This window comes from Macrosteles quadrilineatus, unplaced genomic scaffold (assembly GCF_028750875.1).
Source record: "Macrosteles quadrilineatus isolate MER2022 unplaced genomic scaffold, UCM_ALF_1.0 Scaffold_9__3_contigs__length_116548681, whole genome shotgun sequence".
In the NCBI taxonomy this organism is placed as follows: Eukaryota; Metazoa; Arthropoda; class Insecta; order Hemiptera; family Cicadellidae; genus Macrosteles; species Macrosteles quadrilineatus.
The window spans coordinates 14848797-14920885 of NW_026542602.1; the positions used below are offsets into that span (position 1 = coordinate 14848797).

The following is a 72089-nucleotide window of genomic DNA, read 5'->3' on the forward strand; positions in this document are numbered from 1 at the left end:
GGACGTTCTAGCGGATTCCTAGATCATCTCCCATCACTACAGCAACGTCGGTATCATCTCACGCGATTACAAATACGTCCTCGTTATTTCCTACGAATATACGTGACAAGATGTGTTATGTTAACAAATGGCAATTTGTTGCAGATTGCTTTTGTCAATATTAAAAACTCTTAACTTCCCACACCAGTTCAAATATAGGCACAATACCCAACGTTTATCCCGGTCATCAAAATTTAAGTTCTGTTCTCAGTTTTCCCGGTTGGATGGACATCCTATAGGCTATGTCATAAAAATGTTGTTTGAAATACATTCGTTTTACAATTTATTTTGTATTCATCACACCATCTCGACCGGTGACACTCCTTAAGTTTTGATTTTTATCTTGCAAAACCAGACAAATTTTACTGTAATTTAATTTCCTCACTCATCTTTATGTTCAAAAATTAAAAATTCCTAGCTGCAATTTAAATTTTAAAAACAGCTAGATTTTTATAAGTGGAAATGCAAATGATCTATTTGGGTGGATAAACAAACAAAATAATGTTCACAAAATTTCTTTTGTACAACAGAGTTTTATGTTTTAACCTAAAGTGTCAAGCCAGTTTGCAAATCTACACTCCCAGACGCACGTTTTAATTTTTATAAGTGGGTGTAGATCTTTAAAAAAAAAATCCTTATTGGGAAAAAAGTTCCATGTAGCGTATTATATATATAGATCACTATTTATATAACAGTCTATATTTATGGAGTATATAGTCAGAAGGGTTTTGACGACCAAAAATAATAATTAAAAAAAATATGGATATCTCACAAATGGATATCTGATAACGATGGATATCACATCATGTCATAGATAATCTAAGTCATGTATATCGCACTATGGTTATCCAAAAACAACAGATATTATATTGTTTGTTATTGGGTTTTTAATAAATAGGCTGAGCTAAAAAAAGGGCTAATCCGTTAGGAACAAAGCCAAGCAAACAACTCGCTCCAAAGTGCTCCACTCATCATTCAAATTTCCCTATTTGGGTTCAAATACCACCGCTGATGTTCAAAAACGCAAGGCATGTCCTGATGCGTCTGCGTCTTAAAATTGGCAATTCTTATGAATACTCATTAGTTATGCATATTCCATACATAAGTCAGAGCGGAAAACTTCCCATAAGTTACGTCCCTTCAATTATCAATTATTATCAATTATATCAATTATTTAAGATGGGGACGCCACTATGTGCGTATTTAAACCCAAATATGAGTGAAGGATGAGTGTAGGATGAGTGGCGCAATCTTGGCCGACATATTCCTTAGACACAGCTGTGAATTAATATCCCAAACAGCTAATGACAAGGGACCTACAGTTTATTGTGGAATCCGAACCACATTCTTGCCTTGGTATTAACGAATTATCAGGATAGTACTTATACCTTAGTTAAACCACACCAGGGAGTACCGCATTCACAGTGCATCTCAATGAATATCCACAATTCGTTCCTTAAGACCTGATATGTTTTGCCAGCAACATTCCTGGGGGACTCGGAAGTATTTTGTAGTATTCCACCGTTTGGGCCTTGGACCTGGACGTCCGACGGCCACGAAGACATCGCCCCAAGCGTGGAAGTGCAAGGCTATCATAGGAGGCGGTTTTTGTGGAGTTTGAGCGGTTTTGACCCACATTCGCGAGGCTAGCCAGTGTGGCCGCTCTGGCAATTAGACACTTCTTTAGTGAAACATTATCTGTGATTGGCAGGACTGCACAGGAACTGATCCACCAAAGTTAATTTGGTGTGGAGTGTAGTTGGTTGATTTAAAAGGATGTGAAAAATATATTTTTCTTGTGGATTGTTTTTAAATTGTAGGTATTGTTTACATGTGCTTTAGGAAAAAAAAACTTTTTAAATACGTTTTGAGACTCATTTAAAACAACTATAAGATTTTTCTATCAATTAATTGTTTACATTTACACTCATTTTGTTTGAACTCATAAAGTCTCTTTCACATAAGTTATACTCTTTTACGAGATCCAAATAAAAACTGTTAAATTCTGGGATTCTATTATTGCACTTAATATGATCAGATCCCAACAAATATATTCATGCATGTGCTTTCAAACGATTACAATCGGTTTATTTTTGTTTATGATTCGATTATTTTCCTTGTTTCAACATTACTTGTGAGAGGGTACCAGAAGGCACTATGTACAATTTAATAAAGATAAAAATCATTATTATTTCTTTTAATGTAAACAAAATGAAAATCCACTCAAACTATTAATGAAGAGACAGGCAATATATGTGCCTTTAATACAAATTGCCTTCAATATCCATATTATTGTCTAAAATAATAAAAAGCAATATTCGTAAGGTTAAATATTTCAATTTTCAGCACATTTTCCATAACAATTTTTGGTATTTTTGTACTGCAGTAACAATATAAAATCATAAGAAGTTGATTTTTAAGTTAATCCAAAACAATTAATGGACTATTAATTCTCAAAACTTCATAACCCTTCAATAAAACCAGTTTTACTGGAATATAATCTACTAAATCTTTTAACATAATGAACCGCAACTAATTGAACTATCTAGGATATCAGATGACTATTTGATTAATTAGTTGTCCTAATTTGCTCCGCACTTCAGGCAACGTGTTGATTTGAATTCCGACACATGAAACTCTAACGTAATTCCCACCTTAATAATTGTTACACTAGGGCGTAGAACAATTAACCTATTACTACAGCACCCAAACCAAATAAACAGTATGTTAAAACAAATATTTTACCACAACTATAAAATTAGTTTTATTTGAACTATAATTATTTTACCAGAAAATATTTATATGGCATAAAAAAATTGTATAGCTAAAATTATAACAGCTTTAATTATTTTTCACCACACTATGATATTTTTAGCTGCTTTACATACGTTAATTGGTGGCTAAAAGTTACGTTTTGATGGCCATGCCAGCTATCATAGTCATTTGGGGACCGAGCAGGGTTTTACAACTCTAGGGCCGCAAAATCAGCTGCCCGCTTTTTTTCTTAAAACTTGAATGCATATTAAATACACACAATCAGTATCCATAGCATTGCAATAGAATTGTTTTATTGTCACCACTACCTAGCAACTATTTAATATTATTTTTGCTGATTCCTCAAATTATTTCTTCACATAAAAGTTTTAGTTGGGTTGACTATCAGTGTGCATTATTAAAAACTATCTCGAGTCGGCAAAACCTCATTTTCGGCCCTTGGTACGAAATATACTTTTTCCTACGACAGTTTTTTAAAGTAGCCATTTCAGTTAAGTTCTTAGAATTGAAATTTTTCTCATAACAGCATTGTTTACTTTCATAACAGCATAGTTTTACATAACAACACGGGTTTACGGGTCAATGAGGTTAAAGGATTGAGAGAGAAGAAGTAAAATTGTAATGATTTGAGCTTCAACTAATCAGCTGTTCAGGACAATTTAATTATTGAGTGGTTCAATTAGTTGGTACAATGTTTCGTTGCATAACTGTCAAAGGTAATGAGAGGTTATCAATGAAAACATAACATCTCTTCAAAGTTATGAGGAGTGATTTTTAGTAATTAAAACACTGTCGTAGGTAAAGTAGTGTACGCAACTCGCGAAGAAGTTTTTAAATTTTCTACTCAAGTCGTTAACACCATTTTTACGCAATCTTTGCGTAAACTAAATAACAACCTTGTTTAAAATAATTGTTTTGATTTTATGCTACGTGTACGTAGATACCATGTAGGCCTACCCTTCAAAAATACGGTGCACACTCTTCTTTATAACCGTTATGCACAATTTCCACACTAATCGCTAAAGTTTTATTTAATGCTGGTTCTTGAATATAAATTTTTGGCAGCAATAATCCGTAAACAGCTAGTTTAAGATTTCTGTTGGCTTTGAATTGTATTTCATAACCGTGAGTGCATTGTAAAAAGTATAGTATATTTTTCAGCGAAAATCTTTAAGAATGATAATTTAAAATTGTTTAACGTTAAGGAGTGTTTTTAGCCTCCACATTTGTACCACACAACAATTCCAAATGTTCCACAGTAAAAACAAACAAATCAATCCAAGAATTCGATTTGTTTCATCCACAAGAATTAACTGTACTATATTGAGACAGTTAGCATAGCATTTCAATCAAATCACAGTGCACCAGTGTACTCGCTAATCGTATCGTTGTGCCAAATTATGTTGGAAGCCTTGAGCCGAATGTGTTCTGTCGTTGATGGCTGATCACAGACCATCGTCGAAGACAACCCAACGAGTCATCAGTCAAGGCCAGTCAGGTGCTTGCAGACTACAGGGACGTCAACAATGATTGAAAACAGCTGACTTATGCGAAAAAATCAGCTGTTTACAGTAACAAAGTTGTTTAATAGTGGCAATGGTGGCAATGAACTGAAGTGGTATCTTTATTGAGTTTGTTTGGTTAGAGTTTTTATATATGGCGGTTAGAGATTAGTTTTGACTGAATCATTAGAGAACGGGTTTCTTAATGTTGTAGGCTATTATTTAAGTCTCTTTCATCTTAAAAATTTAATTCTTGCATCTTCATAACGGATTAAATCAGTTTATGTGTGATGGCTGGGTAGGTGAGTGGTTGAAGAGCTCGCCCGACAATCAAAAGTTCACCGGTTTGATCCTAAATCATCAGTATCTTTTTAAAGTTAGAGTTTGAACCCAGTCTGTTCAATCATTGAGATTTAAGTAAATGATCCTGACTAATGAAAATGTTGATCTTAGTCAGTATCAAAGCTTCACAGATCACCTCACAAAATTGTACACTCAACATTCATTGCCGTACTCATATTTGGCTTAAATACGCACCTAGGTCTCCATCTCAATTAATAATACAGAAATTAATGGCTTTTTGGTTGTAAATCCGCAATTTAATTAGAATTTATAGATTCTACTCCGCATTCCTGATGCTTCTATTCGCAATGTTTCGAACAAACATGAGAAGTGACATCAGCCAAAAACAATAATTGATGGCCTAGAAATTCCATACGATGAACAAACAAGAGCACGCATAATAATTCAAATGATGACATGATACATGTGAGGCAAAATGTATTACTGTGCATCATAAGCAAATCCAGCGAAATTATTAAAGCTTGAGTGGAATTAATTACCTATTTGAAAACACGTTTAACAAGTTCAAGAAATATACACAACACATTTTTACTAATTTTTCTCACAAAAAAATCAAATTTTCTCTATCTTGCTTACTCTAAGTGATTGTAAACAAACCTTTAGGCAATGGAAAATTATCGCGAAAGGTCACAAACTAACAAACCTATCAAACCATCTAACTTGTTATGACTTATCCGGCTTGATAAGGTCTTTAGTCTACCAGGGAAGTCATTCAGGTTGAGTGCAACAATGACTGTGCAACAATAGAAGTGACCTTTGAAGTACAAGGTCATAGTGTAATACTACACTCCATTCATATCAACTCATTCATTCACCGGGAATTCTGCTACCAACATGACTCGGACACGTATTAAGAGTAAACATTTGTAGATGTATACAAAACTGCAGACGTTTGGAAGGTCGTTTGATGTAGAAGATAATACCTTGCTGATAATACATGGTGAGTTTTAAATCTTTAAGAATGATAATTTAAAATTGTTTAACGTTAAGGAGTGTTTTTAGCCTCCACATTTGTACCACACAACAATTCCAAATGTTCCACAGTAAAAACAAACAAATCAATCCAAGAATTCGATTTGTTTCATCCACAAGAATTAACTGTACTATATTGAGACAGTTAGCATAGCATTTCAATCAAATCACAGTGCACCAGTGTACTCGCTAATCGTATCGTTGTGCCAAATTATGTTGGAAGCCTTGAGCCGAATGTGTTCTGTCGTTGATGGCTGATCACAGACCATCGTCGAAGACAACCCAACGAGTCATCAGTCAAGGCCAGTCAGGTGCTTGCAGACTACAGGGACGTCAACAATGATTGAAAACAGCTGACTTATGCGAAAAAATCAGCTGTTTACAGTAACAAAGTTGTTTAATAGTGGCAATGGTGGCAATGAACTGAAGTGGTATCTTTATTGAGTTTGTTTGGTTAGAGTTTTTATATATGGCGGTTAGAGATTAGTTTTGACTGAATCATTAGAGAACGGGTTTCTTAATGTTGTAGGCTATTATTTAAGTCTCTTTCATCTTAAAAATTTAATTCTTGCATCTTCATAACGGATTAAATCAGTTTATGTGTGATGGCTGGGTAGGTGAGTGGTTGAAGAGCTCGCCCGACAATCAAAAGTTCACCGGTTTGATCCTAAATCATCAGTATCTTTTTAAAGTTAGAGTTTGAACCCAGTCTGTTCAATCATTGAGATTTAAGTAAATGATCCTGACTAATGAAAATGTTGATCTTAGTCAGTATCAAAGCTTCACAGATCACCTCACAAAATTGTACACTCAACATTCATTGCCGTACTCATATTTGGCTTAAATACGCACCTAGGTCTCCATCTCAATTAATAATACAGAAATTAATGGCTTTTTGGTTGTAAATCCGCAATTTAATTAGAATTTATAGATTCTACTCCGCATTCCTGATGCTTCTATTCGCAATGTTTCGAACAAACATGAGAAGTGACATCAGCCAAAAACAATAATTGATGGCCTAGAAATTCCATACGATGAACAAACAAGAGCACGCATAATAATTCAAATGATGACATGATACATGTGAGGCAAAATGTATTACTGTGCATCATAAGCAAATCCAGCGAAATTATTAAAGCTTGAGTGGAATTAATTACCTATTTGAAAACACGTTTAACAAGTTCAAGAAATATACACAACACATTTTTACTAATTTTTCTCACAAAAAAATCAAATTTTCTCTATCTTGCTTACTCTAAGTGATTGTAAACAAACCTTTAGGCAATGGAAAATTATCGCGAAAGGTCACAAACTAACAAACCTATCAAACCATCTAACTTGTTATGACTTATCCGGCTTGATAAGGTCTTTAGTCTACCAGGGAAGTCATTCAGGTTGAGTGCAACAATGACTGTGCAACAATAGAAGTGACCTTTGAAGTACAAGGTCATAGTGTAATACTACACTCCATTCATATCAACTCATTCATTCACCGGGAATTCTGCTACCAACATGACTCGGACACGTATTAAGAGTAAACATTTGTAGATGTATACAAAACTGCAGACGTTTGGAAGGTCGTTTGATGTAGAAGATAATACCTTGCTGATAATACATGGTGAGTTTTAAATGCCCCCCCCCACCCCAATTTTTTTCTACATTTGTTCAAATATCAATCCCAGACCACTTCCAAACATTGTTGGGTAGTAAGTACTTCATATTGACAAGGTGGTAATTTCCGGCCGTCATCTTGGATTCTCCATATTGGATTCAAAATATTTCTTTTTAATGTAAAGGTGTGGTTATGACCAATTATTTCGAACTATATTTTTACCCTGATTACAATACCACAAACCGTTTAAAAAAATCTTGATCCAATACAAAGTTATGAGGGGTTTGTATAACTTTACTTTTAGCCCATTTTAACATTATGCATTTACAAACTAAGACCATAATCTCAAAATAGAGCTAGATAAAGATAAGTATACACCACCAGTCATTGTCGACATATTTTCACTTGGTTATGGCGGATGAAATTTTTTGGCCACCACCTTGGATCCGCCATTTTGAAATTTAATAAATTATTTTAAACACGAAGGGGGTGTTGTGACCCATCATTTCGAATTACTTTTTAAGCTAAACTCAATGCCGCAATCCATTTTTTTGTTATCAAGTTTTCTTTATGAAATATTGAAGTTTTTTTGTTAAAAATGTCAATATTTCAAAATCAAGATATGAAAATTAAAAACGGATCGTGGAATTGAGTAGAGTATGTGTCAGAATGCTGATACCGTTTATTTAAACCGAAATAGATAGAAGTATTCTGTTTGTGGCGTTGACTGTTAGCAAAGGTTCCGTATTTTTTTACATCAAAATATTTTTTAACCCCCCTAATAGGGTATGGGGTAGGGGTTGACTTATTTTTTCCCAATAACAACCCCTATTGAGTAAACCCCTCATTTTGAAGGATTTGTCAAAAGAAACACAATGAAAAAACCCCGAAGTGGATATCTCACCCCTAGAAAAAATGGCAGGTATTCCAAAATTTGTTCTACTGTATATGAAAAAGTACAAATTTCACAAATATGGAAACAATTCTGTAATTTTTAAACCATAATAATTAGAAATATTCTTTTTGTGGAATTGATTGTTAACATTGGCTTTGCATTTTTTTAATCAACAATATATTTTAACCCCTTTAACAGGGTAGGGGATAGCGGTAATATATTTGTTTAGTAACAACCCCTATTGAGTGACCCCTCATTTTGCAGGGGTTGTCAAAAGAAATACAATGATGCAAACCCGAGGTAGATATTTCATCCCTAGCCTAAATGGTGGGTATTAAAAAATTTGATTTAATGTGAAAAATCACCCATTTTGAAATGCCCGCCATTTTGGCTAGGGTTGAGATATTTATATTACTTTTGACACGCCCTTCAAAATAAGGGGTCACTCAATAGGGGTTGCTATTTGAAAAAAAATAAGTCACCCCCTACCCCTTACCCTGTTAGGGGGGTTATACAATTTTTTTGGTGTAAAAAATAGAGGAACCTGTGTTAAGAATCAATGCTATACACAGAATATTTCTATCTATTACTGTTTTAAAAATACAGATTTGTTTCAAGACTTAATTTACACACTGTATTTTAAATAAAAAGGTATAATAATTATAGTTCTTTTTTGCTGCCAACTGACAGGAAAATTCACTTATCCTACTGTTGAATACTACACACATTTAATGTTAATAGAAAATGAGACCGTTTTAACAAACTTTTTATCCACGGTTAGTGAGCCAAAACAGTACAAAGTTAAATATCGAGAGGCGATCTTGATTGATGAGATAAATGTCTATGTTTCAAGATGATTTTCATTTGTTTAGAACATTATTTCCGAAAATGTGTTCCTAGTAGCTTCTCATCTCATCGTAATGATTCAGTCACGTCAGCCTAGGTTCGAGACCTTCCCTAGTCCAGAGGCACATCATTGACCTCCACTCCAAGGTCATATTCGTGACCCCACGAGTCAAACTAGTCAATTACCTGACTACCTCCAAAAGTCGGCTAGGTTTTTGCTTTGAGCTAAACTTATGTTTCCATCACTTGTTCTATGTTTTTAGCTCAGATACCAATGAATTTTGACCTTTAGAGTGATTGTTCTAGAATCACACAATGAATCAGTTTACCGCTTATGCCTTCGATACTAATTTGGTTAAACACGCTGGAAAAGTTAAACAAAATTTGAACTGTATCATTTGATTCTCATTCAATCTATTCACCTCTGTACGTACCTTTAGTTTCAATTTAAAGCTCTTTAATCATGTACAACTGTCATGCTACGGTCGAACCTCTATAAGACGAATTTCAAAGAGTAGGGGAAAACTTGTACTAACGAGGTATTCTTAATAAATAGGTTCGATTTATCGAGGTTTAATACTGCCGTATTTCGTCTTATAGAGGCTTCTCCTCGCTCTGAGACAATGACTGAGGAAGGAAGAGTGATGGGCGAGGTTTCATGTTGAGACAAGCTTCCGTTTGTTTTTAAAACTACGTACTATGAAGGTTAAGATCATGACAATTCGTCTTATAGAGGTCGCATTCGTCTTGTTGAGGTTTTGTGCTAAGGATATTTCACAAGCAATTTACAGTTGGATACTAGTACATAAGATAACTTAAAACCGACCTTAACCATCAGTCACAAAATCCGTTATTGTTCTAATTCTTTTAACTTTGGGTGGTTAAAATTAAATAATTTCATCTTTGTGAATAAATGAATCCATCAGATGCACAATACGAACAATGTTTTACTGAGTGTTTTAAAATCCTTTCTCATACTAAAATTATACTTTTTATAGTACAAATCCAGCTAATAATATTTGCTATTGCAAATCTCAGATTTATTACTAATTCAATCAATAGACATTTAGATTTGAGTCAATAGATTATTCCAAATAGTACCATAAGTTTTACATTCCGAAACTTTTGTCTAATGATTATGTAAAATTATATTAACAGAATTCTTTAAACATTATTTGAATACCTTTTTTGCTCTGGATACATCTTTTTACCCTGTACAATTCCACTGAAAACTGCATTACCCTAAACCTTGGCCTAATCTGATACTATAATCGACACGGAGTATCAATTATAGTTGCAACAGGTGAGGACACCCGCCTAAACACTGCTGATTTCGTTGACAAGCAGTCATTTTGGCGCGGAAATATTCCAATGCGCGACAATCACGGTAATGTTGTCTTCCGATGAAGCAGTAATTTGCGACAAATGTGAAGGCAACGACAACGACAAGGTCTGCTAACTGACTACATGTTGTGAATTAATTCATGGCGTTACTTCCTATAATGAGGTCACATGGTAGTGGTGTGTTAGACTAATTTTATTAGGTCAAGAATGGTGTATTGCCAGCACACGAGATTACCTTAATAGTTAATAAAGACACAATCAATATATGATGTTGATATTTATTGTTTAAGAAAATTATGTACCGGGGATTAACGAAGTAATGTAATATTAGGGCCTATTTTGATATCGTTGTTCATGTTTGAACCACGGTGTTCTACTTTTGATCGATTAATGATTACTTTTGCCACAGTTTTTGGACTAAGTTTCACACTTAATAGCGTGTATTTTCCCCTGTTAATTATAGAAAGAATGGATAAATAGATATTTCATGATTCCTGTTGCTAGGTAAATAGTATGCTACCAATCAAATCTATGTAGGCCTACAAGCCTTAAACGCCAATAGTGTGCTACAGACAATTTCATAAGGTTGCATTGATAAAAAAATAATAAAAAAAACATAGTTCTCGTTTTACAGTGATTATAAGATATCTTGTTCCTGTGGTCGAAGATTATACATAGATATTAAAAAAATTAAGTAACAATTGTACTTTCACCTAACCTAGGTACAATGTAGTGCACTAAAAGCACTGTTACTTTACGGATTATTTTCCATTATCTTATCTTACCCATTGATCTTACCAAAGATTGTATTCTTAGTACAAGGGTTGTGCATCGAACCTTATTTGAATTATAGTGTTTGTATTGTACTGGTATTACACTGATTGTACAAAATATTTCACTCGTAGTACAATGATTGTACAGCAATCACATTCGTATAATATTGATAGGAGATCTTTACCTGTTACAGCTATTGGACGGAAGATTTTTGTCTTACGATCGTTGTACAAACATCGTTGTACACTAATCGTAGAAAATATTGTACTGTTAGTACAGTTATTGTACTTGTAGTGCTGGTATTGTTTGATCCGCGACAGATATTTTACCCGCCTAACCTACTTGTTGACTCGACATTGGCAAGTAGCGAAAGGAACAAGGACTGCCACCTCGTTATGGACAACTCACAAAATACATATAAACTGACGAGAATGAATCACTTCACCTCCTGTGATGCTAGACCTTCCTTGCAACGACGTGGGAAAAACATCGTAATTGCCGGTGATACCGAGAACTTATTTAATGTGGAAGTGGTCTTGGAGGTTAATAGATCAAGATGGGTCATTATACACCCACTCTACGAATCAGAGTGACACCACTTTAACTATCAGAAAAGTACATTAGCTTAAACATAATTCGAAATCGAACCATTTGTCCGTTGTCTTTGGTATTTCAATCGTTTACTGACCAACCAATAAGATGGCCATAGTCAGTAAGAAAGCTACACAAGGCACCCCATAAATGTTTAAATTAAGCAACGAATCGTGGAACCTTAAAATACAGTAAAATGTATGGAAAATATATTAATAAATGCGACTCTTAAATGCTATCACCAGTCGGCCAAATTTGTGACGTTGGCCATTTTTGTAGTACAGGATTTTGTTTCTGTCCCATAAACTTGGTACAACTTAGTACAAATGTGGCATATTCTACTGTATAAGAATTAGTTTTTAAATCAGTACACTCTGTCGGTGGCTTAATTCAACTACATACATTTTCATTACAAAATAGGTGACAGCTACTGTAACATAAGAATGGTGCGTATAGGTCTAATCATAGTCAAAATTACAATAAAAGTTGAACCATAATAGGTAAGATTTAATTTGAAAAATCATGAAAAGTAAACTCTTGTCCTAATTATTAGTCAATTAGGAATGTTTTTTACTAACTTAGCTGTCTTAAATGGTTAATGAATTAAATTTGGGAAAACATAGGCCTTACACGTATTTATAGAAAAGGTTTCGTAGCGTGAGATATCTAGTACCGGCAAAGTAGTTGCATCTTCACTCGATAGGTGACATACATTTTAAGGCGGAGTTTCTTGGTTGTGGTTTCGTCCCATATCAAAATGGCATTAATAATTAATAAGGTATTAATCCTAGACCTTAAGTCCTGCAGTCCGAGTCCGACCATTCCAACAGAGTAGTTAACTCATAATACTGTACAGTGTGCATACAATAGATCCAGTTCAAATAAATTTAAACTAACACCCATTCTTTGTTCGTGTTTTTTTTCAAATCTTGTACTTTCTGCCACACAACTCAAGCTGGAAAATATTATGTGCAAGATTCAAAAAAACATACGCTGCCATCTGAATGGTTAATATAACCCGTCCCACCTGTGTTTTGCATTTTGATTAGTTAAAAACTGTTTATATAACACAAACATCGTCCACAGCCTCACTGATAGATAACTGTAAAATTTTCCACTAACATGAGGCCATAATGGCGCCACACTACGACTATAATTTAACCAAATTAGCGACATTGACTGATTGGACGACTGGCAAACGAGCTCGGACCAGTTGTAAACTTGGAAACGAGGAGTCGTTCGACCGCTACCGTTTTGGTAGTGGCTTTGGCTAGGAGATTTTGATTAGAATACATCAAAATCCAATTTTCAAGTTGTAGCCAGTTTAAGAATGAAAACGGCGTTGAATTGATCAATCATCAGAGTGAGATAGTCAGTAACAACTAAACTGTTATGTAAACTGAAGATTTAAATTACTCCTAACTACGGAATTTTAATGTCAAATAGATTGTCGAAGTACCTAAAACTAATAATTTCAACTATACCCTATAAACGGTGTATTTCACTATGTTCTATCTTATAAGAAAATTGCTATACCTTCTAGTGTCCTAAATTCTAAGGTACTTTGTTCAGTCTAGTTTGTGTGAGACAATGCAAAATATGGAAAATAGGCATAAATATTCAATATGTTTAATACTCTGAAAATATTAAATTCATGTAATGGCGAATAATTTTACACTCGTTTTGAATATATGGTTTATTAAGTAAACTAATGTACTAAATTAAATGTATATTTTGCAAAAAAATAGATAATGTGGGTACTTCCACCACTGGTTGCTTAGTATAAATTGGTTGGTCTCTGACCCTTCTGATAACCGAGATTAAAATACAGTGAAAGTGAAACGATGCAATGCGTCTTGAATTGCCGGTTTTTAGCTTAATCCATTCATAAAATTTGAAGGTGTTTTTTCGATTCGTTTCGTTTAATAGTTATAAATAATGTTTTTGATGTTTAAGAAATTTAGACAGTTTTTCCTTGTTGGATAAATATTTTGTTACTTATTTGCAATACTGTGTTCAATGGTCGGTCAAAATAGTAAATAATAAACCTTAAAACGTTACATAAATTGGAATAACATGGACTACCAATAACATTGTCTTTAGTTGAAAAACATTTATAAAAGAATAGGTCTAATCTTTGCTTTTGTTTCGATAATACTAGTCAAAAGAATTATGCGAATAAAAGAGGACTATCCTTATTCTTTAATTAACACATCTAAAAATTGGAATACACGTATAACATATTTAAAAACAATTTAAGACGTTTACTACTATGTTAAATTCAGATTTATGCATACTATTTACAAAACTATTATTGAAATAGATTATTAATGGAAAAAGATGCATAGCCTACTTAATAATCATAAATATTAACACCACCGTAATGATTTTGAAAAAGAGTTTGAAATTTAAGTTTTCTCTATACTTATAAAAGGCAAATACCACTGACTTCCAGATGATTACTATATCTCACAAAATATACGACTAGATGACCAAGTTTGGGATAGGGGGTACATGTGTATGGTGTAGAAGTGAAATAAGACAACATTCGAAGTTTAAGGAGGGCTTAGGGAGAAAGATGGCAATTTCCAGTGAAATTCTACTATGCAAGCCTTTGTATGAGTATTTTGGTCTGTATAAGCTGAACCAAGGCCTGGATCTGAAATCTGATGGAAAATTGGTATTGAGGAATCAAATTATCTACATCCTTTCATTATAATTATAACAACAAAGTATCTAAGTTTTTTTTTCTTTCTAAAACGGGTTTTGAGTAAAATTAGTTTTAAGTCAAAACTGTGAAAATTGACTTTTTCCTCATGTTTGCGCCTCAAAACAAGGCAATTCCAGTTTACGCACTTCATAAATACATACAGAATAAAATCCGTATATAAAAAAAAAACATTGGACATTTTCTATCCTAAAACTTTGCTTTCATATTATTTAGCTATTACAATTAGCCAAACTGTAGAAAAAAAGTTACAGATTTCGATACAATTTAATACAGGGATAAATTATAGCAAACCTGCCTACTCAGCCACTCAGCCAATGTTAAACAGATTTTGACCTAGACAAGACCATAAAAGATGATGCGATATTTTGTTTAAAATTTTGCTCATGACAAAACAGACTACAGTACTCTATCTCCGCAATGATAAGTTGCACCCTTTTGCCACGGTCTCTTCCAAAACTTCTAATAATGTAATAACGTAAATTTAATGCAAACGGTCATTTCAGCCTTTAGCGAAGTCGCTGTTTCAACGGGTTCATTGTACTATAGTACTGTAGTAGTAATAAAACGCAAATCTATGTCGGACAAAGCCGACGTTGAACAGCTAGTTATTTTCATATTTGATACACACATATTTCATATCTTCATGTGTTATAACAACTATAGCAAACACAAGCGCATTATTTCCGTATGATATTCGTGTCAATTTGAAACTAATTTAGGAATTCCGAGTGGCTAAGATATACCAGCCAACCGTAGCCGAGACATGTATATATGGCTTCTCCCACAACAATGATCAGTAGTTCACTCTTCTCCATCTTGTACACTTATCATCATGAAACCAGTAAGTAATCAACTATCCCAGAATAATTTGGATATGAGTCAAAATAAAGTAGTAAGCAAATAGTTTTCACAAACTGATACTTTTTAGCAGGATAAAAAAGGCAGCTCAATTACTGTTCGCTATCTTCTTTTCTAAAACGTTGTAAAACGAGTCTGTTACAATAAATAACTTAAATACTTAGCCCTAATTGGTATTTTAATGCTAACACAGAAATATGTTTTGAAACAATGACTCCCTCGAAAGTATTTTGATGAAACGATTGTAAACTCTATACAATATACACAAATGTTCAACCTATTTACCATTCTATACGCAGCATGAACTAAACATAGGATTAATACACTTGATCCACAATGAACTACTTCCTGTAAGTAATTGTTTGTACCATTGTTTATTGATCTTATATTGATCCCAGAGGTCGAATTAATTTTGAAATTTGTTTCATATTAAATTAATTTCATAAATTATTCTATGAATTCAAAGATACGGCACAAGCATTTAAACTAAATATAAGTACGCGCAATCAACAAAGAACAGTCCTACGCTGACATAATTATTTTGTTTAAAACAAACATATTTAAATAAATAATTAATCAACAGTTTTGACATATTTGGCACCAATTTGTATTCGGTAATTTATTATTATGCCTCAAACATAAATAGAGATTTAACTGAGGAAACTTGCAATGTTTTATTTACCATTTACATTTGATATTATATTAAATATGTTTTTACTTGGGCCAATGTAATATCGTGTATACCACACTACTTACTAGTAATAATAAATACTTTGTTAATTCTAGGTTTTGGTTGTCATAATGCTGGCAGCGATTGCGTTCGCTGAACACCATGAGCAACATGAGACTCAAGAAGTAGAAAGAGAGTTCCATTTTGAACATGGACATTTTGAACATCATGAACCAAGAGTAGAACTTCATGAACAAACTTATCAACCTCATTTTGAAGTCAACGAGTCCGAGTTTCAACACCAAAAACTGGGAGAGCATGAATCTGAACACCAAGAACTGATTTTTGAACAGCACAAAGGACATAAAGAACACCATGAGCCAGCCAGGTCTTACCAGAATTTTATTCTTCATTTTGGCCATCAGATTCCAATCAAAGTACCCGTTATTCATTTATTTGAACACCACGAAGAAAATGTTCTCCATCACCACCACGAACACGGACTTTGATACATTGAGAAAATGACTGAATAAATTAAGTGACAATTAATTGAGTGTATGTTTATTTTCGAATTCCCTCAAGAAGTTCAATATAGTTGTTTATAAATACAATACACAATGAGTCAAGTTTACCAAACCTTTGTCCGTATTTGTTTCTAATTCTTTGTCAATTACTTTTAACCCGAAAAAAATGTTGTTTTATTGTTTGATAACATTTTGATAACGCTTTTCACCGGTAATTAATTCTTAGAATATTTTGTGAAATGTTTAACTAAATAGTAAACCCTTTAATTTCTTGTATATCCCGTAGCAATGTTCTACTAAGTAATGGTCTAACTTCCTGTTGAGAGAATTAATATAGGGATATAGAATATTATATGACTGTACAGGGAATCAACTTTGATGAAATCATCAAAAGTTAAATACAATCAAAATAGATCGAAAATCTTACAGTTTTTATCATTCCTGAAGGATAAATAAAATGGAGGTCTCATGAGTGTAACGGGTCACGTTACAATAATAACTAAAAAGTCGAAACGATAATTCATTGAACAGTAAATATTGCGATATATTTAATTACATCAATTACACTTGTTATCATGTTATACATCTCAAAGTGTTAAGCTCCAGTAAAATCTAAATGGAATGTAACTGGTCTTCCTTTCTGAATCAAAACAAATCCGTATTTATTGTAGAAACAACCAGAAAATTTATCTATTAGGAACAAGTTCATTTACATTAACTTTTAATTTAAGTCAACTAAGCCACCTTCCTTCTCAAAAGTAAATATTTAAATTTTGTAATTTACTATAAAAGTTGTTAACATCTTCGTAAAACTAAAATTCATTTAATTTAAATGAAATTAAGTGTACTAAGGCAGTTGACTATAATTAAATGGATTAGGTAATCGGCAAAAATTTGGTTTGGATTCCACTGAAAACTGTAAGTCCCTTAGTTGTCATAGGATGTATGCTTTAGCAGCTATGTCCAAGGATTAAGGAATATGTCGGCCTTAGTCCACAACAACAAGACTACAAGATCGTGCCATTCATCCTACATTCATACTTGACTTAAAAAACCTACTTTGTATGGTCACCATTTCATAAGAAAGTATTAAAGTATAATTTACTACCATGAGTTAGTGAGAATTCCTTTGTGGTAGAGAATATTTGTGCTACAAACTGCAACTAGGAGCCGAAATAGGCGAGTCCAGTTGATCACCCTGCAACTTTAGGGATATATCATAACCACACTTGACATCCATAGAAACAAACTGTAAACATTTTGATACGCCATAGGGTCAAGGTTAGATCAGTGTGCTGCTAAATTCACTGGAATTCGATGTTTAATGAGTTTGCCTACCTCTTTTTACAACCAAAAACAAAAAAATACACTCTATTATCTCGTACTTAAATAGTTTCTGAAACATTTTAGTTTCACTGTAAATCAATACGCTTGCGTTCTTAAACATCCCAGACGTGCTAAATGTCGTTACTAAAATGACGCTAGCCTAAATTTCTCAGTGTAAAAAGAGGCTTACACGTTCACAGTTGTTATAACTTCTCATTATCCAGGACGTAAAGATGGCATATCTCAAAGCTTCTTTAGAGGAAGATGCTAAATTTTATTTAAAAAGTCTCAAGGGTAAACTCAAATAAAATACTCAAACATATTCTAAACAGCTATAGGCACCATCTCAAAACACAGGCACTTATAGTTTCAGCATTAATCTATTTAACCAGACCTTAACCCACATATTAAAACTTGCAAATTAGTTTATCGGTTCCACACCAAAAATAATTGAGTCAGGTTTTTAAGAAAGGATCGATTCTCAATCCTTGCTTGGTCCAAGGTCCTACACTTGACCATGGCTGGAGGTATATATGGGCTCTGGTGACTACTTGACTACATTGTACCGACAGTGCAACCCTACACACCAACATGCAGTCCCTGGTGAGTAAAAAAACACTATAAAATATTTTAAAATGTTATATAAAAATCAAGTTTTAATATGATATAATTTTGCTGTAAAATAAATTTCAAGTCTTCGTTCGTTTTGGGTAATATTTAATGCCTTTTATGTACTTTTGGGGTTGAAATAATTTTAAAGTTTGCAATACTTATATAAATCCATCACTAAACAATTGTTAGGAGTACGTTGTACGCTGTGGTCTAATCCATTCGAATTCCCATTTTTTCATAAATTAAGAAACTTTTAAGCTTGAAAATATGCATTCCTTTCTTACCAAATAAGCTAAATACTCGAGTGAACCTTGTACCATTTTTATTTGAACTGATATTAAAATAAATTGGAATAAAATGCATTAATGCAATGAATATAATGCTTCTATTTTGATTATAAAATCCTACACCTCATATTGAATACAAAATTAATTATTACACTTTCAACGAAAGAATTTTTAAGAAACAAGTTTAGGTAAAATTAAATATTCAAGGAAAGTCATCATAAAATTTATACAATTCATCCGTATCAAAAATTTATCTTCAATAGTGAGTCTAAATTATTGTTACTCTTTTAAAACTGTATCTATTAAAAACCATGCAACCTATCATCGCGGGGTGAGAAACAATTGAAAGAGGAGATTCTAAAGTTTAGTTTGACACAACTTTGTTAAAAAATAGAAGCAAAAGTAGCCTTTACAGACATTTTTATATTTTAACTACGGGTTTAAATTAATTACACAATTTAAAATCCATAAAACTCTGGCTTCACAGCACAAATACATTCGATGATTGAAGTCCTCCCAAACCCTACAGAACACTTTTTGAATTTTGAAGGTTGAAAAGCTTACAATAATGGAGGACAACAATAATAAACGGTAAATTATAGAACTAATTGATACCCAGCAGTATTAACGAAAACTTTTGACAATTAAACATAGAGTATGTAGTTTTGAGATTTGGAAAGATAATGTGTGTTATTAATTACTATAAAATCGTAGTTAAAATTAAAAAAAGTATGTAGAGGCTGATTTTGCAACTATGGTGGTGTCGTACAAAACTTTACAATCTTCTCTTTCAATTGTTTCTCACTCCGTGATAATAGGTTTATAGTTTGTCATAAATAGAGTTTCAAAAGTGTAACAATAATTTAGAATCACCCTGTACTTTGATAGTTGTTCCCAACTAAAACGACATGTTAAAACGACAAAATTTTAAAAAGGGTACAGAAATATAATGAAATATCAATCAAGCAGTACGAAATATGTAATCTATAGAAAAGAATATTTGGAAAGAATACATTCAAGCAATATTATTTATCTGAAGAAGAAGTCGCAGTAACTGTTAAACAGTGAAATAATCTTTCATACAAGTTAAGCAAATTCTTCTAAGTTACATTTAAAAAACTTTATGATGTTATGGATTATGATGTGTAGGTATTTTATATCATGATAAGTGACACCATTAGATCACGTTAAAAGGATAAAGTTGCGGTTAAAGCATACTATTCGAACCATAACTTCTTGTATTACCAAAACGATTTATTGATACGGCATATTAAGAATAGCAAATTTTATTACAATAATCATTTAACCTGATTGTAGTTAGTTTCGCACAACCCCAAACCTCCAGTTAATTTTTTGATTGCATAAATTTAAGAAAGGATAAATCTTTATTACGAAAGCAAATAAATATATAACCCAATTAATTATTAAACTTTATTATATCAAGAATAAATCGACATTTTCATTTTAATTAACAATTAACTGTATATCAGCGGCTTACAGTTACAATATATTTTGATAAATTTAGTTGGAGTTTTCATAGTTTAATAGTATACATAGATATCAGACCTTGATACAAGGTAAACCAGCTGAACCTTGACCTGAACCCGGTTACATAATTTTGACATTGGCCTCTCGCCGGTACAACACACCAACACACCCCAGAGTCCAACAGCCAATACACAGTCAAACCTATGAATCGAGAAATCTAGTTTTAAAGTACATTGATTCATGTAGTACTAAATATTACATCCTTTTAAATTACAGTTTGATAAATTAAAATCTATAGTTCTCCACTAGATTTAAAAAAATCATAAAGGGGATCTTAAGTATATACGTACAATAAGTATATAAAGTAACAATAATAATACGTATATAAGTATATAACGTATAATTAATAAGGGGCACATGATAATTATTACAGGACAATAAAATTTGTCTTCATAACACAAGCAATAGTCTGCGAAACCCAAAATGTATAAGCCCAATCATTTCAAAATATTAGTACTTACTAGTAGTAGTAGATGTGGTATTTGAATCTTGAATTACATTGCCTCTTAATTGACCTTTAATTCAGCCCTTCGTCAAGGTTTGAACAAACAAGTGAACCGTGCTGTCTTTATAATTTTCTTTTCATTTAACCGTGGTCTAGTCTGGTTAAATGCCACACTTTGCTTCTGATGAGTGCTTGGATAACCTAAAATTGTATTGTTTTGTGCATGTGACAAAACATTTATCAAGCAAACAGTACGAAGCAATTGTTGATTTAGTGTAATTACGAGGATACCTTATTACCGGATCTACATCGTCTACCCAATGAGAGATAGGTGGTGTCTAAATATTTGTAAATCACGAATAAGTTTGTGGTGATACCTAACAAAATAATTATACATTTACAGGGGTATTAATAATAAGGCTAACTGTTGAACTCATTCTCTTACTTATTATCCTCTCAAATTTAGTAGAAATGATCTCTTCTTCTTACGCAAAGTAAATTCCTTTTTTGTAATTATTTCCAACAATACAAATGCAATCTTCTAATTAATGGATGGATCCTAAATAAATAACTGCATTCGATTGAAAGTATGTGATTGAAAAACACGATATAGTATTGTTATTTTTAACTTATACAATTTTGTACAATAACTTGATATTTATTCATAATACAGTGTTTTGTATTTTTCCAGATTGTTTTGTCCCTGGCTATTGCCACCGCCTTCGCCGCCACCCCCTTCTTCGAGTCTCCCCACAACGAGAAGGCCTCCGCTTTCTACAAGGCCCCCGCTCACGGAGGTCCCGCCCCTATCTACAAACCTGCCCCCGCACCCTACAAGCCTGCCCCTGCATACAGCGCTCCCGCACCCGTGTACAGCGCACCTGCTTACAAACCCGCCCCCGCTCCATACAAACCTGCCCCCGCCCCCTACAAACCAGCCCCCGCCTACGCCCCTGCTCCCGCTTACGCCCCTGCCCCTGCATACAAGCCCTACAAGAGCGACTACTCCAGCGGCGCCACCAGCTACCAGAACGTCAAGCTTGAGGTCGGAGAGCAGTCTTACAGACAGCCCGAGTACAAACCCCAGTACAAACCTTCCTACTAGACAACACCACAGGACTCACACCCCATCTGTTATTTATTTCACCACATGATCACTAAATAAAGAAATCTGTTATTCTATTTGTGAGTTCTCATTGGAATTTCTTCTTAGATTTAGACCCAATTTAAAAACAATGAATTTACTGTAAGCTGGAAAAAATTCTGAGTAAAATAATGCAATGGTAAATTTTTACGGTAAAGACAATTATGGATAAAAATAAATAGTATTTATACTAACTCAATAAGCAATGGCACAAGTATACAAAGTAAGGGAGGTAGTATTATACTCAAGGTAAATTACAGAAATGTAACTGCTTGCTATGTAATTACAGAATTAGCTGAAAACATAATATTCCATAAATAATGTGAACAATGATAATTTATGTGTTTCAATTCATAAAGTAGAGATGACAGTTGCAGTGGCAAAGTAAATTTATCGTTGAAGTTAGTTATTGTGTTAGCTTAAAAAAACCTATGTACCAAGGTAAGATTAACCAAATCGCTCATTCAGGATGTAACATTTGGCTGATATTGGGGCTGTCACTGATCAACTACATTAGGTGCAATCACCTCGATTGTAATTCAGCCAATGGCCGTCGTTTTGCGAGAGTGTGCTTGCGTCGTTTGATAACAGGCCGTTGGTAGGTTAAACACCACAAATGTGTTAATATGCCTCGAGCTACAATGATTATGGACAAATATCGAAAGTGAAATCAAGCTATCAGTGCCGGCAAAGACTTGGATTGAGACAAAATGTGGCCAATGGTCTGGATTAGGATCTATTAAATTGTAGGAAGCCATAATAGTCAGGGTTGTTTTTAATTTACTTATAACATAATAATAATAATAATAATAATAATAAAACGTCTTTTATTTAAAGCGGTTTTCAGTAACAATACTGTTTTTCAAAACTACTCAAGTCAATACAAACAAAAGAAATATTACAATACCAATAAATGACTTATTAACTAACAATACCTTAACTTATATTTACAAAAGACATTTTTTGGAGTTCAGTCGAAAAGCTTTATAACTAAGTTTTTTTACATTTTCTGGCAGTTGGTTGTATTTCTGAGGAGCAAAAAAAGAAAATCCCTTTTTACCATATTCCAACTGGACGCGAGGCAAGTGCAGCAGGCCATCCTGTCTTGTACTCCTATCTCTCACATCTCTCCTACTTTTCAACTTATCTTTCAGATAAGTCGGTCTGCTAGTGTTGGTGACCCTATGAACAATAGCCACAGTCTCTAACAAACATTCTGACTGCACAGGCAACATCCCACTTTGCTTTCTGAAGGAAGATATGTGGTCAAATTTTCTCAAGTCATATACAAATCTTAAAGCATTGTTTTGTAAACGATTTATCAAATTAGTTTGTTCAATTGACAGACTGAAACCAAAGGCAGGCAAAGCATAATTAATGACAGGCATTACCAAAGAATTCACTATCTGTAGTTTTACATCTTCTGCCAGTATTTTCCTAAATCTATTAAACACCCTGAGCAAAGTCATGACCTTTTGAACAATTGATTTTACTTGTTTTGAAAATTTTAACTCCACGTCAATTGTGAGACCAAGAACTTTAATTGTCTCAGTAGACTTTAATATCATGTTCTCCAGAACTACATTGAGATCGTGTTTGTGAATTAAAGAATGCATGCTGTGAGAATTAGTGAAATGTAATAACAAGCACTTCTCAACATTCAAAGCCAGCCCATGGTTCTTCGACCAGTGAGAAATTTTCATCAAATCATGGTTTATCAACTGTTGTGCTTGCAAGCTATCTGTGGGCTTGAAAGAAAAGAGAAGTTGCGAATCATCTGCATACGAAAACAGTGAGCAGTGAGATAATTCTTCACCCATGTCAGCAGTGTAAATAATGAACAACAGAGGCCCAAGTACACTTCCTTGAGGTACTCCACAGTTCTTTGGGAGAGGCTCCGAAGAGACACCATCCACCCTAACATTTAAGTGTCCTAACTGTTTTTAGGATTTAACCTAAATCCTAAAAACATGAATGAAAATTGTTGCTCATGTTTAAAATAACAATTTTAATACTTTTATCAAGGTTGCTTTAGTTAGTTGCTATACTTAACATTGTAGATAAATTTCAGGCGGGGATGCCTTCAATATTTTTTACTAGGTTTATCATACTACATTTTTGTTGATTTATCCTCTTCTCACGAAACCAGAATGAGCTGATTTAACACCTGGATTGTGTAGTGTACACATAATCAACACCTTCTTCTCAAATTTGATTTGACTAAGCTGAACTCTGAACGCTCTAATTTGGGCATTACTACTGAAATTTGAAAGCTGAGAGTATTTATTTTGTAATATTAAAAAATAGCCACAAACACAATAACCAACCCATTACACTACGTGTTTTAGTATAATATTTATTTGCAATAGTTCTAGTTGTAGCTACATTATTTTTTCTGTGCAAGATCACAAACGTGCTGTTGAGTGGATAAAGAAACAAATAAATAATTAGTGTTTTATATTTTTTGTTTATTGGCTTCAGTTAAATACCAATTAACTGAGGTAAGTATTTCTGTATTAGAGTAAATATTTCTTCAAAGTGCCCTTTTACTACTTAACGTAAATTCCATTCCATTTTCATTCTATTACATTTACGATGGCAATATTACCTAACATTTTGAGTTCTATAAATAAATGGTTTGTAATTTAAAACTATGTTAAGTGGTTTTACAAGTATCCATAAATACCTTTAAATGAAAAAATCCTATGTGGTTATCTTTTTAAACATTTCATATCAAAATTTGTTATGCAAACCCACACAATCCGAGAAAAACTTGATGATTTGGATCCCAACACACAGCTCATCAATCGATTAATACTCTCCATGAAACGAAACAGTTTTTTTTTTATTACAACTCTAACTAAATACCAGTTTTACAAATCGATTAATTTATTGGTTTAAAATGTATTATCAAATTTCTTTACCAAACCTAATCCTCAATATTTTTCTCGTCATCTCTTTCCATACTGATCAATAAAAATATAGGCGATTGATTAAAGATGTAATCAGAAAGAAACATTATAAAACACTGCGTCTATAAGTTTTATAAAACATCCCAGTTCCGTCAAATGTAATTTATCAACACGTCATGGACATTGAGAGCAAACTTTGATACTGAATAATGGATTTTATTAGATATGTGAGGAAATATTGGATTTAAAAATATTCTCGGACATTCAGTATTTTTCTTTTGAAAAGCCAACGTTAAGCTTGAAATAGGCAAATGAAACTATGCTTTCCTATTTTCAAATTCTGAAACAAGTTTTGGAAAAGCTAGAGTTCTGGCATAAGTTTAATTGTGCTGATTATCAAAACTAATAAACGCTTTTGTTTATGGTATTCACTTACATTTTAATTTAAAACTTTTTAGACTTAACATAACTCAACTAAACATCTGAAAACCGCGCAAGGCCAACCAACCAATGAATAAATTATTTTTTTTACCGAACAGTGTATCGACAAAGAACAAAACATGATTTAAAATAAGTAAGTTATTTTAAGCTTAAGGGTTGCATTTCACCCTTAAACTATTTCTCATAATGCATCCGGATTGCCCTTAATTGTAATAAAATAGGAAGAGCGAGATATAAATTTACTTCCATTAACTCTACACAAAGGGTCGTCGTCGATGAATGAATAATCCAGCTGGTGATTGAACTTTGGTCAGCTGCTTTTTTGTCGGAATATCTTTACTATATTAATAGGCAAGCGTGTTTCTTTAAAACCTTTTTTCTCAGCTCGTGTGCATGGCAGGGAAAATCTACGCATACTTTTAGAAAGATTTTCCTGTAGATGTGCAGATCCCATTTATAAATTAAAATAGGCTCACCAATAAACACAAAAAATTAATTTGAAATTGAAAAAAAGTTTACATGGGCATTATGGGTCGCCATGCTGGTGATGAAATAACAACAAAATATAAACAGAAATTCAAAACAAATGGAAGAAATTGCAAATCACATGTTTTATTTACAGCGGGAGGTTAAAATAGAGACGTATGTACATTAAATATTTTTGATCGAGTTTTCGACCACTGGACGGCCACTAGACACTAGAAGCATACTAATCAACAATACCGGTCCAAATTCTTTAAAAAATACAACTCATATTAGTGAATTCACTGAACCTCTATTGTTAGAAACAGCATTCCTCTTATCTCATTATCACGGTGACATTACCACAAAGGTAGAAGTGAACAGCTGTGTTATGTCATGGAGTGATAGCTATCAGCCAATCAAACAGTGATAAGAGCCCCACATTAACTGTCACCTCGGGCCACTACAACTGGTCCACGATGACGCAACATGCAGTGCAGACGATCACGAGATGTTGCAGAAATACTCAACAGTCAACAGATCACTGGGTACTTATTAAGCAGCTATCCACGCGATACAGTTTGTGGGTTTCATGGTGCATTAGGAAATACGCATATGTTTGCATACAATATTGAGCATCAGTTCGTAGTATTACTGCCCCTTTTATGACCTGGAATGTACTTTAAACAGTTACTTGGTTCAACTTTCAGTGTGAGCTATGAAAGGTGTTAATAATGTTTCACCTCTTGGATGAACTCAAAATGATAGAATTTACAACAAACGAATAGTATTGTTAGTTCATGAGTGCGGTCGAGAGTGTACTACTCCCCTTTTATGATTTGGAATGTAATTTAAGCAGTTACTGTTTTCAAATTTCTGTGTGAGCTATGAAAGGTGTTAATAATGTTCTCTTTGGATGAACTCAAAATTATAGAAATTAAAACAAACTAATAGAATTATTAGTTTATGAGTGCATCCGAGAGTGTATACCCCCCCCCCTTTTATGATCTGGAATGTAATTTAAGTAGTTACTGTTTTTAAATTTCTTTGTGAGTTACTCAGTTGGGACATTAGTTTTCAGTTGAACTTGTAAATATCTACTTATCCTCTGAAGTGCTAAAAGAAACACAGACAGATTGGCTAAAAATGTATACTGCACTACACTGCTATCCAAATTGTATTTGTAATATCAATCACCTGTTTCTATACAATACTGCTTTGAGCGTTGATCAGCATTAAAGAAGTACGGAGACAGGCCATTATCAAACAAGCAATGTGAAACTTGTCAGATGAAACATCTACCATTGGTCTACCGTGTTTGTTGAACTCTAAACACAGACGTGAAGCTATGTAATACGAGCTAAAAAGATTTGTTTAGCCTAAAGAATTCATCATTACTGGCATTGGGATGGAGGCTTTCTTTTCTGACAAGTCTTTTCAATCTTGTCTGACACTGTTCTGTCAATCAGGTCTGAAATTGCAGTTTCCTAATTATGAGTGTCTTGCTGAGATATGTGTTAGAATGGGAAAAGAGTTTCCACAATGATAAGTTTAACCGTGCAACGATTTCGAATATATTTCCAGAGGATATGCTGCCATTGCCATTTACTCTGAGATGAAAAATATGTCTTAAACCGCCAACATTTTCCTTTCGAATAGTCCTAGGAACTTCTACTACGCAAGTCCTATCTAAATATCAAGTAAACGATCTATTTGAATTAATTTTAGTTGAGAAGAGTGTGCATTCACGCATTAAGGCTAAATGTTTTCATATGTGCAAAACATAAAATATTATTAATTTACACGATGGATTTATACACAACATATATTTAATTGTCCTGGTAAAGTATCAGCAAGTCCAAGCATTCATTTAGCTTGATACTACATATTTCAGCTTAAACTTCATTCATTCAGTTTGGAGTCCTTTTTATGCATATACTTGGCATGGACCTCTAAATTCACTTTTTAAAATCATAAACGTACCTGAGTAATAATAAATTTAAAACAAATGTTTAGTCTACACGTTTTTTGTAACCATGTATACCGATTAACTAACGTCACATATGGTCTTTAATCATTAATAAAAATTGGAAATACTGTATCTCATTTATTAATACCACGAAATAAACAATACACGATTTATAGCTTTTTATTCCAAGGAATGACATTATTAGCCTATAGTTCTAAATTGAAAATGTAGGCTTATAACTTCCTGTATTATATAGATAAAGGACATGTTAAAAAACAAAATATACTTTGAGTACGTATCCATTTTACATAAATATGTAATCAAATGTAATTGTTACTAATACACACAAAAATGTTAATATTAATAAGTTTTAACTGCATGAGGTTAACATTACACTGTTACATCGCTGTTTATGCAATCATCGCTTTTGGAGAAAGTGAATCCACCCATGCGATGAGTGATTATTCGTTATAATACTCGAAGTACAAGAGATGCAGCCATTCTTCAGCTACGGAACGTTGGAGTTTCACAAGTCCAATATCATGATCAAGGTGGCCAGTGTATCACTCATGCAGTATATATCATGTGAGTATCGGTTAAAAACTGTTGTCATCAAGAAGTAAGAAATAAGGTGATTTGGTAAAATCTTTCTTTTTAGTGAATTTTCCATTTAGGGAATAAGATATTACTGTGGGTCTCATGGTAAGACCTGAACCCATGACCATTTTTTCGGTTTTAGGTCCCTAGAGGCCAAAACACCATCCGTTCAAATTTATATTCTCGTAGTATATAGATGCTTTAATATATGTGTCTGTTAGCGCAATAACTCATCAATTATCCGATTTTGATGAAATTTTCTATAAACTTGTAAACCTATTTTTATTCTAAAGATTTCGTGAATATCAGGCTATAGAAACTGGGGTATATAGGATATTTTATGTGGTAAAAATGGTTTACTCCCAATTTTTTTACCCTAAAATCATAATATTTTACAAGTTCTTCTCTAACTTATTTGTAGAGCTTACAAAGACAAATAATTTGGTATATTGAATGCACTTAGTATATTAATGAATGGTTAAGGAGAAAATAAATTAATTTTTAATTTCCATTATTTTTATGGAGAATAAGCTAACTGTTGTATTCATAATATCAGGAACATTTATTTATTTTATCCTATGCTATTGACATTTAACTATAATACACTTTATCATCTTCCCTGCAGCAGCAAGCCTGAGAAAGTACTCGTTAAACTAATGTTATTTAAATAGGACTTAAGTATGCAATTTTTAAGAGATAATTTAGTGAAAATCCAATCAGGCAAATGAAAATTCACTTAGTCTGCTGTGGTGGGGGTATTTAAACTTAGCTCCCAATTAAGTGGAAAATGTTTGGAAAACAATGAAATGCCAAGAAAGGACACAATTATTGCTCGATAATGGACTCAGGTTAATTAGTTCAGCATTTATGGTAGTACTTCCTTATGATTTTTATTGCTTACTTGTACGAAACAAGGTTAAACATAGTAAAATCATGATCACTCAATTATGATCAGAAGTTTACTCAGAAATGCCTGCAAACAAGAAGAAATGAAATGCAAGACTATCTAGCTATACGGAAATAAGCAATGCACTTTTATACATTGCTATATTTATCAAATTCGTTATGGCTATTATTTTAAATGAATGTTTACAGGGATATTTCGAAACAATTCTTCCTCCAATGATAGTACAAAGAAGAAAACAAAAAGTGTAGCGTGTGAAAACAAGCATTTATTGTTGAAGAAACGTACCGATCTTCGGAAGATAGACATGAGCAACTACAAACCTCATGAGCATTGTGTACATATTGTGTTCAACTGGTCCTGCATGATTAAGATCATTTTGCCTGATCCTTGTATTATTAATTTAAATTTAATTTAATTAACAAATTTATCTGTCATTTTTTTTCTTCATTCTAAAAATTGTAAATAAATCGAATTTGTTCCCATTTTGCGTATTTCTTATTCCTTTACTCCTAAATTATATAATTTTATTTGTAGTGAAGCAGAAAATTACCTCGTTTGAAATTCTTCATGCCATCCAACAAAAGGGAAATTGAAATTTGGATTATAATCTGATGAAACCCACAGAACCCACTGAGTTTATGTACAAAGTCAGCAACCAATCATTACATTATATAGCATATGGGTAGTATATAGTAGACGTATATAAATGTAACAAAATTCATAACAATGACAAAATATCCTAGTAACATCCATAAAAAAATCAAGTTTGATCCAAGCACATTTTGTCTTTAAGTGTCACCATACTTTAATAACTTTGGTTAATAAACAATCTGGTTACAAGATATGCAATTCAGTCAATGATACCAAATACAATATAGTGATAATTTATTCGATTCAAAGACCAACGAATGGTACAACTTTTCTCACCGACCACCACATGCAGACTGGTCGGTGCGTCACTGGTTTAGACTCTGCTCTACTCTCAGAGTGACGATGCCTTAAAGTATTTTAATCATGTTGTCCGTTAACGTTCCTAAACCTATCTCCTTTCGCCTCAACCGCTAATTGTAGAAAAAGTGATTCCATCTGAAAGTACACGACCTTATGTCAGTATATAAGGGTATCACTCCGATCAACACAATCATTCTTGCATCATGAACAGTCTTGTAAGTATCTGTTGTAGAATAAGATTTGATTGTTCACTTTTATATTTTTTGTAAGATATATACTGATAATTATAGATAAACCGGTTATCGGATTAATTTAGGAATACATGTATCATTGTTATCTATGTAGTATAGTTTGTTTAATAGTCAATATTTTCTTCTTTATTGAGTTTATTAGGTAAAACTAAATATTTGATTTGAATCGTTGTAGTTTTGTCACAATAAGCCATAAATTATGGAGCTCCTGCAGATTGGCTTATTTTCACTAAGTGTTAAGAGTGATCACTTTAATATCCGATGATATGGTTTGTCATTATAATATAGTAACAGGTTAACTGTAAGGACTACGTAAAGTCGCCTCAGCAAAGACGCTTATTTGTATTCTATTTATTTTACACATTTCATTTAATTTGCAAAATTTATCTCTGGCTAATCCTAATAACGAGAAACCTCCCTGCGTTTGTTTTGGGTTTTACAAAAAAAGTTGAAAGCCTGTAAATACTCTTTCAATAAACTTGAAGCTACGTGGTTTCAGGATACTTGGGAATAACCTAGTATCCATAAAACCAAGCAATATTTAGTTGGTTTCTAGTTCCAGTAAATTATATTTCTATTCTATTCTATTTAGTTTAAATTTTAGTTTGTTTTCTAGTCCACGATAGTCAGGTTTAATTTATTATATTAGGTTTCAAGTTGACCTAATGAGTCAAATGTGTTGATTGCTAAATACAGTACAATAAAAGTCACTCCACTTATATACCGAACATTACCTTATTACCTTATTAATTTGTACTGGAATGCACAGTTAATAATTAATAAGATTACCGTAATACTTTTTGTAATACCTTAATACTTTTCAAATTCATTATTTTAATATCAAAATATAATACTTTATTACCAACGATGTATTATGTTACCGTTACAAAATAACTGTAAATCGTCCACAGTTTGTAAAATTTGTTTGGCAAATTAATTTGTTTTTAAAAATGCCTCACAATGAGGCATGATAGAACATTTCTTACTTTGAAAAATAAAATTTTATTTAAAATAATATGAACAGTTCTTAAACATAAACCTTTTAATTTTGTATTTGAATGATAAAGAACTCAAACAATTTAATTTGTATACTTTATTTTTATAATCTGGAGTAAGGTTATGAACTTAAGACTTTCAAGTAAGTTTCCATCAGTATTAAAGTCCTACAGAGTGGTATTTTTAAGGAAAATATTAAATTTTGTATGTAATAAAAATTTGGTGGATTTCTTTAAGTGATTCAAAGTGCTAACACAAAAAATACTATATTTTAGCCGTCATACAGTTATATTGTTAAGTTTATCTCGTAGAGGCCTTTATCATATAACTAAATAATTTCCAGACCACTGACAGATGTTACGAATAAGAGACAAACCTATAATTAAACATTTAAAACATATTTTTGGTTCAATGTATTTTGTGTCACTATTTTGAATTGTAACGTTTCCTCTAAAACACCATTCATTTAACAAAATCGCTATCATAATAAAGAACTTATTTTTTTAATGGAAATCATCACATTACCACAGCTGTAAACAGTACGCAAAGTAGCTCATTTCCACTCTAGAGCGGGAATGAATAATTCCCCCTCGCTAAATCAGTTTATTTTACTGTTATGGTTTCTAGACAAACCACGGCCGCGGTTACGATTCTTTAACAACCGGTAAAAAATCACTATTATTTCCATTTCTGGGATTTGTTGTTTAAACAATTAGGCAATACGAAACTAAATAGGCATAGACAAAAATATAAAAAGTGACCTGATTGAACGCATTGAAAGTGCAAGTGGTGTGGTTGGTTAGTGAGCGTGGTGTAGTTGACCTAGTGAGAGGTAACACGGTGGTTACTGGTTATATAACGTTACAAGGTACCGGTTCCGCTCACAACCGGTTACTCGATCAGCTGTTCCTCTGGAGAGCTGCCAAGGATCAGCTGATTGTCAAGGTTACAGCGGTCACTGATCCTCTAACTTAGATACTTGAGCAAAGTTCTGAGATATTACTTACCGTATGTAAAGCCTTTGGCTATATACACACTACGATGAGGTTTACATTGAAGTTCAATTTTTAACTGTACACGTCTTAAAATAACAAAATTCAAATGGAGTATGTTAAATTTAACAAAAAAATTCTGTTGACAAAAAATACTAGAAACAAACATTATAGCATTTTCTTTGTTTGATAACTTTATTGGTAGCTTTCTAACGATTTATTATTATTTCGGCATTCTATCTACTAATAATGGTTAATGTAACATGTAAGTAGCTAGTGAGTTCATAGTTTTGCACTGAATATCTTCTTATTTTACTAAAATAAAACTTGCCCCAATAATGCATAGTTTTTAATTGGAATAATTCAAGACACTTTTATTGTAACACACTAAAAATGACAACACAACACATATAAATTTACAACTCATGCTTTACACCTGCAGTTGTTTATAATAGCAGATAATTACTGGTTTATAAGTATTTCAGTGTTTTTTTTTTTTTTCAATGTGAATAACCATTTTCACGTACCGTATAAAAGTCAGGAAATTTTGACTAGTATTAACCGTTTTTTACCCAGCCTGGAATTCAATAGCTTACCCTGATTGATGCTATAAGGTAGCTACTGTATAATCCCCTTAATATAATAACCGACAGGTTACATAAAATAATTTAAAAACAAGTTTATAATGTGATAACTACTTAATTTTATACAAGTGTCAAATATACATTTGTTGAAATTTATAGCTCTGTTTTGAAATGACTTTTCTTGGGTTTTAAAGAAGTTTGCACTTTTCCAGGTAGTTTTCTCCGCCCTGGTGGCCGTCGCCTCGGCCGCGTCCTATGGGTATGAGCCCAAGTACGAGCCCAAGTACGAGCCCAAGTACGAGCCTAAGTACGAGCCCAAGGAATATGGAGGCGCCAAGAGCTACGCGAGCTTCCACATGGAGTCTCACAGTATACCCATCAAGGTGCCAGTCGTGTACAAAGAGAAATACGAGTACAAGCCCAAGTATGAGGAGCCAAAGTATGAGAAGTACGAGCCCAAATACGAACCCAAGTACGAGCCCAAATACGAACCCAAGTACGAGCCCAAATACGAGCCTAAATACGAACCTAAGTCTTACAAGTACGAAGAACCCAAGTATGAAGTGAGCTACGAACCCAAGTACGGACCTAAATATGAATTCAAGTATGAAGAGCCCAAGTATGAAATTTATGAGCCAAAATACGAGCCTAAGTATGAGCCCAAATATGAATTCAAATATGAGGAACCCAAGTATGAAATTAAATACGAGCCCAAATACGAGCCGAAGTATGAAGCTTATGAACCTAAGTACAAGTATTAGACATATTGATTGTTAATTCTCTTACCTTCATGTTATTTATTTCATCCAAACTCGAGAAAGTTCCTTAAAAATTCACAGCCTGTATCATTCAATTCAAATTAAAAAATCTATTACTGTTTATAGTGTATTATTTGACGTTTCCATAAAGACTTCTGTATATTTAATTTATACTAGCTGTACCCGCGGGCTTCACCCCGTTTAACTTCATAAGTATTCGCATGGCTCATTCAAGTCCTGGTTGAAGTTCGTTCGCTACGCTCACTCACCTTTAGGTTGGAGCTCGTTCGCTGCGCTCACTTGCCTTCAGGTTAGCTCGTTCGCTACGCTAACTCACCTCCAGGTTGAAGTTCGTTCGCTACGCTCACTCACCTTTTGGTTGCAAATTAGCTGTTGTCATAAATTAAAAAAAAATAATAGTGCTGCACCCTGTTGGTAATCCTTATAACTTTGATGCTATTGAACATCATAGAACAGAACCAACTTGTTTAATTGAAACAGCTGTTAAGATTCATTAATTCCTTTAAATATGAAAAATCATAAGGTTAACATGGGGAACTACAGAGCCACTGGGGCGGAGCCCGAAAGGATTTTTGAGATAAGAATATGCTTTAATGTTAATCGGGAATGTGAGCTATCATCATGCCAAATTTCAGCCCAATCCATCCAGTAGTTTATGCGTGATTGAGCAACACACACACACACACAAACTCACAAATTTTCGGATTTATAATATTAGTAAGATTTATTAGGTTGATTGCTATTTTTCAAACCTTTTTCCACAGAATTGTTTTTTTTCTTTAAAGTTTTTTTATGTGTGGAAATATTAGCTGTGATATATAATGTATAAAACAAACACGATATCCAGGTAGTCTAGCAATCTCTACATAGCTATTTATTACTCCAAACCACCTTGGTGTTTTTAAAACTTGCTGTTTAATATGACGTAAGAATCAAATTTTTAATCATAGGCAGTAATTATATATTGCTAACTATTTACTAACTATGAAATGATTCACTGACAGAGTAAGAAAAACAGTTTAAGGAAAAGGGGAAAACTATTGTATTTACAAAATAAAAGAAAAATTAAAAATCACAGTTAGTATGAGCCATGCTCATGGTGATGAGGTTCTTCGTGATGACCATGATGATGACTGATGACGGGGATCTTGATGACCTCCTGATGGCCTACGTGGAGGTTGTAGTTCTGGTAAGACTCTGCAGGCTCGTGATGATGCTCATGATGCTCGTGATGGCCGTACTCCTGGGCTGTGATGGCGACAACCATTAGGGCCAAAGTGAGGAGGATCTGGCATAAATTGAGTATATTAGCAATTTGTTCAACATATTTACTTACATTTTTCGTGTATTTAGGCATTATTAGTATTAAAGCTCTTGACAAATTTTTTGGTACTCTTGACTATGAATCGTACCATTATATTATGAAACGAGAAGGCCAAGTTTGATCCCGAGCACATTTGAAAACATTTTAGGGGTTAAAAAATAATGTGATATATTTATATAAAACAAAAACACTAGTTTAACACTAAAAATCTATTTGAACTATGACGTCAAAAGCATAAAGGCAAAGTAGTGGCTACTAAAACTGCATGGACCATTTGTACGAATAGCTTAAAATGTGCCCTTATTAATCTAAACCCTCCAAATACACACCATGAATATTTACAGTTAGTTAGACTTGATCTGTTTAATTTTACTTAATTTTAACTCCAATTTAAAAACTCTAATTTTATTTAAGGAGATAGTTATTAGTGTAACTAATCTCACCACTACATAAAATCATCACGCCATAAAGGGTCTCTCTTTGACGTCATCAAAAGTGTAATGAACCGAGGCAATCTTTAAAGCTACTTTAAATGACAAAAAAATTAAACCATGATCATCTACAAATCTACATCAAGACAACCCAAACCGCTATTACTATTATTTAGATTCAACATGTATTAGTCCGCCAACGCAGTAATACATTCAAATTGAAATTACCGTAATATTTTTACACGTCACCTTAATGTTTAAATGGTCATGAAAGAGTATTTTATGTAATGAAATAATGCAATGTTATATTATAATCTACACAAGCCAATCAATACAAACGCGATCATTTGTTTATTATTCGGGACTATTTTTCTTTGCAAATTAAGAGGATTAATATTTATTAAACCTTTATACAATAAGTACCGCTCAGTACACAATGAGAACACGCATGATTCTGCAACTAAAAGTGGCTGTCTGGACGATAGGAGTGTTAAAATCTATGGCTTTAGTTTACCAAGAGCTAGGAGAATTATTGTGACAAGATACTGGGATCATAGGAAAAGTTGTCTAATAAGTTACTTAAAACTATGGTGATTTCATAATGTAGATCAACAAAATTAAATATTTTATATTGAATTTCTCCCTATCTAATAGTTTTCACTTATGCTCTTCATAATTTGGAAAATGCTACGACTTGTAGTTTGCTAAAACTCAAACATGCAACACATATATTTATGTTTGAAGATAAATAATGAGTTTTTCTGCAAATTATTAACGTAATATTCATGAAGAAAAGTACTCACAATTTTGCACATGTTGGATCCTATACAGCTGCTCGCACTGAACTATTTTGAGACTCCAGAGCAGGATAATATATACTGTGGGCCACGCTCTGAGGCACTTCCTACCCTTACATCACGGATTTTCTCCACACATCGTTATCTCAAGTGAGACACCCGTTATGATCGCAAGCTAATGACTGGAAGTATTAAACAGGCAGGAACTGAAAGTGAACGAGACGATATTATTACCCCGGCCAATGTACAGATTGAGGAATAGGTTGGCTTACATACACTGTGTAACATAGTGATAAAGTATAAAGACCTTTCTGTTGAATTACAAGTTGAAAATCATGCAAACACGTCTTTTTTATTGAATCGTATTATTACCAGATTGGTTTTAGAAATATAAGCTTTAGAAAATATGATGGTTAATGAATATTATTGTTCATGATATACAGGGTGTCCCGGAACTATTTACCAATATTTTAGGGCATTGCTCCTGGGTAAGAAACATGTCTAAATATCATATTTAAATTGTCCGGAAGTCCTTAGTTACTCACACATTCACCATTTTGTTTTTTTCAGTTATTTTTTTTTTCTAAAGAATGGTTTAACATACGAAATGGAAACTTTGCACAAACATTTATGACAACTAGACAAAGCTACCAAAAATTTATGACGATTTTCGAATTCATAAAACAAAATGGCGGTCATTTAAAATTTTTATAAAATCAACTGTTTTTGAGTTATTTAAGAAACAAAATTTTAAATGGCTGCCATTTTGTTTTATGAATTTGAAAAATCGTCATAATTTTTGGGTAACTTTGTCTAGTTGTCATAAATGTTTGTGCAAAGTTTCCATTTCGTATAATTAACCATTTCTTAGAAAAAATGTATAACTGTTAAAAACAAAGTGCGGCTGTGTGAGTATCTAAGGACTTCCGGACAGTTTAAATATGATATTTAGACATGTTTCTTACCCAGGAGCAAAGCCCTAAAATATTGGTAGATTGTTTCGGGACACCCTGTATATTTGAATGATATGTTAAACCCGCAACGAATAACGAAAACACGCATAGAGATACCTATTTATATCACGAATATTAGATCAGATAATTATATGGTTCTTTAACGTAAACAAATGAAGTCACTCACCCAAAAGTAATATAACATGTTGGTATTTTTACTTATATTGAACGTCAAAAACATTTTAAGCCACATGCTACTGTTACTAGTATAAGATCCAGATTTTGTTGATCGTCTATACTGTTTCCTTTTCTAATTACCGTGGCTAAAAGATACTGTCGGAAAATGATATTGATATACATGCAATAGGACATTACATTATTTTTTTAGGTTCACATTATTTTTTAACTTCCCTACTACCATGAACGTTAAACACATTATAAACATGGTACCGTTATAAAAAACGTTCATAAATATTTGTTATGCTAGGTAATTTTAAGCTTCATCGATACCCAACTTCGCTGTAAATGAGTCACACAACTTGAGCAGGAAAAAGGATCATTAACCTATCCAGACTTAGTGAACTAGATACTGTATATTGATTAGTTGGTTGCAATAATTGAGTCATTAGCAGTAGCCTATATAAACAATAATGCATCATGAAACATGGTTTAAAGTGCATTTCATATTCATTAAGGGTTAGGACCTGTCAGTGAATACTAAGCAATACAACATTTACTAGCTTTACATCTCTTGCAAATATTTTGTAAAATTAACGATTTCATGGAAATTTTCATCAATTATTTTTTAAAGTCAGTGTTAGATACGCTAAATCAACCACACACTGCAATAGGGAATTTTACCATCGTCATCCTTAGTAAACCCATAAACTTACAAAAATCGTGGGAAGTTTATGTGATGGTGCTGATTACTAAAGCTCGTTTAACATTTTTCACAGCTCATATGAAAGAAACACAATTATAAAAATATGTCCTCTTTGGCTTATTAATAATAGTTTCATTCTCTATGAACAATTGTAGTATCCAATGTGTACATAGCTATGTACACAACTAAGAAGATGATGGTGCAAGTATTCCTCCCTACTCGAAAGTCTATGATTAAATTGCATGTTGCTGTCAAGTCAACCATGACTCGTGGTGTACACCAAGTACATTATCATAACACCATCTCTACCACATACACCATACAACATGGTCAACATTGTAAGTACATCATTTAAATTTTAATATAAAGTTATTATTAGTTTTGTATTTTTGGAATCAATGACTAATCGAGTAAGTTTATTAGTATACAAATCTTTGTAACAATTCAATATTTTCACCAATATTTTTTTATAGAATAATTTAATTTCCACCATATGTTTTCATTTTATCTAAACGTTAATCCCTTTTCAAACCATATATAGTAATTAATTGACCAAGCAGACCAATAGGTAATCAATTTAATACAATAATATAGAAATTTTCAAATAACCTAATATCATGTAAATATATAATAGCCTATAACTTTTGTAACAAAATTGCTTCAAATTCAACATAAATTTATTTAAATAACTTTTCAAAATTATAATTTAGCTCTCTAACAAATGAGATTTGTTATAATATATTTGTGAACAGTGGCCTATAATTTTATATTATTAAGTCGGCATTGACATATGTGAGTGCAACAATACATCAGACCATCATCACTTCCAATAGAGCCAAGATAGTATGAAGATGCAAATTAGACACTACATATTTAATATTAAAATTTTATAAAAAAAGTACATTATTCGGACAAAATTAGTGAAATTTGTTGAAAGAAGAACCATCCTTGTGACGAACATTCATAATTTATAACATCAAGAACTTAACTTCAAAGAAGACATCAATTTTGGTGAGATAACTCCAATAGACATTTTCCCCTTTGGAAGCCATTAAAACCTTTTTTAAAACCTTTGGACATTTATACTCAAAGTCAAGAACTAATAGAAGCTTAACTTATTCAAAATTATTATTAATTCAACCAATCTATAATTCGAACATACTTTATATTTTAAAACAAAATTTAATTAGGCTTATATCACAAGATTAAATTCAAATGCCGCTCGATCACCCAACCTGAGATTAAGATCCTTACAGTAAATTATAACATTGAACTTAAATAATTAAAACCATTGTAATAGGCCTAGCCTAAAGTTTTAAAGTAAATTCATCTCCCACTGTTTGTACAATTTATTGTGAACCCCCTTTCTTTTCTTTACTATCAGTTTTGTATTATAATTAATAAATTTAAGTTTCGAAATTGTACATGGAGTTTCCATTGTAGACCTAAGTTAAAAGTTGATTACATCTTATATATTAAAAAACATTTGCAATACTTATGACAGCTAGCCTGACCATACTACTGGACCGAACTACACACGGGTTGTAGCAAAAGAAAGGTTATCGGTCCTATATGCGTAAGTTTTATTTGTATTTTGAAAATATTTATGATAATTGGGTTAAAAATGGAAATCAATGTTTTCTGATGGAGATTTAACACGGGGCTAATTCTATATGTTAATGGACAAGCATGTTTATTGAAAACCTTTTCTGCTCCTGGGCATCGCAGGGAAAATATAAGTTTAACGCAAGAAAAATATTTGCCTGTAGATGTGCAGGATCCACATAAATATACATAAAAATAAATTAAATAAATTAAAATATGACTTAACCTCAATAATAAGAAGACAAAAATTTAAATAAAAAAAATTACAGGGGCCTTATGCGTTGCCATGTTGGTGACGAAATAACAACAAAATATTTACAGAAAATAAAAACAAATGAAGAAATTCCAATCACATGTTTTATTTACAGCGTAGGGTAAAAATAAAGAAGTTTGCGCAATACACACTTTTTGTCCAGTTTTCGACCACGGGGCGAGCTTTAGTATATTACTATCATCAATTTAAATATATCACTTTTGTAAAGGTATTCTCCAATTTCGAGAATTTTTCATCACCTCAGAAATCAATAATTTTTATTTACTACTAGAAGCTACAATTTAGGGCTTTCAGTCCATAAGGTCAACATATTATCACATAGCTGAAAATCCTGAGTTATTTGCAGAATTATATCCTGAACTCTAAATATATAGACGTAGACACTAAATAAATATATAGACGCTACCTTTGGTCACAAAAAAACTAAGATAATATACGATAGAAGCTTAGGATAAGACAATTTATATTCGATATTTTGTTTCTGTTCGTTCAGTTTACTTTATTTATATTTCAAAGGAAGCTTTTTTAATCCTTTTAGTAAGGCCTTAAGATAATCTTTGTGATTGATAAACTAACGAAATAGATTTTATCCAACACAACGTGGAAACTCCTTTACCTAGTTGATATTTATTAATGGGGTTTTACTTAGACTTCAGAGCACCAGAGATTATTATGCATGACTGTCCTGATTTTCCAAACGATTCAATGTTAAATTCCAAAAATTATTCAATTTTAATAGTTTTAACCGAACAAGTTTTTATAATAAATATAAAACCAAAATTGTAATAATCTTTTACTTTTATTTCCTATTCCTTTTTGAGACACAAGCAGCTAAAGTCTTATTGTTTGTTCTCTTATGTGACAGACTCGGTAATCTTAAAAAACTATGAATAAATCCATGCGTTAAAAATGCTAGAACATTTTCAACCAAATAAAAAACCTATTTAGATATAAATCTGTTTTATTTTCGTTCCTAAAATAATTAGTCTGTACTTCTCTTATGTAGATAGTAAACATGTACGGCTTAGCAGAATAAGTAAATAAACCTCTTGGTAATCGTTTAACACGGTAAATTATCCTTGATTTAATTAATAGAGCCGAAACTTGGTTATCTTCCTCACTTTGGCCCTGATGGTCGTCGCCATCACAGCCCAGGAGTACGGCCATCACGAGCATCACTATGAGCATCACGAGCCTGCCAAGTCCTACCAGAACTACAACCTCCATGTTGGCCATCAGATACCCATCAAGATCCCCGTCATCCATCATTACGAACACCATCACGAAGAACCACACCACCACCATTATGAACATTTTTAAATAATAAGTTCAACTTAAATAAAACCTATTGTTTTAATTTGTTGATTTTTCTTCTCTAGACTCCTGAAAGGAAATAACCATACTTGAATTTATTCACATTTTAGGTCTAATGATCGGAAATTGCAGTAATCATTAAGACATGCAAATAATTTGAACTAATGTCTATACATTCAGATATTGTCTTAAATACAGTTTATGTATTTTATGCAGTATGTTGAGAGAATTTTAAGACGTTGGTTACAAAAATATTTAAATGTATTGGATTATAATTACATTTTTTGTTCGCTAAAGTGTTGGAAAAATCCTTCAAAATTATCTAACATTCTGAAGGACCCACAAACAAAAAATCTATTTAGTGATTTGTAGTTTTTTTAAATAATAATTCAGATATTTCGACACTTATTATATTACTTAAGATACGTTGAAGGTATTGAATGTAGACCTAGATAAGATATAGTTCAACGTATCCACAAAACCCACAGAAACGAACATTAACATAAACAATATGTATGTGTTGTCGTCCCTAAAAAGAAATTGAGGATTTTAACCCAAAATTAAAATTTTAATTATTAGTCTATATGAGATTATATTGAAATAAGTAGATATTATATTATACTTACTTATACTTTATACTTTTCTTTGAAATGGCGACCATACAAAGTAGGTATTTTAAGCCAAGTATGAATGGAGATGAGTGTATGATGAGTGGCGCGATCTTGTAGGCTTGTTAGTGACTAAGGCCGACATATTCCTTAGACACAGCTGTTAATTAATAGCCCATTCAGCTAATGTTGACTAAGAGACCTACAGTTTATAGTGGAATCCGAACCACTTTTTTCCTTGGTATATACGAATTGGTCTAATTATCAGGATAGTACTGCGAATAATCGTAGTTCACCCGTGCGGACGTTAATCTACACCAGGGAGTATCGCATCCACAGTGCATGCCTATAAATATCCACAATCCATGACCTCCTAGTAGCTGGATTACAGGACGACGCCACCCGTCCCAGTCATATTCTATGGCTATGTTTTTGTACTGTGTGTGCATTAAAAATAACACTTTTTGGAACTTTATCACACAGTATCTTTTCTGAGTCCTTGTTAAATCATAAACTGTGCACTTAATAGTAGTGGCGAACCCAGAATATGAAGCCACTTTAGGCACGTTTTCCCCATAAGAATAACATGGTGACCTTTTTTTGACCACTTTTTTAAAAATCCAGCTCTCGGCCAATACAAGCCTATATTAATGTTCAATACCATTGTACAACTCCATTACCATTTCAAATCCACATCCATTCACAAAATCAATCGAGGTTTGTACGCGAACTCGGGCGCGCTCCCGGCTCATGGTGCGCTCCCTTGGACATCCTTTGCGGAAATCCATGAGTTCTGGCTACTTGGGAACCCAAGCCATTTGACATACAATAAATCACCCTTTCTCCTAATTATCTTCTCTACAAAATACATGTCTTTATACTTGGTCTTTAACAACTCCTCTGTATAGAATCCTCCTCTGATTATATTACCATTTTCATCTTTCAAGATATAAGTCACAGGCTTTGTATTCTTAACTTCTGCTATTATAAATAGCTCCCCTGTTAAATTCGGGGTATATCCTTTACTAAAAACATGTTTATTCTTGGATATCCTTATGCTATCACCTACCTTATATCTTGGCTTTTTAACTTGCACTACTTTAGAAGTCAACCTCTCATGCACATATTTACTATTCTTAATACTCACTTGGTTAGGCTTTATTCCTATAGATCTATGCACCTTATTATTATATTTCCGAATTAACTTTGGAAGTAAATCCAACCATTTATAACTTCCCTGAGCACTAAATTCCCTATATAACTAATTCTTTAAAGTTCTCTGAAACCTCTCTACAATTGTAGTCTTAGTTGCAGAAAAAGTGTGATAGTGATTAATATTTAGTTTGCTGAAATATTGATTGAAATATTATTTTCCATTGTCAGATTGAATGTTTCTAACCACCTTTGGTAGAATGGCTTCTGTAACTACTAACCCTGTCTTATTCTTTAGTGGAGCAGCATAAGCTTTTTTAGAAAATGTATCTATTAAAGTTAAAATATATTTAATGCTGGGCTTTTAACCATTTTGCATATCTCAAATAGTTTTCAAGATATAACTATTTTAAAATAATATTATGTACACTTAAAAAACTTCGAGGTGTGTAAAAATGTCAAAAGAGCCTTCCCTTTGAAAATCTTTGTGATAACTGTAATTGCGCCCATATAAAATAATGTTAATTTTTTTTGGATTTTTGATATTTTTATGTTGTAATATTGTTTAAAATCAAAAGTTGACACCCACTATGTGTGCCACAATTTCAACCATTTTGCCGTATCTCAAGCCGTTTTCGAGATATAAGCGTTTTAACAGTTTTACGGACTTAGAAAATTTCGAGGTGTGCAAAAATGTCAAAAAGTCTAGACTTTGAAGATTTTTCATAGTAACTTTTATTTGTACCCATATCAAATAATGTTAAAATATATTTGGAATTTTAGATTTTTTTATGTTGTACTAGCAGAGTACCCGTCCTTCGTACGGGGTTGGCATAGAAGTATAAAATGCTTATTGCAGTTACGGGAGAGGACACGGTTTAAGCAAATTTGGTCTTTAAATTTATACGGTATCCTATAGTGTAGCACACATCTACCATAGCCCTAATTTTCTACCACTGCACCTAAACCATGGAAAAAGTAAAGTTTTAATTGTGTACCACAACTTTTTGTTGCTAGTTGGTTCAAATTAGCTGTTGTAATAAATGCAAAAAACATAATAGTGCTGCACCCTGTTGGTAAGCCTTACTTGTAATGCTATTTAATATCATAGAACCAACATGTACAGTTGAAACGGCTGACAAAATTCTTTTATTCCCTTAATATGAATACTCATAAGGCTAACATGAGAAAATCCAGAGCCAGAGCTACTGGGGCAGATCCTGAAAGTGTTTTTGAGGTAAGAATAAGTCTATATATTAATCGGGAATGTCAGCTATCATCACACCAAATTTCAACCTTATCGGTTTAGTATTTGCTTAAGTATGTGTTTGTCACATGCAAAAGAGACAATGTTGGTTCTTTGAAAATGCCAAATGGTATCACTCCTACTATTTAATTCAGAAACAAAATATAACTGTATAACTTAACTCGATAATAGTACGTTTTGGTTAACTAATACCGTTCATACTTATTTAGGCTACCTACGATACAAAACCAATAATAGATTTTAAGGTACAGTAAAAGAACGTTTTTAATTGTTTGCACTGTAAACATAAAAAAACTATCACAACAGTTACAAACCGAAAAATAGAAAAAAAATTGGAAAATATAAATAAATATGGAAAATAGGGTAATTTTCTACAACAATATTTTAGTGAAATTATAATCAGGAAAATGGAAATTCACTCAGTCCATAGACTTGTTGCGACAGGGGGATTATATTGCTGTTTACACAGAAATAAATCAAAAAATAAACCTCATAAAACTCAGGATAATGGCCTGGCAATGATTATAGAATCTTAATTATTTCTTATATCCATGAATGATTTATTTTACAACGAATTATTCCCTGTAAAATATTATTACAGCATTTCACAAATATTAATACAAACTCAAAATAATAGATCATAAACATAAACAAATGAAGTAACTGAAAGAATCTGTTGAATAATTTTTACATTCGGGCTAGTGACATCATTATTTAAAATTTATTATCCTTACCCTCTCTGTTCTAATATTCGTGCAGTATTTAATATGTTTGAACCAGCTGTGTGGAATTGTGAAATCAAAATTCATTTGACAGTTAGTTCTGCATGTTTACATTTTTAAACTTTGCAGGTTTTTTCTTTGTTACCATGGATACCATCAATCAATATTTACTTTTAAATCTCCCACCTCAAATTTTTGAATGCCCAAGGGGCAGAGCCCTAGGACAATATCGAAGCGGGAATAGTTCTATATGTATCCTCGGAACTGTAGCTTCATTTGTGTGCAATTTGAGCCCAGTAGGTTCAGTAGTTTTTGAGATTAGCTCATACAAACACACAGACACCACCTCTTCTTTATAATAGATAGATATAGATAGATTATTGTTTATAATCAAAAGTTGACACCCACTATGTGTGCCAGAATTTCAACGGTTTTGTCGTATCTCAAGCCGTTTTCAAGATACAAGCATTTTAAAACTATATTATGGACTTAAACAATTTTAGGTGTGCAAAAATGTTAAAAACACAATGAATAAGAAATTACTATCTTTTGATGATAACAAGAGGCTTATTCTGGAAGATGACATCAGTACTCTTGCTCTTAGTCATTATAAAATTGATCAAACATAAATCTATATTTGCCATTATTATTTAGCCTTTCCATTTCTATTATGAAAAAACCATATTTAGTTGTATTCCAACTTTAGAGGAAGAGATCACTAAATTTGTTAAATGAAACGTCATTACCAACATGATTGTTATACAAATGTTTTAAAACTTAAATCGTCTTGTCTGGATAATATTAAGAAATTTACACTATCACGTAAATGTTTGTGTACTTTGCTGCAAGATTAACACAAGTAAAAACAGTCAATATTTTTATGTCGACCTTTTGACAAAAATGTTGTAATATTTGGACTATTCATGTCATCAAATACAAAAACTGACTGTGACTGTGATGTGAATTTTTGTGTACTTGTTTACTTCATCACACAAATTTCACACTATTTTCACAAATGTCACATGAATTGTGAATTTCACTGTGACTGTGACTGTGATGTGAATTTACGTGTATTTCGTCACACACATTTCACACAATTTTTATAAATTTCACACACATTTCACACAATTTTTATAAATTTCACACAAATTTCACACAATATGACACTTATGCTGCTCCACTAAAGAATAAGACAGGGTTAGTAGTTACAGAAGCCATTAAAAACCATTCTACCAAAGGTGGTTAGAAACATTCAATCTGACAATGGAAAATAATATTTTAATCAATATTTCAGCAAACTAAATATTAATCACTATCACACTTTTTCTACAACTAAGACTACAATTGTAGAGAGGTTTCAGAGAACTTTAAAGAATTGGCTATATAGGGAATTTAGTGCTCAGGGAAGTTATAAATGGTTGGATTTACTTCCAAAGTTAATTCGGAAATATAATAATAAGGTGCATAGATCTATAGGAATAAAGCCTAACCAAGTGAGTATTAAGAATAGTAAATATGTGCATGAGAGGTTGACTTCTAAAGTAGTGCAAGTTAAAAAGCCAAGATATAAGGTAGGTGATAGCATAAGGATTTCCAAGAATAAACATGTTTTTAGTAAAGGATATACCCCGAATTTAACAGGGGAGCTATTTATAATAGCAGAAGTTAAGAATACAAAGCCTGTGACTTATAAAGGGTGTCCCAGTAAGAACGCCGGATTTGAGGAGCGTCTTATCCTTATCTGTATTTTAATAGGAATTCCCAAATTATCAGCTATGTTATCAGTATTAGGTCCCATTTGTAGTCATGAATCGCTACACGACGTAACAACGCGTGGTCATAGTTAAAGTGCACTACAAGTACGGAAGCTGCGCACTATTTACGGCCGGGACAATGCACCAAATGATCCATCTGTCCGAAGATTGGTTTATAAGTTCGAATAAATTGGCTCAGTTCTATACTGGGGATATTTAAAGTCGCTTGTTTTCGCCAATAACCCTCAAACAATCCAAGACTTGAAGGAGGAAATGATTCGTGCTATTAATGGAATTCAAAAGGAAGTGTGTGAAAAAGTGATGGAAAACTTTGTCAAGAGATGTCGAGCTTGTCAGTATTCAGCAGGTTGGCACTTACAAGACATAATACTCAATTACTAATCGGAGATATTATGCTTTAAGATTCATGTTTCAGATTGTAAATTTAGCGAGAAAATATATGGTTTGTTAACATTTCAAATCCGGCGTTCTTATTGGGACACCCTTTATCTTGAAAGATGAAAATGGTAATATAATCAGAGGAGGATTCTATACAGAGGAGTTGTTAAAGACCAAGTATAAAGACATGTATTTTGTAGAGAAGATAATTAGGAGAAAGGGTGATTTATTGTATGTCAAATGGCTTGGGTTCCCAAGTAGCCAGAACTCATGGATTTCCGCAAAGGATGTCCAAGGGAGCGCACCATGAGCCGGGAGCGCGCCCGAGTTCGCGTACAAACCTCGCTTGATTTTGTGAATGGATGTGGATTTGAAATGGTAATGGAGTTGTACAATGGTATTGAACATTAATATAGGCTTGTATTGGCCGAGAGCTGGATTTTTAAAAAAAGTGGTCAAAAAAAGCTCACCATGTTATTCTTATGGGGAAAACGTGCCTAAAGTGGCTTCATATTCTGGGTTCGCCACTACTCTTAATTACTCATACCATAGACAATGGATAACCTTTATTTGCCTTTATCCACTATAAATAAATGGATAAAGGTTATGCATTGTCTGTACTTATATCTAGTGAATACTACATCATCCATATAGCCGAGAAACAGTTTTGCATAACTTCTTCAGCAAAACTATAAGTTATGAATTCTTACGAGGAATTGTATATTGATCGAATAAATTAAATGTTAACATAGTCCTTAAGTAAACTTAAATTGACTTTCTTGGCATTTGTAGACACTTCATTACCGGAACTTCCGGTGGTTAAAAAAGTTTAATTTAAGTAGAAACGCCTGAAGATTCTCTCAGTTCACTACTGGTCCAATAGAAATAGATCACCGTTAAACAGATTATATTTGAATTTAACTTGTTGTACGTTAACTGTGTATAAAATTATATGGTCGAGGAGTATAATACGCTGTAAATTTATATTACCACGAATAAACCATGTATTGAGGCTGGTCTATTGTCTGTGGTATTAGGCAAACTCTAAGCTATTTGTTATTAAATACCATTCAGCAATCGTTTTTTTGTTGTTTTAATTACATATTTCCATCATCGTTTAGGAGAGTAGTTAAATAAAACTACTTCTGAGGATGCAAATTTAATTACAAAACACGTGAACCACTAACAAATAAGGAAAATCTGTTGAGAGGCCTTACTAATTCTAGTATCCCTCAACCTCTTTACTTAACTAGTCTTAATTGTTATAGTATTTAGCATTCCAAAGTGATAGTTTATTAACGTATTTTAGTTTAACATGACGGCAGTTGAATTGTACTTAATGTAAATCCACATCAAAAAAGAAAATTCTTTACCAAAAATGTTGTATTAAGAAGGAAGAATAACTAATATAATAACAAGATGTATTAAGGTCGTACGATTCAGTTGCATGAATATGGAGTATGGGGCTATGAGGTTATTTGCAGAGTGAATTGAGATCTAGATCACCTTTACGGCGGTTTTTAGGTGAAGAGAGTTTTACAAGGATTAAACGAATATGGGCTATTTCGGTAGGGCAATAAACCTTCACATACATTTCATGTTTTGTCTTCTTCAAACGGGTTACAGGGTTGCATTAAAAAGGGTAAATATTTGCAATAAATTCACAAGTCATGCCATGCGCATCACTTACGATTAATTATTTTTAAGTCTTATATCGTTATTAAATTCAATAGATATTATATATACAGTACGTTTAAAAAAAACGATAAATTTATGAACTTTAGCTTTTCCTTACTTATTCAAACAATGTGGTAAAAATTGGAAAATAAACCCCAACATAACAGAAATATAATTGTAAACAGAAATATCAGTGTAACTAATCATCACCACCATGAACCACTCATAGTAACAGACCTAAAATCGAATAATATTTTATTGGCACAACTCAGCTGAAGCATTGGCATGAGTCATATACAATTGCACACTGATTATGATACTAATTATTTTATCAAAGTGATAATGCCTCAACCCTTAGGTCTAGCTTGAAGTAATGTGAAAACCAACCCTAGGCTCGTGCTAGCGTCCTAGGAAAAAAATTAAAGAGATGTATATTTTTGACGAAGGACATAGGGGTTTCAAATATGTATATACAGTGAAGTGTTAATATAAGAGTGTTCGTTACCAGCTAACCATTGCAGGAAGGTATTTGATACAACTAGTGTCCCTGTTGCTCGACACAGATGACACATATGACACATATGATGTTGGTGCATGGTGGTCAATGCTATTTTAAGCAGCCAACCAATTTATAACGTTAAATGTGGCCATGCACAAATAATTAAATGTTAAATTAAACTTATTATGTTGTAAGTGGAAACTTCATCACTTTTGCCTAGACGACAGAAAGTGTTTTTAGAGCAAAGTTAAAGGACAATTTTAAAGCAGCGTTTCATGGATGGTTACCAAGCCAAGAACAACACGGGTACTTCAAGTAACTGAAACAGCATATATTCTTGAATTCAAAGAAAGTCTTCTATTATTTTTATTGTGTGTTTTTTACACTCAAAACCAGTGATGTTCCTTTGAAGGAAAACTTACGCCGTAATGAGTTTTAGTTGCTTTGTGGTCTGATTTCCGGAAAAGAACAAACCTTTATTTATGATAATCGTCCAGTTTTTTTAATGTGCAACTTTATCTTTACCATTTAAGTTTTGTGTTATTCACTTTTTGTGTTTTGTTTGTTCAATCACATAAACATGCGTGTATAATTTATTAAGTTAAAGCTACAAGACGTTTTTCTATACGTACTGGTGTGTTACACCTTATCACTATCTAAAATCAAAACGAAGAACGATTTAAAGATTTATTTATTTATTTATTTGACGGTAACAACCATTTACAATAATATGCTAATATGCTAAAAATTCTAACCAAACAATGATATGAAAAATTTGATGGCTAACACATATTTTTACAATAGATAATAGTATGTATGTAGTGTTATAGATATAATTATAGATAATACAGATAATAGTGTAAAATATAATTTGGATCAATAAAACTCTCGTAAGCACTTAAATGTATTTTAAAACGCTCAATTTTCTTATTAGAGCAATATAAGATTACAATTAAGAGAGAAAAAACCAAGCCATAGCTTTCCGTTATGTCATACGATTATGATGCACCCTGTTTGCTAATATTACTTTATAGGTTTTAAAATTCAGGAAACCTTAGGAAAAGACAAACAACGATTGATATAATCCAGTAATTTAATTAGCCAATGAACTTAGATGAAATAAATAATTTGGATGGTCGAATTGTGATGATTGCCACTAGAGGGTTTTAGTAGTGGTACTTGGCCTCATACTTTGACTCGTACTTGGGCTCGTACTTGGGCTCGTACTTGGGCTCGTACTTGGGCTCGTGGTAGTAGACGGGGACTTTGACAGGTACTTGGTGTCCGACCTCCAGATGGAAGTTCTGGTAGGACTCAGCCTTGCCGTAGGACTTCTCATAGGACTTCTCGTGGTACTGGGCAGAGACGGCCACAGCGGCGATGAGGACGGTGAAGATCACCTACAGAAGATTAAGATGTGCAATTAGTAATAGTAATGATTTTACTCTGTGAGTCTATGAGTCGGTAGTGCGACGGTGCCACTAAGGCAGTATCGGGTTTCCTACATGGCGTTGTTACTTAAAATGTACCACCAAATTCTTATTCTGTGCCGGCTAACATGTTGATATGCTTGATGAATTCTTCTTACAGACATTCGAGGCCCATGCAGGTAAATGCAAGACCAGCAGATGGTGTGAACATCTTTTAAAGTAAAAATACAACCATACAAATGATCTGGGATTTTCAAGAGCGATATTGTAGAACTGTAGGTATAAACACCATCTACGGACATTGTAGGCCTACATGGAACTCAAAATAAACACATACCGTATATAGAAAAAACGCTGTCAGCAATCTTAAAGAGTGAAGATTTCTACCCATTGAGATATCGTTTATATATTTCAAATGCATCTGTGACTACCTTCACTGTAATATGGACTTAAAAAAATAAAACTTGTTATTTGGGAATAATTAATCCCTTCAGTAGGATTTTTACGGTTTTCATAAAAGTTGTATTATACATTGTCCAATGTTTTATATTTATTTAAATATTTTTAGACATAATTAAATTTAAATAAAGCAGGCTATTATCTTGCATGTGTTCTCCTGGTCTTAGGAAATTTCTATTTCGACACCCTACCTATGAACTATTGCATAATATGATTAACTGTAGCACATAGTTTTAATCACACACTGACAGCCATTTACTGCAGTATTTGCCTAGTATTGGAGACAGGTGAGTGAAAGGTGGCAACTAGTTTGATTATGTCTACAATTTCAGTAATGGGAGCAATTACTTGGCAGTTACAGTCGGTCTACTTGAACCAATTAATATTATGTTCACTTTCCTTACAATTTGGTCTTAAAAATTTAAATTAAATTTTGTAAAAAGATTTAATTTAAAGAAATATTGGCCTCTGGGTCATCAAAAGTGACAAATTAAGGTTTTAGCTGTATGTACCCATATGAAACTATCTTGTGCACTTAAATGTAATTGTTTTGATACAGCTGCTTGTGCCACCAAAAGTGAAAGATATCTTATAATTTAAAAAAGACAAACTTATTTACAAGTAAATTTAACACTTGAAAGAGTCTTGAATCCTTCTAAATGAAACAGCCGCAGTTACAGTTTGAGAAAGGTAAAATAAATTAAGTAAACGTATTATAACAGACACGTGCAAATTGACTTAATATAACTTTTGATATGTTGATGTTTGATGGAAATGTAATTTGTTTTTTCCTCTTAGTGTTTGGTGTGAGCATATGATATGTAATTATTCGTTATAAAAATATAGCTCTTTAAATTGTATTTGCATTAAATCCTAACAGTTTGAGAAGGTTAACAGTTAAATGAAAATATGAATGTATGAATAGGTCTTTGTATATTATACTGCATTTTTATGATTTAAGTGAGGAATACAGTCATGAGCTAGGCGTGATTCAATTAATAATTATTATAATAAATTAATCTAGTGTACTAGATAAGATAAAATCTATAAAAGAAATGGGTGAATATTTAATCATTATAAATTAATAAAATATTAAGTTTTGTTTAAAACTTATCAAATTATTACTAACTTAGATTCCTTTATGAACTCTTTTATATAAAAATAATTAGCCTTTATATTTACTGTTGATATTCAATTTTCAGTTGAAATATTAAATAAATTAATCTTATATCCACAACATTTTGTGGGTTAAAACATTTTTAGTTTTCTTTCCAAAAGAAAAATATGTCTTGTTGGTTTTAGTGATGTACACTTAAATCGTACCTCTTTTAAACGCATTTATTAGTTTGGAAATGTATTAGGCGATTGTGTACACTTTAAGTTCTCAAACAGAAATTTAAGTTTAAATGAAAGATGGAGTTCTTTGATGTTACTCTAACCATGAAGTTGTAGCTAAAGAAAAATAAATTTAAGAAAAATTATTTTTATCATTTTTTATATAAAAAGAATAATATTATTTTACTTTCTATTCCTGACATATGGACAAAGTTTTTACCTAATGTTATAACATTCAGTGTATATTATCTTAAATATCCTCATCTGAAATTAAAAAATATATATTTTAGAGTAAGGAATCTATCACATTATTTTATGATAATAAATAGACATTTTGCTTAGATGTATGTTCAAAAATCTAAACCAAAAACAATAGTTAATACAGCAACTACTCAAACACAAGTTTTAAACTTAAATTAAGTCTTTATCAGTTAAATAAAACTGTAAAACCCAATAAAACCCCAGAATTGTTAACTGATATTGATAAGCTAAACAACTTACAAGCTTGTACATGGTGGATGGTTTGTCGTCTGTAACAACTGAAGTTACGTTGGACGGGGTGACTTTTATATACCTCTACTCCGAGGCCTCTGTACTACTTTCATTCACTCACTCACTGTTGACACATTTGGTGACGTTTTTTGGGTACTGATGTCGGTAATTTCTACTTTTTATATAATTATAAGTACGTAGACCTCTTAATGAAACAGAAGAGATTTTACTTTTAAAAATTTGTCACAATATATTTTGGTGATTTTTCCATATAGTTTGTTCATACTATTAGCAAAAAAATTAGGCTCTCTGAATATTAAATAATTTTTTTGCGATATTTATGATATTTTAGTTAAGTGAACGTCATACACTTATGAATCATATATTTTATTCTTGGTCTACGTCCATGAATATTACTTTGGTTATATTATTGAGTCGTCTTAAATCCTCTTTAAGCTTTGCTTGTTTAGCTAAATTTCTAACAAATAACCATATACAACTACTATTAGGGTAGACATTGTTAACTTAAACTCTTCAAACTCGACAATTTTGTTTGAAATTATTTTCTTGAAAAATTTGGTCTAACATTAGGGTTACTAACCAAACTGTTCTTCAGTGGTGCAAAATCTTGCTAGAAACCAAATGTTTGTTGATGGAAACACTAAACTAATTAGTACGTTTATGTAGAATTATTGTGTTTCTTAAGGTCCATAATTGGTTGTACGATTTCCATCATAGATATATACATCAGTATCGAAGCACGCCTAATTAACCAATTACTAATGATATGAACTAAATTAAAGCAAAGTAAAATTTATAGCTGAGAGTTTGCATGCATGAAACATCAAAAATGGAAATGAACCAAAGACATAACTATATATTTTGTCCTAGGACGCTAGGCACGAGCCCTGAATCACATTACATCAGGCTAGACCTAGGGGTTGCGTCATTATCACATAGATCAAATCCTTTGGTGATTTGGCAGGATTTGAACCCGGGACCTCTGGAACCGAAGTCCCGCGCTCTAACTAGTAGACCAACTCGCTCCCCCATAAGTATAATTATGCGTTCTGCTGGATTAATACTTGGATTTACATTCATTTTGAAATCTTAAACGATTAGACAAAACATCTGTTACTTCAAACCTTCCAAGTCAAATTACTACGGAAAAAGATTACTTGCAATATTTTAGTTACGTTATGTTATGTAGTTAATGACGCCTAATGAAAAACATTTACATTTTTGAATTGTTAAGCGTAGTTCACATGACTGCATGGACAGTATTACGAAAGTATTGAATCTTAAATTGAATTTCACTCTTCTAAATCACTTTCTTGAAACACAAACTTACCAGAAAATTAAAAAGGTATATGACCTCTGGAGATTTGTCTACGCTTTTAAAATATTCAAATCAAGAATAAGGAGTATTTCCCCCCCACAACACAGAGAAGTGCCTGCCGAAAAATTTTTACGTTGTTGTTGTCCACAACATTTAGCTACCCCCCCCCCCCCCTTAAAACTTTCCCAACAAACAAATCGTTTCCTCAGCACAGGCTCCTTACGGCCATGCAATGTCAGCAATGCTTCTATGGTGGACAGTAGGTTTATGGTGTGCCATAGAGTCGAGAATATTACCAATTTTAGTGTTATTGTTGGTTGATGGCATTCTGCGTGTAGTTGAACCTTGAGGCTACATTCTTGCTTCCATGCTCCTATTACGAACTAACTGGGTGGTAGAATTTGGTATCACTGCGGCTTGACTAGGCACGAAACAACGTTCTCATGCACAGTTATTAAAAGCACATTATTTATCTTCTAAATATTCAAGTTATGTTCGTGAATAGAATTTCAAAATTTGCTATGACTCCTGAAGAAGTTTTAATGTTAACAACAAAACTATGGTGAAATCACGATAAAATTTTAAACAACTTGACTAAGCATTGTGCATAATGCCTAGGTATTCTATGTATTGCCCTCAGATGTGTCAGGAAAAGTTATTTACTGCACAATATGGAAATATATGGTTTGGTTCGATTATTTTTGGCGAGAATAATTTTTTTGTGAGATTACCTAATGGAAACAAAAGTCTCAAACATTTCTACAACAGCGTACTGCATTTTATACTTTACCTATGATAGCAATTGAAGAGGATCATCCGTAATAGTTATATTTACAAAATCATGATTAGAATGATTTCCAGATCCATGTAGTATCGTTTACGGACAATGGAAATTTCCTCCGATTTTCCTGTTACTATAAACAATACAGAATCTACTGTTCCTAAAGCGACATGTAGAGAGATGATTGGGGTCTTGTTAAACAATTATGACACTTTGTTTATAGTGTAACTTTTGTTATAGTGTAACTCTACAAAAACAATAACATAACTGTTTGGTTGTGGAAGTGTAATAGCTAGTCTTACGAGGTATATATGTACAACTCGGCATGTCTTACAAGCCATAGTGTACTAAAACTTACAACATTTAACATAGTAAGTTACTGATATATCTTTTGGTAGAAACTGCTTTATTTCCGTTTACAATCTTGTTATCATTGTAAAGGGGGTCCTTTTACAGTATAAAAAACAAACAAAAATTAAAAAGCAAATAGTTGTCTGAATTGGTATACACCAATTAATTAACTTATTAACAATTTTGTATAAAGTTTATCACCAAGTATTATGGCTTAAGTATTATATCAAATTATTGCAAAGTATAATAACATCAGTTACGGCTGTTTTATGTGAAACTATATTATTTTTTTATGTCCCACCTTCATATCCTATGACGCTAGATCTAGTTCAGAACTGTTTTACACGTTACTTCAAGCTAATAGAGGGTTACAGCATTGCCACATAGATCAAATGCATTGGTGATTGGCGGGATTTGAACTCTGCCACTAGACCGGCTCGCTCCCGAAACTATTTTCTTAGTGACATTAAAAGTTAACAGGATGAAAATGTTTAATTAATTAGATGTTTCCTACATTTAGGAAAACTATACTATGAAGGGAAATCTCTTTGGCAAGACAGTTATTTTCAACTTAAACCTTACAAAAATAAAATAAAACGTTAAAGTTAAATGGGGAAAAAAAAGCCTATCTATAACACATATACTAAATACATATTTGGCATGTTATAAGAAAGTTTTTAAATTATATTTGACTTGGCCCAAACAGTTATCAAAAAACAAATCAACATTGTATTTTTGTTTCATGCTTTTCTTTACAGAAGCTACATATTTCTTTAAAGCATAAGAAATAGTTTAGGCCAGCATAAATTTTAACAATGCAGTGTAAATAGTAGGAGACTACAAAATACTTACACTGTATTGTAGAAGTTTAATGAATAATAATTCATTGTTTTAACACAACTTGTTTGATGAAAACTTGTTAAACTATCAAACCAATTACAAAAGAATCAGCCTTGAATTAAAATATTATTATTCATCGAAATTGAACAAAATACAAAAAGAAATGTAAAGGTGTGAAGCATATTGCTTTTGGATAATGTGTCAAAGACACCCTTATCTCAGGGGTAAGAGAGAGCCTGGCTGGGGGGGGGGGTCGGCATCCCTGGGGGCGATGACTCTGCGACCTTGTGAAGGTCGTACACTCTGTTATCAATCTCTATACATAGTTGTTATGTTAACTAATCAATTCATCAATAAGCTAAGGCCTTCAGATTGGGCGTGATCTAAAATTAATATCTATTATCTCTGAATGTTTTGGTAGCTTTCACGTATTGTTTTAGGAAGTAAAAACCACTAAGTGTGTCGTTCGTGTTTTTGATATTTCAGTAATATTATTTAACGTAGTTTAACACGGAAGCGATTATTAAGCAAAAAGTATAATATTATTTTGTAGTGTCATAAACAGTAGTATTTTCTTCAATGTTGTTAGGTGTACTGAATCCCCTTGGATAAATTATGCTTCACGTTTATAAGGTTGAAAATATGTTCAAATCCATTATCTTTAAATGAGAAAAATCTATTTATTTATTCCAACAATTCCTTCCTTATATTATAGTTTTTTGTTAAGTAAAATTAACAAGAAGGCCTAAGTTTTTATGAAACATTACATGCTAATTTAACCAAGTGAAGCGAAAAAATAAGCTATTATCAGTGATTACAGACATTACAATAAGAATAAATAATAAGCTAACAATTTAAGTGGCTGGGACCTAAGAGCTACAATAATTATCAACAATAAAGGCTGTACTTAGCAATAATAGTGACAAATTAGAATCTGCACAGCAATCAATAATGGCGACAATAAATACTAACAAAATAGAGTAAGATGATAACGATAACAAATTATCTCTTCTCTGTATTTGTGAACCGTATTGTTCACATCTCGTTCGCGGAGCTGTCATATTTGACCAGGTAAACCATTGGAAACTATGCATTAAAACCATGCAAATAGAGAATTAATGTGTCAAGTTATTATCTTAACAAACTTCACGATTTTCGGACTAGTCTTGGCAGCCAACTACTGTTAGCTATGATCATACAATCTATGAACATAACTATCTTTCATCATTTTGTAACCATGGTCATGATAGCTATAAACATACCTACTGTTATTTTGAAATTTTATTGTACTTTGTACGCCATTCACATTTTATTTAGGTCTTTGGTAAAGGAGCGGTCCAAATTTGGGTTATGTTACTATCTGACGTCGATCTTTTCTTAGGTAGCATAATTTATTATCATTAACCTGATGATCATCAATGTATCGATGTATATAGATCTATATACATTGTTGATTGACTAATGGCATCTGGGTCTGGAAACGATATCGCTGGGAATCGAACCAGCGACTATTAAATTTGAAGGCAAGCACTATAATCTCTCGGCTACCTAAACAATCAACCGTAGCGATAGCACGGTAGTCTTAGACGTTTTCTGTATGGTGGCTCCGGAATTTGAAGCAGCAACGAACCCATCTGGATATCGAAACTACGGACTTTGGTACGGTCATCAAAGTGACGGTGACCAAGGCCACTCAGATCATAGGTCCACTGTCTACTAAATCCATCCTCCTATCTACTAAATCCGTGTAAAACAAGTCCATGAATACCACCATCTCCAGATTCCTAATTACTTTACCAATCACATAAATATGTGATGTTTCAAATAATTATTAGGCCTACTATTTTCCATCCCTTGTCCATTATACCTTAGATTTTCAACAACTTACTATTACAATAAATCACATTTGTCGTAAGGTATTTCATCTGACACCGTCCTCAATAACCATTTTACGTTTGATATCTCTGCATGATTACACTCTAATACAAACAAGAGAATCACAAAACCAAAACACTAGAATTTTATTATTTAGGAATCCCGTAGTGTTTGCTTGAGCTCAATTAAGGTGTGTTAATGCTATTTTTTCAGTTGAATTTAGGCCTGAAATATAATAACTGCAACTAGTAAAGAGTAGATTTATTTTCTATCCTCGTGGAAGACAGATAGATGTGATAAGATAATCAAACAATATAATACCAATCCTTAAATCAAGTGTGAGATATTTTTAAAGCTAAATTTGTTCCTCCTTGTAAATCTTCTTCAAAACATTTCTAATATCTAAACCTAATGCTATATACAAGGAAAAGTGGATTCATTGGAAAATAAAACTCGTTATTGAAAAGGTTTCCTTATACTTGTATTCCTCTTTTCTCTGTAACAATAATACCAAATTTTCGTCAATATCCTTCCGATAAAGTTATTCTTTGTAAGCAATATCATGTTAAAAGTAATAAGTGTTAACATTCTACGAATTGTTGTTAAATATGTCGCTTGGCATCACAAAACTTTCGTTGAAGTTTAGGGTAGGCTGGATGCATTGTAAAAGACTTGTAAACTTTGGCTCAGTACTCAATATTAATACTCTAATTTATATACACAGTGTTTACTAAAACCAGAGAAATTCAAATATTTTCATTTTAGAAAAGTAATTTTTGTCATTAAAATTAAAAGTTTTCATTTTATAATTTTAAAAAATATATTCAGTGTCAATTTGACAAAAAGGTTTGTTGATATTGAATTTTGTATAGAATGTTATTTTTAACGTACTTTTAAAAATGCACTTTTAATGTACTTTACACACAAAAATATAAATGTTAACATCACACCATGAAGCAAGGACTGAAAAAAAACATCAAAACTCAACGACCCAAAGTAAGCGTTGACTTGTCCAATAAAAATAATGTACACCATATATTATAGTGTGAAAAATTGTGAGTGAAAAATTTTGTTATTGTAAAATTAATTAAGTTTATTTTTGTAGAAAATTAAAGTTAGTAATGTAACGAAATATACGTTACGAAATACTCTTTGAAACTATTAAGATTTTAGACATGTTTTTAAATTTTGTGGTAGAATTATTAAGTTGAACATTTCAAACCGAAGTAGAAGTAGAACACTTAATTTCCAATACATACGGAGTTCGTTTCAATTTTTGTTTTTGACAGTATCTTAGCAAAGTACTACAGCTGAAGCTCTTACGATTTTCCACATTTTCACTGAGCATTGGACGAACATCTTATTTACCAAGCAATCTGTATATATTTTACAAAGATTCCTTAACGCGTATTCCCAGTAAGTACGCGGTCTACGACCAGGTGGTAGGCCTGGTATAAACGTTTTTGTCCGACCGACCTTTCAATTGTGAGGCGACCGTCGTATCTGACCCAGTGAGTGTTTGTGCTGTTACGAATAACTTCTTATTTGGATCAGCTTTACGACGTTTATTTGGAAGAAGTGATTGGCACCATTCCGAGATAATCACTTTCAATATGCATTTAATTGCGTCAGTTTAACAGGCATCAACATTAAAAGAAGCGTGGTAATTCTGTCCATTACCCGGGGTAAAATATTTTTTGTCCGCCCGAATACGTGTCGTATCGAGGGAGAATTTGAGAAACATTGACCTGTAGTAGAACTATTCTGTTCGCTAAGTGACGGTTAGGAAGTTAAGTTTTACAATAGACTACGGATAGACCTATACATTCTACTTCAGTGTTTAATGTTTAGCCAGTTTTAGGTAAAAATATACGTAAAAAATATGTAAATTGAGCCATCGACAGAGTGCTGAAAGGGCTTGCTTTCTGTCGATTTTGCAAACTTTCAAACGAAGCCACCACAATGAAATGACTAAGTGTTGGTAAATAAACAATCAATTAGCAAAGTTGCACGTACTAAGAGAAGAAATATGATTTTAGACAGTTGCACATTCTGGGACTTTAAACTACGTTCGCTTGAAATGTAAAAGTTGGCTATCTGGTTCATAGAGATTAGATAATATCTACTTCAGGATCCAAAAGGCAATGGTTCCACGATCACAGTTATTTCATGTTGTATGGATAAAATACTTGATAAAATCTGTAGCACTTCACGCAGCTCATTCTAAACTACGAGATCTAATAGTTATAACACTGTAAGCAGCAAAACCACCTCTTACAAAGTTGCGTTACCCCTGTGTCTGTATATCCCCTCCTATACCCTTCCCTTTCCCTCATTCTCTGTCTCCACATTCACCCAATTATCCACTTTCTTCATGTAGTTTGTCAGCTATTAACTCTGCTTATCTACCTTCAGTGCATTTGCTGTGCTGTTCAGCTGTTAGCATCATCAAAAAATCCCATAGTCCAGGTGATCACACACGATTATGTGTGAATTATGGATGAATGTCATGATTCATCATAATTTCTTTAGAGTTACTTTGAAGACATTCATAAAATGATCCAATTCTTTGAATTTTGTGGAAGGAAAAAATTTAAAAAGGAAGCAGCCTTTTGATATTAAAATATAGAATTTTTGGCCACGAAAAAGAGAGGTTTAAGCGTTTTCAGCTTTTGTCACATGCAAAATGATAATGCTATTAAATATAATTAGAAGATTAAAACAAAGTTGCTGATCTTGTAATGGTATACCGGTGACAACACCGTGTTGACAATGTTGATAAGTAGAAAGTTTATACAACTATAACTTGATGGTGATTGATGAAACAGTAAAAGCCTGCACTATACAAGAGCTAAAAATATAAAGAAAATCGACAGTTGCTTTATTTGATGTGTAACGGCTATAGGGGGTTACCCATTTTCTTAATAGGGCCAATGAGGATAAAGATTTTGAAAAAAATTATTATTATAAAGAATATTGAATATTTTCCTTTAATTCACTTCCGGTAACACAATATTTTCAGGTTTAAATGTTATGATGATCTACAAACCATGCTTAGGGTTAGGTTATTTTAGGTTGGGTTAGGTAAGGATGGGTAGATAGAACCAAAGCATATGACCTTAACCTTAGATTTTCTATTGTTACATATAACTGATAATGTGGTAGTGAATTAACGGAAAATCTTAAAAATATTAGTGTAAATTTTTATAATGATACCTCTAAAGAACACATCAATAATCAGGGATAAATACAATTCTATGAAAAATACACATACACACAGAGAGAGAGACACAAAGAAACCATGATCAAACGATGTTGGTATTGTTTGCAGTGTTTAATTTTTCAGCTTCCTAATAGGCTGCATCTTTGACTTTTTGGAAAATTGTTATCATCGATTAATTATTTCATATTTTGTAGTTTTCCCTGTGAGATAGTTGGATAGGAATTCCAATAACGCCTACAATACCATCAGATACATTACAGCATACAAGTATGTACAGAATACCGCTTGTTTGATTCAGCAGGGGCTTAACAACCGTAGTGATGTCAGAAGAATGTCATTGTCAAGCTTTACAAAGTGAATCATAGGTATAAAATATGAAGGTGTTAAGAATCTATAGTGACATAGGTACTGGATGCCCCTTTAATTGCAAATAAATACCTGTTGAGGCTATTGTGATAGAAGTCACTTTGAAATAGCCTAAGTGAAGAATATTTAACAACCTTAATATTATCACATTTATATTTTATGCTAATTTCTTTTACCCAAAAATCATCATGGTGTAAAATTGTCAAATAAAATACATACATACCCAAACTGTACAGCTCAATTGTGTTTTGGTGCATGTTTGCACCAAAAAAATACCATACCGAAAAGGTTGTTTTTGGATATTTTATCACTTATCACCATTAAAGTCGGTTTTTCATAAAGGCATATTTCTCTTTAACACAATCACTTTAACTGTTATAAGATTGGGTCGTATTTAGTCGTATTTAAACCCAAATACGAATGAATGATGAGTTTGGGATGATTAAGAGGTATTGTGCAGTTTTGTTACTGACTAAGACCTCTTTCTTTAGCAAGGACCGTTTATTAAAAGACAGTTCAAAGACAGTTGGATCCATTTTTGATCCATAAAAAGCTACTGACTCTAATCAAAATCGAACATGCTACCGTTGGATTGTCAAGCAAGCTGTATAACCTTTAAGGAGCTGTTGACGGGTTCGTAATTTCACTGTCCGCGGTTATCAATAGTCGTGAAATACCGTAACCGACGCATAAAAATTATGTAATGTTTTAAAAACAATCGTCGAATGCAGAATCAAATTTAGCGTAATGACAGCGCTTGACAGGGAATTTTTTTAAAGGTTAGCAACACATTGCAACCATCTGCCCCTCTGGCCGGCTTGTCGATCGTCTTCCGAATAATAGGATGACACTGAAAGGCAAACCATAGCGATTATTCATCGCTTATTTTACTATTATTCCAAAATCAAGTCTAATAATTAATTAGACATTCAAGTTCAAGTTTTGACGTTACAATAATTATACATTAATAATATTATATTCAGCTTTATCTTATCATACATATAAGAAGTCTCTACAGAATTGTCCTGTTCTGAACAGTCTAACTATTTCTATACATACTATAAAGTCAACAATTCCTTATGAGATATTTTCGCGTAAGTGAAGGTTTGATTTAAATGAAGGTGTGCTTTTGTTACTCATAGTAAAATTGCCAGAAAAATCTTTCAGAAATTAATCACGTAAAATGTTTATCCATGGACATGCTATTCAATTACCTTAATAAATTATCCATGCAGTTTATATACTCTAAATTCAATAAACCAACGAAGTCAATGAATAATTTGACGTATTATGAGAGTAAAATGATAGGAAAATACTTTGAAAACATTGTATTTTGTTAGGAATGTAATATATAACGTTTTTTGTTTGTATTTTTGTCAATATTAACAAAAGATATGACTAAAATTACAACACATGAAGTTTCAAAACACCTTCTATGTCAATTTACAGCTACATTTGAATATTGGGGGGAATTCTCCTGGATATTAAAGTCGGATATTAAATGTCCTACACAACTTCACGTTACGCTCTTTCCAATGACACCAAAAACATGTCAATCGGTGAAGTAGTTTAGGAGGAGTAATTGTCACAAAAATGCTGCTTGCGTATTAAATAAGTACTAGTGTACCTGTTGCTCGAAATCGAGCAATTGCAAAGAAGTACAGGAGTTATTTATAAACAAATAACTTGTTTAAAAACTAATAACAGTCATAATTTCCGATAATTTTAAAAGAGTCAACTAAAAGATTACTAACTAATGTAAATAGTCACAATTTACATAACAGACCTATTCCAGTTTAAAGAGTTAATTTGTAACAATCAAACTGCCCATGAACGGGAAAAGGTAAGCTTACAATTTAAGTCAACGTAAAGATACTGTCAGCTTTTATAAAGTACCGTACCTAAGTTATTTAGCCAATTTGTAGACAATAAGGTGTAGGCTACTTTAAACTCTACAGGACAGAGTTAGGCAAACACTGGCAGAACTCTGAAATGGTGTTATTTATCATAGGCATACTCATATGCCAAATCCTTAAAATAAAAATTCAATAATTAATAACTTGTATCATTAAACACAAACCAACCTTTCAAAACTATACACATTTTTAATACAACATAGGCTAGATAATTTACACATTGACTGTTTACAATTAACATATTATGTTCTTCTTCTCACTTTTAATTTTTGCTTCACAACGGGAAAAATCTGTTTCATAATCATTGAAATAGATTTATAATGAATAATCTATCATAAAGTTTAAGATTAAATAAACCTACCACATAGTTGTTTTATTTTTTGGATCAGCTGTCTGAAATTATGAAATAGGCATTTGACTTGGTTGTGTACATTTAAATGTCAAAGTAAATGTAAACATTGTGAATTTTCTCATTCTTCCATGGAGACCAATTATTAATACGAGAGGTCGTCCAGTGGTCGAAACTCGACCAAAAATATGTAATGTACTCACTTCTCTATTTTCACCCCACACTGTAAATAAAACATGTGATTGGAGTTTCTTCCATTTGTTTTGATTTTCTGTTTATATTTCGTTGTTATTTCGTAACCAGCATAGCAACGCATAAGATCCATGTTAATTTTTTCAAATTTTTAAACTCATTTTTTGTGCTTATCTTTGAGCCTATTTAAATTTATAAAGGGATTCTGCACACCTACAGGAAAATAGCTTTCCAACGGTATGCGTAGATTTTCCCTACGATTCACACGAGCTGAGAAAAAAGGTTTTAAAGAAACATGCTTGCCTATTAATATATAGATAGATAGATTTAATTTCTGACAACAGCTGGAGTTTCAAAACAATGTTTGCTTCCCATGTTAATCTTATGGATGAATACGAAACTTTAAAGGGCCCCAGGGCCTCACTCTCTAATTATTTACCTAAAAAGAAAGTTTCCTGCACAACTTCATGTTACGCTCTTTCCAATGACCCCAAAAACATTTCAATCGGTTCAGTAGTTTTGGAGGAGTAATTGTCACAAAAATCCTGCTTGCGTATTAAATAAGTATAGATATAGATTTGCACTACTAAGACTAAACATTAGCTATCCATAAAAATTATCGTAATAAACGCATACAATTTTTAAATCAATAAAATTAACAATAAATGTCTTACTTAATATAAGTTTGTCCTTGATTTGTATGTTTTGATTGTTTTGAAAATATTTTGTTTGACTCGCCAACAAATGTTATGTCATCTTCTCCTATACTAGATTAAAGAATAAAAATAGAAATTATCATAAACATTGTGTTTGTAAAAATATATTTTTTAAATACCTTTTCAAAACTAATAGTGAATATAAAAGTAGTGTGTTTTGAATTATTGATTGGCTTTTCATAAAGGTTATAAAAATACAGCGATATAGTTAGTTTATCTATAACATTTATTGATAATTTTAAAAACTAAAAAATCAATATGTTTTATCAATTAAGATTAATTTGACTTGGCTAATGCATGTATATGTTGATCTGGCCTAATAAATGACTTATTGACTTATTGACTAACCAAGCTAAAATGTTTTTGTTTATCTACAAAAACCCAAATAAATTAATCTAGTTTGCGTATTTGTTAAAGAAACGAAAACAGTTACATTTAAAATTACGTTACTCACTATGGCCGGTTTACAAAATAAAAACGTCAATAACCTATTTATCAACAAAAAGGTCACTTGTTTCAGAAAAGTCTTTTGGATTAAATGAGTGTCACTAAATAAATAAGTACTTCGAGGAAAATGTATTTATTTCTTTTGAATTAAAACACTTTGTTATACGTCGATTTAAAGAATAAAAGACAAGTGCATTTATTTTTATTTTAGAAAATATTCAAAGCCCGTAATGACAGCAAAAACGTAAAATAAGGACAGTATTGTTTCTCTAAGTAAATTCTGAACTTACGTTTTACCATTATCATTTCAATTGTGATGTAGCCATCTGATGTATATGGACCAGTTTATTTTTATTTTTTTATTTAAATTCACAAGATGGGCACAACAAAATGGGCTACGGTAAAAATTAATTCTTATATTTTATCTTTTAATTGTGTATATTACTATAATTGATGTGAAATTTGATAATTTACAAAATGTCCGTTCAGCTTGTGCTAAATAAAAGTTAACATGTTCAATATAAATCAGTTCTTGCCATCGTCAGCTCACTTTGTTGGGGACTTAATTCGATTATCCAATTTTTTATTCTAAAATTCGAACACCTATAAATGAGAATGGTAAATCTCCTTCAATGATCAACCTTCAATTCAAAACTAAACTTGATTGTACAAATTGGTAGTTGTTAGTAAAATAATACAGAATCTTGATTCAATTACAATTCAATTAGTCCTATCGAGTAAATCGTTAATCAAATCAATCTCTTTGTTATATGAACTACTTTTTGATATATCTGTTTGAAACACTCCTAACAAATTAACCATCTGCTATCTTGCATACCCTTTCACCAAATATGTTTAAAACTATCAGAATAAAACAATTAAGTGATACACTATGCATGCTAATGCAAATAATTAATTTTAAATTTAATATTAACTGGGTAGAGGCTCAAATGAGAAAGAGCTTAAGACATACGTAAATTTTGTTAATTAGGTATTTTGCTTTATATTAAATTTGTATGTAAAATTAAAATGTTACTTGCAAACAATACCCTTTTCACAGAGTTTGACATCACACTACTGTAGTTAACTAAAGGGACGTATTTACTGCTCCTTACTTACTGAAGACCCATTTTGCAGCACCAACTAGCATGGCTAGCGGTATTCTTTATATGTAGGAGTAGCCATCGAGTATTAACAGCTCTTCCGTTTAGATATTTCAAGATGATTTAATTACGGGACAACTAAACAAATTTGGGCAGGTAAAAAACATCCCGTCTGTTCTATGATATAGGTACGTGCTTCTTAAAAAAAATGTTTACAGGATTTTCAGTAGTAGCTGTTCCCATACGAAAGTTTGACATTTTATATTACTGTACAGGTTAAGTGTATGAAAGGGCCACGTGGCCTTAACTTTGCCTGTAAAAGTAAATGATTTTCAATTTCATTCATATTGCATTTAAGGGAAATTAAGGTTAAATTAAAGGTTCCGGTTTTAGTTTCGGAGCGAGCTCAAGTTCTTGCAGTGACTACTACTTCAAGGGAAGGGAGGTGTGAAGATTTTCGTTCTACTGCAACCTGTAGAACGAAACGGCCTTTCTAGAATTCACCGTGAAAAATACTTGGTAGGCTATTTTCTGTAGTTTAGGCCGTTTAGGGGCTCCAAACCAATTTAAAAAAGTACTTTTTCTCATTATTTCAGTGAACTACGATGTTTATTATTTTAACAGAAGTTAAATAGACTGAAAAACAATATTTTTGGGGTAGCCTAAATGATATTGACCAAAGAATACTCTCAGAGTATACTAATAAGGTTCCCCGAGCAAAGCTCGGTCCCCAGGTACTTACTAATTAACAAAGCTTTTTAAAAACGTGAGTTATTGACTTTAAAACGCATTTCAGAATCCACAATTATATTAGACATGTCATAGTCTTAAATCTAAAACAATCCTAAAGATAATTTTTAAAAGTTAACTATACCTATTGTACATAGGAATCAATCCAGTCAAATTTATCACAAAATACACGGTTATTAATTAATTGTAACTAGTGTACATGTTGCTCGAATTCGAGCAATTTCAAAGTATTGCAGGAGTTATTACAAAATGAATAACAGTCATATTTACAATGAGTTTAAAAGAGTCAACTCAAAGATTACCAGTGTGTAACTCAGACCATGTTTATCTTCGTTATTGATAAACCTAAAGCTTTCCGGCCGGGTTTCTCCTTCTCAAAATGCCTCGCTGTACAGGCAACACAGGTCATTGATAGAGGGCCAATTGAGAACGAAAAGTCGTTTTGGGGTAGTGTTATGGAGCATTTGTAACATAATAGTTGAGATTGTCCAGGGTCAGGTGCTGACTGTGATGAGTTAGGCCTATTACGTCCACTGTTCTGTAGCTGTGGTCGTTATCACGATTACGCCTCCTGACTATGTTTCGTTTTCGTCGCATCGGAGGCATTTAAAAGAAAAAAAATGAAAAAATAAATCAGTCCCGGGCCTAGGTCTTACCATGCCACCTACGTTAATAGCTACTTCCCTATAGGGACATTCGCCAAAACAACAAATAAACTAATTATAGCTACACATAACAACGATAAATACAAAAATTTAAGTTACATCATGCTAACACGATCCGTCATAGCGACACAAAACAACGATAAATACACAAATTTAAGATACAACCATACTAACACGATCCGTCTTTGGGGTTATGTTTACACAAACTCAAATAGTAAATAAATGTACTCAATGCGTTTCATTGAATTGAAAAATAAATAACAGCAATTAAATTATACAGCTGATCAAAATGTAAACAATTATGTTCTTCATAAGGATGACATGGGAACTTTCAAAGCCACTGGGGCAGAGCCCCTTTTTCAAAAATGTAAGGCCAGTTTGCAAATCTACGTGACACGCTCTTTCCAATGAGACGTTAATGGACAAAATCAGTTAAGAAATGGCGGAGGAGTTCAACCGACAAAGTTTCATGTAGCGTATTAATTATAAAGATAACATAATTGGTTTGCTTGTGACATAAAATTATTAGTGTTTCAAACACATTTGAATTATTGTTGCCAGTTATTATCTTGATATTAGTCTTGAAAAACGTCACCATTGAAAATATGCGGTTACCTGGTAATGCTATGGACCATGAAGAATTTTATTTTATAATATTGCCTAGTTCCTTAAATATTGACTGGGTTCTTATACGTTTCCCTCATGTGCAGGAAAGCGACATCAGCTAAAATCTGATCTAGGAAGAAGTTTTGATTTTAGTGAGTCGAGGAGAGTTATATCGTGGATGAAATAGGTTCATATTATTTCATCAATGGTTTATATAGTACTTTTTTCCTATGTATGTAAAGCACTGGAGGATGCCATTTTAATGAAAATCTGGCCTCGAAATCTGAACCAGTAGTCAATAGATCCTATAAATGTTTTAAAGTTTAGATTTTTTATCTGATTTTTATCATGAATTTTATCAGTTAATATGTAGATCTCTCAGTTTTAAAGTCACACGTAGGTCCAACTGAATTCAAATCAATTCAACCCAACCGAACAAATGCACGGCCTTTTTTAATACATCCATGTAATTTTAAACTTCACGAGGTGAAATTGCATCACTCAATACTATTATATTACGAGCTTATGACTTGTACACCTAAACAGTAGAAGCTGTCATATAAAAATCGAGTGAGGGTGTTAAAATTTATTCAAATGTTAGGTTTAGGTTCCTTTTATAGCAAACAATGGCCCCATTAGGTAGCCGTTGTTTTGCTAGGGACTAGTTTATCACCACACCAGGTGTCGTTGAAGCTAGACCTCTTGGGAAATGGTAAGAAATGGCGAAGTTATTCTCACATTACTGTACCTACAAAGCTTTTTAGTTTTTATGACAAAATCATATTAGTGTGCTACTAGCTTTTAAAAGGCCATATCAATAGTGTTTTTCTTTCTAGCGACTTAATTTCTTACTCAAATAACTCTTGTATCCGCCACTAAACTTTATCAGTAAAATGTTATAAAAAATTGCTTTATTTCCAAAAAAGGTTGCCAAGGAAAACAATTGCACACACTTCTAGTAAATATAGTTTAAACTTGATTATACACAAACATATACATCAGTTCACTCTTGTATTCCATCGGTTCAATATTTGCTCTCCTGGATTGTGGATGGCCAATTGTAAAGTTTGTTGAAATAAATGTACCTTAAAAAAACCAATTTGACCCAAACCGTAAATATACCCAAGCAGAATTTGTACTGAGCTTTAATTCTTACAAAAATATCAAACAATTCTTGGACTTAATAATGTTATAGTAGTCTACGCAACGATTGCGTTAAGTTAGTCTTTACGAAACGGGTAGAAAATTATAGAATATTATAAACAGTTTGTGCCCTCATTTCCATCTCGTCAACTTCACTTTTACTAACTGACATTTTTAAATCAGTTTAATCTACCTTCCTTTAACATCCACCAACTTAGGTTAAGAATACGCGAGTATCAACAGAAACAAGTCGGATCAACAATTAAAATTGTCAACTGATCAGCTGATCAGCTGATTAGTTGACGTTCGAAGCATTACAATTTTACTTCTTTTCTCTCAATCCTTGAACATTAGTCCGTTACCCGTGTTGTTATGAGAAAAACTATGCTGTTATGAAATGAAACTATGCTGTAATGAAAGTAAACAGCTGTTAAGTGATACTTTTCAATTCTAAGAACTGAAATGGATTCTTTAAAAAACAGTCGTATATAAAAATGTTAATAAGATGTGACTAAACCACGTGTCATCTAGGCTTTAATTTACTACTTCAATTCGATTAAAAATAACACTTTACAAACTAAGAATGAAAAAGTAAGCAATAAAACATGTAAATAACGTTACCGATACTTACTCTCTCCTACTAATTAACGGAATTGATAATTAAATTGTGCCAGTTAAACATATCTTTTGATATACCGGTCAACGTTCAGACATACTGACTGTAACCTTCAACCTTTCCATTTCTTGATATCAAAGAGGTGTTAGCTAGTGTAATCCCATCACCTATGTATGGTCAGACAGTATTTGACATTGGTCTAACAGTCAAATGGCCACTCTAGGCCTAGACCGCCTGTAATACCATAGTTACGCCACTTGGAGGTGTGGCCTTGCTATTGTACAATTTTAAGATAAGAGCAAAACACTACGCTAAGATTTGAAAGGGGAATTAGAGAGTTTAAATCAGCTGATTAGCATTTCAGGGTGGCCAACCCTCGTGACCTAGAAAACTAAATATAACTCACACTGTCATCATATATAACACACCAAATAACAGTGGCCTAGCCACGCACACATAGAGATAGTAAATGTAGATCAGTATAAGGAAAAATCTATGTTGTTGCAGCGATTTGCTTTTCTGGCAATAGAAGTTTTGGTTATTGCAGGAGGTAAATTCTTTCAATACTTCAATTTTCAATGGTTACCAACATACTTTAAAAAATGGCATTTTTATCATGTTTATAAGCTTAATTGCTAACTATAAAAAGTAATTTTCCATGAATGGATGCCCCACTTGGATAAAATTTTGCATTAACATTATTGATTTAATTAATCAATAGCTAGGTCTATTACCTTTAACAATTAAAGTTTTTCATGCGGTTAACCGGACATTCAATCGATTTCATAATTTCGTTATATACATAATAACCTAAATTTAACCGCTAGGGATTATTCCGTCTTTGTTGTAAAAGAATTAACTTTAATTTATCTTTATACAACAAGGAATTAATCCAAATATCAGTGTAATGGTAAATTTAAAATGTTTTAAATTGTTGCTTTAATCGTGTGTCCAATAAATCATTCTGGCATATTATATTAAGTCAAAAAATACATTCACCGCAGCAAACCTGCAGACTAAGCGAATGTACATTCCCCTTGTTGGATTTTATATAATTTGTGATTAGTTCTACAAATTTAAAATATCAGATTTATTCTCAATTTGAATAACATTGACCTAACAAGTTTTTAGGACTTATGTTGGAGGAAAAGTAATTAAGGTTTTTTTATAATGTTAATATATAGCATACTAGAACAGTTTACTTCAGAACAACATAAAAAATTAACCATTTTTTATTTCTCCCGCGTAACCGTTGAGTGCACAACCATGATTCAATAAACCATGTATGAGGGCTTAAAGCTCTTTAAAAATCAATGGTTTGGTAAGAAATCGCAATTTTTTTATATATTAAGTGTCAAAAGTGCGAAAGCCCTATTTATTCCCTATAATACCCCATATCCATAGTCCGATCTTGCTAGTTCACGAACTCATTTGATTAACGTAGGTTTACATGTTTGTACTACATTTAATCAAAATCGATTTTAGAAAACAATTTAATTCAAATCAATTCACGAAAAGTCACAAATCATCATTCGACTTGTCGTGCTGACGGCCACACAATTTGAACGGATGGTATTTTTGTCATCAGGGGGCATCAAAACAAAAAAGTAAACAGCACTGGAACCAGGTCATACATACGGTAAGAGGTTATGCAATATATAGGGGAATTCACTAAACACCCGTTATACGGTTATACTTCAATCAAAGAACAAGAGTAAAAATTTATCAATAACGAAT

At 32.5% G+C, this 72089-nt stretch overlaps 3 protein-coding genes and 1 long non-coding RNA gene across 4 annotated transcripts; 3 read left to right on the forward strand and 1 right to left on the reverse strand.

Moving 5' to 3' along the window:
* Positions 1–15254: 15254 nt before the first annotated feature.
* LOC129002049 (histidine-rich glycoprotein-like) lies at positions 15255–16521 on the forward strand. The gene is made up of 2 exons (XM_054429559.1): positions 15255–15285; positions 16089–16521. The coding sequence occupies exons 1-2, from the start codon at positions 15277–15279 to the stop codon at positions 16479–16481; spliced, it is 402 nt and encodes a 133-aa protein (XP_054285534.1). The 5' UTR covers positions 15255–15276; the 3' UTR covers positions 16482–16521.
* Positions 16522–18394: 1873 nt separating this feature from the next.
* LOC129001933 (uncharacterized) lies at positions 18395–21896 on the forward strand. The gene is made up of 2 exons (XM_054429373.1): positions 18395–18425; positions 21406–21896. The coding sequence occupies exons 1-2, from the start codon at positions 18414–18416 to the stop codon at positions 21817–21819; spliced, it is 426 nt and encodes a 141-aa protein (XP_054285348.1). The 5' UTR covers positions 18395–18413; the 3' UTR covers positions 21820–21896.
* Positions 21897–30274: 8378 nt separating this feature from the next.
* On the forward strand, positions 30275–33799 carry LOC129004384 (adhesive plaque matrix protein-like). The gene is made up of 3 exons (XM_054432954.1): positions 30275–30312; positions 33133–33473; positions 33522–33799. Exons 1-3 carry the CDS (start codon positions 30301–30303, stop codon positions 33679–33681), a joined length of 513 nt encoding a protein of 170 aa, XP_054288929.1. The 5' UTR covers positions 30275–30300; the 3' UTR covers positions 33682–33799.
* Positions 33800–34723: 924 nt separating this feature from the next.
* On the reverse strand, positions 34724–36292 carry LOC129002093 (uncharacterized). The gene is made up of 2 exons (XR_008491535.1): positions 36258–36292; positions 34724–34987 (listed from the first exon to the last, which is right to left on the reverse strand). It is a non-coding gene; the product is annotated as an uncharacterized LOC129002093 (long non-coding RNA).
* Positions 36293–72089: the final 35797 nt, after the last annotated feature.

Excerpts from the sequence above, each read along its gene's own strand:
- LOC129004384 (XM_054432954.1), top strand. Across the intron at positions 33,474-33,521 it reads TCTTACAAGTACGAAGAACC|CAAGTATGAAGAGCCCAAGT; the intron begins CAAGTATGAAGT and ends TAAATATGAATT.